At 42.8% G+C, this 72,089-nt stretch overlaps 1 protein-coding gene across 1 annotated transcript; it reads right to left on the reverse strand.

Annotated features, from left to right (window-relative positions):
- Window positions 1-6,939: 6,939 nt before the first annotated feature.
- Window positions 6,940-27,487, reverse strand: OLFM4 (olfactomedin 4). The gene is made up of 5 exons (XM_024765470.1): window positions 27,325-27,487; window positions 22,271-22,423; window positions 16,104-16,316; window positions 14,126-14,285; window positions 6,940-7,779 (listed from the first exon to the last, which is right to left on the reverse strand). Exons 3-5 carry the CDS (start codon window positions 16,242-16,244, stop codon window positions 6,977-6,979), a joined length of 1,104 nt encoding a protein of 367 aa, XP_024621238.1. The 5' UTR covers window positions 16,245-16,316; window positions 22,271-22,423; window positions 27,325-27,487; the 3' UTR covers window positions 6,940-6,976.
- Window positions 27,488-72,089: the final 44,602 nt, after the last annotated feature.

The following is a 72,089-nucleotide window of genomic DNA, read 5'->3' on the forward strand; positions in this document are numbered from 1 at the left end:
TGCGAGGCCCACTCCAGAATCTCCTGTCTCCTACTGACAAAAATGAAGTTTCTCTCCCTGCAGGCAGTGATGACAGCTAGGCAAACCTGAGCTCTGCTGCTGGCCGGGTCTGTAGCCAAACGACAGCGGAACAGCACCAAGAGAGAGCTTCCAGGCTACTTCTTCACTGGGTGCACGGAATCCAGGGTCTACTAAGAGCCGTTTACATACCGACACCATTAAGTTGCGTCGCTATAGAACTACCCACCAGATGCGTAACAACCTTATTTACTGGTCTGTTTGCAGCTGGTTGTACCTTCTCCGGGATCATGCCCCATTCGTTCAAATGGCTGTTTCCCCATCTGCTTAAATGAGAGCGCACGCTCTAGCCCCGAGCCATGGGGTCCCATGTGCTCCCACATGACGCCCAGGACAGGGTCAGGAGGGAAGGCAGTGTAGCCATCAAATGACTGCAACCATCGGATTTTTATTAAAAACAGCATTTAAAAAGAACAACCATTCTATTGCCACCAGAGTATTTGATTTTTCTGCCGGGAGAAGAAAAGCTCTCCAAATGTTTTATTCAGCAGAAACTAGAACACTGTTATTATAAACTTTCTTCCCCAAACAAATTCCCTGAGCTGATGCTGCCAGAATCCCTCCTCTCCAGGGTAGTTCTGCCTTCACTCATTGACTCCCGAGATGCTGCTGGAAAATCTGCCACCCTGGCTCCAGCAAGCAGCAGATCGTCTCAGAAGGGCTGTGGATCACAGCCCCTCCCAGAATGGTTCTGAGAAAATCCACAAACTGTGTGGTATGCTTAGAAGGAAAACTGCATACTCATACTTGCCGGGATTCTCTTCAGGAGCAGATCAGAGCCTACGGAAGGCCCTGGGGTATCCCTATTTGCACTGTCACCTCCGAAGTCTGGATAAAGCATCACCTCCCAAAAGCAGCCCATCAGCCCAAGGACCCCCTAGGTCTGCTGGGGGTAAATATCAGCCAATACTTCAGGGATGATGAACAGGGGAAAATGTCTTACCCCAAATTCTGGAAGTTTCTGGATGGTACCACAAATAGAAGAGATTCTTATTCTTATCCTCAAAAAGGAACTGAAGAGCCTAAGCCCTTTTTAGGGCACTGGTGCGCCCACAAGACGGATTCACCATGGGTTACCGTTCCAATGTCTCTGATAGCGTCTGGCACAGGAGCTATAAAGTTGTAAAAGTCAGGTCCCCTTCTTAAGCTCATTCAGAGTGAGCTGCTGGAGGGGAAACTCTCCCATGATGGTGGCATCAGGCAAAGCTATCACTAGGTGTGAGCATAGAAAAAGAAAAAATTTAAACGTTGATGAATGACCAGGGGACGAAGGATGTGCTGAAAGAAATAGTCACCAGAGACAAAATGGGAGCAGCAGAAATAGTGTAAGCAGTGGTCACCGAATGAGGTGCTGTGCAGACACTGTGTATTGGCACTGACATCAATTCCAAACTTTTCTATTATCTTCCCTGTGTCACAGGGGAAGGAAGAACAAACTGCATTTCCCAGCCTCCTGTGTAGATACGGTTCTGGGTTCTTTTAGGGTCAGGGAACAAGATCCACTTTGGAAGGTGGAAGCTTTCCAGGAGTACAAGGGGTTAAGTGGGCCCCAGCAGAAGTGAGAGCTGGCAGCAAATGCACTCCATGTTGTAATGTCTGGTACCAGTTTGAAGCGGGGTGGAGATGACACCAGTGGTTTCTGTGGCTGATGTAGTAGTAGATGTGGTTTCTTGATCTCTGTGTGGTTGGTAGGGGTGTGACCTCAAAGCTAAATGCTAAAATGGCAGCTTCTGGTTGTCATGCCTCTAGCCTTTCCAGTGATTCTGTAAAGCACCTAAATCCTTTTCCCCTTGCAATACCTAGAGCGGTGAGGCAGCCTGGCCACCCATTTCCTTTTCTCCTACGTACCCAGCTGGACTCTGTATTTCCCAGCCTCCCTTGAAGTTGGGTGTGGCCCTATGTCAATGGATGGTGAACCATCATGATCCATCACAGCTGGATACCGCTGGATCCAGTGAAAAGCTGGATGCCGCTTTCAGACCTGAGCCAAACAACTTCCACCTGAGATCTTCCACACTCTTCTCCCTTCTGCTTGTCTGATGCAGACAAGCACAGTGACCTTAGAAGCTATGTGTGAAGACGCTGGAGACACAGGAGGGAAGGAAATGAGTCTAGGTCCCTGAATCACTGTTTGGAGGGGAGTCATCTTGGAAGAGAAGCTCTATCCCATCATAGTGGCAACTGGTATGTTAGCGGGGAAAGTGGTATGGTAGATGAGGAAGATGTTATGGACACAATCACCAAGGATGAAATGGTGAAAGCAGTGGTCACCAAAGTGAGGGAGGAAAAACCTGCTCTTGTGCTGAGTCCCTGGGATTATGAGATTTATCTAATACGGCATTAGCAGTACCCCAGTTAAAAGAGGCTGTTTCTGTTTCTGTGCTAAACTCTGACTGATAACAGCCACCAGGGTGAAAGTCAGAGTAAGTCACTGGTAATACTGACATGAAAACATTACAGGCCACAACCAAAAAGAAAAGAAAACAAAAACAAACAAACAACAATATGTAAGCTGGCAGAATCCAACTAAGAAAAGAGAGAGTTGGAGGTCGGTATAAATTTCCTGAGTGGAAGCTCAGGAATGAAGTTCCTTTGGTCATATAAACCCCATCACTCCATCCTCATCCTCCACCACCCACCACGTACACTGAGCACCAGAAAAAATACATAGAAGCCCCCAAATAAACCATAGGTCTTTCTTTAATATTCTTGAGGGGCTGAAGTCTGGGGAACCATCCTCATAGGGGAGCTCCTTGTTCCAAGGTGTCCAGGGAGGGGGCCCAAGAAGAAGCCTCCCCTCTGGACAGAGTGAAGGCCATCTTTCTCCACAATGGACCTTGATTCCAAGGGCTGTTCCCTTTGAATGCATTCCAGGAGCGGATGCAGATCTCAGAGAAAAGTAGGCACATCCCAAGCTACAGATGTGAGGCCTGGCAGCTGAACTGACAACTCAAATAGCATCTCTAATGAAGGAGCCAGGCCAGCTGGTCTGTTCCCCTGGCTGGGAGCATGCCTCAGAAACGTGCCTGCCTTTCATTTTCTGATGTGTCACAATTTACCCTTTTGTTGTTCCAGAACATTCTGGAGCACAGAAGGCTAATCATCCTTCATGGTGAGACACCTGCTGGAGGTGCTGACAGCTTAAGCCCAGTACCTCCCAAACATCATCCCGAAGGTGGCCACACAGTCACCCTCAGTCCGTTCACTGCCATTGCCCTTTCACTGGTTCACGAATCAAGAAGAGAGGAAAACACACTCTTGAGGCTGGCAATGACAACAAATCCCCAAAAGATAAATGTATTTCATTAAGAGTGAAGCACAAAATAAGTACCCATGCATGTTCTGAGAGGGCGGATGTGCTTGTTGACTCCAGCAAAGCCAGTAGGAGAACATGTACATCTATTTTGGTCCCATCCAGGGCTTCATGAAAGCCAGCCTTCATTTAGGTTTTCAGTTGCTCAAAAGCAAAGGGTAGCAGCCTCAGTTTCTGTTGCTCACGTCAGTGTGTCTCTTGGAGTCAAAAGATAGAAAACATCAACTCTGAGGATCAATCTTGGAGCTGAGGACAAAGAGAGGATGTCCCGATGGATGGAACTCTTCCAAGCCAAAATGGCACCTGCTTAAAGAGTTACGACTTGCCACAAGTCTGATAGGGGAGAGGATATAAACTCTGGTCCCAATAAGCTTTATATCTTGTCAACTCATTGAGCGCTTTGAACCTAAAATTCAATATGAGAAACAGGGATAATAACTCTTTTTTGAGGGCAGCGCGTGAGCCAAACACTGAACTGCGTACTTCATATACTTGGTATCATTGAATTCACCCAAGAGGACTCTGAGGTAAGTGGTTTTATCCCATTATACAGAAAAAGACATTGAGTGTCAGAAAAAATTAAGGAACTTGCCCAAAGCCATACCACTAGTGAGCACCAGAACCAAGAGTCAAATCCAGTTTTACTTGACTCCGTATCCTGTCCTCTTACCCACTATGCATCATTCTTCTGTTTCAGGACCCACCTGGGTCGAGATGCTTATGGCACAGGGGTCGAGATTAGAGAACAAACATTGAATAAAGCTGGTAGCAAGGGAACTTCCCAGTTTGGGGAGTGATGCCAGATGGGCTTGACTGACCACTCCCCATGGCAATTTCAGCTCACTACGGAACACTTGTAAAAAGCAGGAGCTCACCATAGCTCTCCACAATCCCCTATCTAACCTCCCCCCAGATAATAAAATGTAGGGAACCCTGAGAGTCGCTGATAATGTCCAGTTACCCTCTGCGGTAATTTAAGCCCACTAGTTCCCTTTTTCAAGAGGAAACCTGAAGAAATCAAACTCAAAAAGCTTCCTGTGTGTGATTCCACAGAGATAGAAAACAGATCAGTGGTTGCCAAGGGCTAGGAGCTGAGGGGCGGAGTGGACCACGAAAGGCACAAGAGAAATTTGGGGGGATGATGGAAATGTTTTATATGGTAATTATCCTAGCTATTACACAACTGTATACATTTGTCAAAATTCATTTAATCATACACTTAACATTGGTAGATTTTACTGCATGTAAATTACATCTCAGTAAAGCTGATTTAAATATATATACACATTTTTTTCCCAAAAGGGTGCTAGCTGATGAACCTTGAGCTAAAATTTCCATTGTGTAGCTACATTGCAGTAAACCCTCGGACCAGAATCCCTTGGTTGTTCAAACTTCCCAGCGGGGAGATTTCCTACAGGCAGCCACTGCAGGGTGATACACCAGGTCCAGTGGCAAGAAGGTTTTGAGGGGAATTTTCATGCAAATGCTTCTGTAGAAGTTTAAATAAAGAGCTGATTGCTAGAGTTATCTTGGCTTCCTGTCTCCTTTCCTGAATCTTCAGAGGTCATACTGTGTATTTGGTAGAAACATTCATCTGGAAAATTGCCTAGAGCCAGACTAAATATAACATCACTGTTTTTAACTTCTATGTCACATGATATACCTGTCTTTATCTTCATATCTTGTTGCATTTTGAAGGCCATACCTGTCTCTATGCTCAGCCCTGAAAGATAGAAAAAAAATCTTGCTAAAAATACCCAAAAAGCTTGGCATGGATTAAAAATAAGCCTTTCAGTAAAACTCACTCCACTATTCAGCTCTAGGTCACTTGTGCCCCGACACATTCTTTTTGGGGAAAGGTATTCTTTCCCCAGTGTGGCCAGTTAGTCTCTTTGCTTTCTATCCAAGACCTCCTGTTTGGGGAAGATCTGGAAGCTTCAGATCCATGTTGATAGCTCAGTTGGAAAAGGAACATAAGCCACACAAAGATAGTCTAACATTGGAAATAATCAGATCAGTCATGCAAATTAATGAGTACATAAGATCACATCCCAAAAGAAAAGAGTACAGGCTCATACAGCAAAAGCTGCCAGAGAGAATGGATTTTAAAGAGAAATGAAAACTAAAGAGCCAGCCCTGACGTTGGAGTCTTAAAAGGTATTGATGTTCTTCTCTGCTCTTAGGTGTCCTGGCGTTTGGGAGGTAGCCATTCTCTGAACCTCACAGCAAAGTGTGGACTGGTAAGAGGGGTTTTTTATAGTAAAATAAAAGTGAAAAAACACAAGAGACAACACTTTTTCAAACCACATTTTAATCATTTATTAAAAGGGGAAGAATACAGCATTTAAGGAGCCAGTCCTATCAACGAAGACTTCTGAACATCAAAAGAAAATAGACCAAGACCGGATGATAAAGCCATTCAAAAGCACAGAAGCACACACACCTGAAAGGTTTTCAGATCGCACTGACTTACTACATACTTTCAATTTTTTTTTCACATTGCTTCCTCAAATAAAATTTTATTTTCTTACAAGTTTCAGGCTTAAAGACAAAAATTGCATGAAGCCATTGATATGACTTAATACTAGTCTCACGTATGCTCTAAGGGCTTTACTATAGAACCAGATAGGCTATCATTTTATCATGGCCGTTTGCTTTTCTTACGGTCTTAGAGTCGTGAAAGTAAAAGTTCATGATGAAACAAAAGAAAATTAGTTTTGTTTATCTTATATCTGTTCCATTAAAAACTGGTTAATTTTTTTTTTTTTTTAAGTAGGAGTTTGGGGGAGGTGTGAGAGGAATTGATTGGTAAGTCTGGTTCTAATCTTCTGAGCTGCCTTTGGAATGAAGTTAATGAGGTAAGAGTCTTCTACTGACTCTTATGAAGGTCAAAAGAGAAAAGAAAAACCCAAGTACCTCCTCTGCAGATCCATCTGGGACTGATTAGATAACTTAATGCCTAAAAGGACTTTTCTCCAGAAAACTCAGAGCATTTCCCAGATAGAATACAAGCACACTAAATTTACTTACCTGATACATACAAAACATCGTTCCACATGCCAGTAAGAAAAACAAAGTTGGAGATTTGGACCCTCAAGGAGCTTCAGATATTAATCTGCCTAATTAAGCCCCAGATTTCTCTCAGGTGTGGAAGAATTAACCAAGCTATATGGAGGGGAACTGGTCCTTGAGCCCTCTCTTTTGTACAAAGAATCCCCGAAGCCATACAGAGTTCTCTTTAAGTTCCTTAATTTCCAGATGTCACCTCACCGAAGGCTTCCTTAGAACCATGATGCCCCGAGATCTCTGACAACCCGTCCACCCTGAAATGACCTTATTTCAGTTGAGAAATGCATCCCAGGATGCAGGTGGCTTCCAAGAGAACTCATCCAATCAGGGCAACGTCCTAAGTCTAGTGTGGTAGAACTCTGCTCCCAAACATTACAACTAAGCAGATACACTTTTGAATCCTGAGCCCCGCCCTGCTTCCTCATCCCTCACTCCCCCACAGATACCTAAATAAGTGGAGAAGACCATTTTTTGTCGAAAACAATTTTATTTCTCTCCACCCTAACACATAGAAGTTTACTGGGGTATCTGTTGGAAGACAAGATCGTAATTCAGAAGGTAACCATCATTATAGACAAAAAGTTTCTGCTCGAAAGGATGATAGTTAATACTCTGTAGTTTTTCCTTCACCTTCTGCATTACAATGTTAAGTTTACCCTCTTTCCCTGTGCTTGTGTCATAGTAGTAGAAAATCTCTTCTGTTCTGGTGTTCAGAGTACGGGTGGCATACAGAACCCCACACACCATGAATGTGTTAGTAACAGATGGTTTATACTGCTTGGTATGCCAAGTGTTTAGCACCTCAAGTGTGGTGTCGTTGAGTTTGCTAATCACCATGTTACCAGTGCTGGCTTCAGTTGCATAAGTCACCCACAATCCATTCTCATCCACAGCCAAGTCGATATCTTGCCAACCAACATTAGCATAAGAAAAGCGGTTATCATAGGCAGCATCAGGGAGAGTTTTAGTCAAAGCAACTGTGGCAGTGGTCAGGTTAACTTTGGCAATGTTCCGGGTGTTGTACCAGTTGACATACATGTTATTCTTATAAACTACTACACCACCACCTTGGCCATACTTTATCCAGTTCTCTCGGGCATTTGTGTACAACAGCAAATCATCCAGTGTATTGTAGATTCTGTAATATCGCAAAAGTCTCCCATCAGTCTCTAAAGGTGCCACCCAGTACAGCCCTTTGCCTGGGTGCTGAGGAGAGTAATCCCGACCCCAGGCACCGTACACATAGCTAAATCCTCTCCAGTTGAGCTGAACTACAATCGGCCTGCTGATGTTCACCACACCGCCGTGAGCACAGCTCCCTAGAGGAACAAGCAAATAAAAGGGCATTCTTAGAGAAAATGAATGACAAGATACAAACAGTTTAATATCCTAAGAACCAAAGGAATCCATAAACATTTTTCTCGTCAATGTTCAATGACAGCCGTGGTCCTGATGGAGAAGAGGCAAAACCTACTCTTGGTTTCTGTCTCAATGCAAACCCGCTGTCAGTTCTAGAGAGCACTACCTTCTATTTACATGAATGAGCTTTCAATCTGGAAAATGGGGATAATGAAACTCCCAAGAGCCATATTAAAAAGCGTTGAGGGCCCAGAAAGTGGAAAGGAGGACTTGGTGAATTTAATATATTTTCTTCTATGAGAAAGCGTTTTGCCAATATTATTTTATTTCCTTTTTCTTATAGAGAAATCAAGAAAGTAAGATCACATGAGAATGCTACCCTATTTTCATAAAGCCAGAAGTTGCTATTCATCCCTTCATTGGGATGAAGGAGAAGTCTGTCCTAGGCAAGTCTTTCTTCCCTTCACCCTCTGCCCTTCCCTGGGACCCCAAGGGCATATCCACACCAGGTACCAATGATGCCCCAAGCTACTCTCAAAAGAGGAAGTTTGTACTATGGCATTTTAAAAGCTACAGAAAGATGGTCTCCTAATGGACCTCTAAGAGGTCCTCTAATGGTGGGATTTCAGCCTTGAGAAGCCATGGAAGTTATTATAGGACAACATTGCCTGCTCTGTGCCCAAAACATAGCCAATCACATAGATCACTTGGTGACCCATCTCACTGCACAGTTACAAGGTGCGTCTTGCTGTTCAAAAGCCATAGTCTACCGTGCCACAGAATGACAGGCAAGCACTTCGTCGTTCCCATTCTGTTGCTGTCATTGTCACAATGTGTACAATCAAGTGGGACCAGACTCCCGGTCCTTGAATCTACATTCCCTGTAACACTTGGGTGCATAACTCAGTCTGGGCAATTTGGCCCTTTGCAGAGCCCTCCCTCTGAAATGCCTGCCAACCCAGACCATTTATGAGCTATAAAAAATAAAATAAAATTCCTCCGGTATTTTTACAATAGCTATCTAAAGATTTGAACACACATTTTCTGGAATCTTAACAAATACCCTTAAAAAACTGGTCATAAATTTTATTGGAATTACAGAGAAAAGTCAACTTCAGATACATTTGAGATCATCTTCCCTCATCCTTTAAATGCTTGGAGGGAATCAGGGAGCCATGGAGAGTGCGTGAGGTGGGCTTGGGCCAGAAGCAGAGCTCCAAAGAATTGCCCGAGATTAACATTGTGGGGAGCAAGGGGGTGCAAAGCATTTGCCTCTGAGTCCCTGCCTCTGACACATATGGAAAGACCCATTCCTTTCCTTGCTAAATGCCTCCCCTTTCTCCCCTCCTCATTCAAGGACTGTTCAGAGATGAAACCATCACTAGAAATCCTGCTTTTATTTTTCCAATCTGTTGGGGCTTTTTGGTCCTGGAATTAAATACGTGCTCCTTAAATGCTCTCATAAATCCGCAGTTGGTGGGAAAGCCAGCCAGCCATACAACAGGTAGAGAAATGAAACCACTCTGTACCCAACCTCAAATAATTTTGCATATCATTAAGTAGAACACAGTCACGGGTTTATTTTAATAATGCATGCACCATTTCATAAATAAAAAAGCAACGTGTGTTCAGCCAAGAGACTGCTCTCCTCTAAAGAAATAATAAAATTATAAATTATTATTTCCTCTTCTAAAAGTGATCTCTCAGATGAATGCTTGTTTGCTTTTGTTTATGAAACAATGCATGAATTATTAAAATAAAGTTAGCGGTGTGTTCAGCTTAATGATAACAAAAACTGTTTGAGTTTCCATATGTTACAAACTGGATTTTCTAGTTAAAATACCTTCCCAAGAACTTATTTATTCAACTACATTTCACTCTGAGGAAATAAAAGAAAGTCACTTTTTCCTTGCAGGTTAGAAGACTTAGGCATTATTTGCTTAATTGAATCTTGCCCTCCTTGAAAGGAAAGATTCCAAACCAACAGCAACAAATTACTTAAGGAAAACTTAAGATGCATATAACACATTCAAGCATTTTATCATGGGATTAAAGAAAATAAACTATTCTGTCCTAGATGTGGAAATCCTTAGATATGAAGAAACCAAAATAAACTTCTCTTAAAAATCACTACTACTACTAATGTCTCATCATTTCACAAGTTGACCAGGTGATTAAAATTGTACCTGGTATAAATATTAAAACTGTATGTCATTTAAATCTCTTTTCCTCACTCCACAACTCTAAACATCTCCCGTCCTTTTTGTTATCCTCTCTTTATCCTCTATCTCCTTTAGACCATTTTTAGAGCCCTGGCTCTCATCAAAGGAAGGAAATAAGAAGAAAACTAAGTATTCTTGTCCATGCTACAGATGTGGCTACAGCAGTGACAAACTGCTGACAAGGCTATGGCGGGTTTCCTCGACTCCTGGTGACAAACCGTCTTAGAAATATGAGTGAAACTGACAGCCAGCCCAGTGCCCACTGCTCATCTAGCACAAGCAGAGACCCCATCCGCCCACCCCTTCTACACCGAGCTTCTCCCCGCCCTTTCTAATCTTGTACCCCTTCCCAGCCTGCATTTCAAGGTCTTAGAGATACTCCATTCCTTTCTTTCTTTATGCCAACTTTATCCTACCACTGGAACAACAACCCACTGCCCAACCCTGACCCGAGAACTATGAAAAAACAACGAATCATTTTGCACTTCCTGATGGAAGAGAACACACCATAGAAATGAGAACGAAGGTACCCTTTCAGCTACTCCACAAGCAAAAAAGCCAAGCTAATTTGGTATTAATCAGGTTGGTGACTTATTGCAACTTTCTTGTCAATCTAGGAATCACAGGTGCACCTCTCTCTCCATTACAGCATCTGTGGAGGGCAGCCTGGTACAGTGAAAACATTGCCAGATTCCAATTCAGATCCTGACTCCAGCACTTATGAACTGCGTATCCTTGAGCAAGTTACCCAACCTTCTGAGCCTCAGTTTCCTTACGTTAAAGGAAAACTAATAATACCTACTCTGCAGAATTGTGAGGAAGAGTAGACAGAAGATATATACATTTGACTCAATAAATGATAACGGTCAGGATTATAATCACATCCATGTTACAAGTGAAGGTTTACACGACTGTTTCCCCTCCAAGATAGTGGTTTCTGGAGGTTTCTGTACTTACCCTGATAACCCGAGTGCCCAGAACAGGACCAGCCAGCCAGTGACACCAAATTATGTTTGTGGAAATAAAAACTGATTAAATCCCCCAAACTCACCTTACCCTTATTTATAAAACACTAGCTCTTTACCCTGGTACATAACTGCAAGTTTCCAAGAGCCTGGTATTCAATCCACTGAACGTAAGGCAGGGAACCCTCTACACCCGATAGCCTTGGTTGGCAATCTCTTCTTTGTCATGCAATTTATTAGATATTGCCATGGTATTCTGAAAATATCCTGGGAGGTCACATGGTGAGACTTTAAAATACTCTAACTTGGCTTTTTTAAAGTCTCATGGCCAGTAGCACTTTTTTTTTTAAGCTAAAGGTTATATACCAGCAGAGGAAACTTAATCTTGGATCCATCAATGCCCTCTCTCACCGGGGCAAGTGAACTTTGAGCAAAGACGATACTACAATTAAAATGGTTATAATCATAAAATGATTAAGATGAAATGGTTATGTGTTACCTAACACTCTGCTCCTCTCTAGGCTTTTGACCGGTCACCCTACATCTTTCGTGGACCATTTACTGTGCACCTACTATGTGCCAGCACAGATCCTTGCACCTTTGAGCACAACAGTGATGACCCCTGGGCATTCACATCCCATTTTCCTATCTGCAGTCCTTTAGATTCAGGGGGAGAACAGAGAGAAACAGAAGTCAGTTGTTTCCAGGAAAAACAGTTAATGAGCACAAGGCCAATTATTTTAGATTAGAAAGTTCTATGAAATGAAGCAGAAAAGGATGCCATTTGCAGCAGAAGCCATATATAAAGCACATTTTATTGAACCCTAATGCTATGTACTGGCTCTCAGATCAAGCTGACCCCTGGGGTAGCGAACTGCAGCTGCCCAGAGGGCCCAAGAGAGCACAGAATTACTTTATAGCTGAAACTTGCATAGAGTGTTTTTTGTTCCACGCAACTCTGCAGTGAAAAAAAGCAGACAGGCCAGATTTTAAAGTCCCATAATAGTGAGTAACTTTAATTAAAGTCTCCACAGGCTCACAACTTTGCGGTGCCTGAGGATTTTCCAATTCTGCATTATCAACCAATCCAAACAGAAAAAGAGCAAGTGAAAGAAATTGATTTCAAAACATGACAAAAAGTCAGTTTAATATAAACATCATAAATATAATATGAACAGAGCTGGAGGAGGGCCAAGTGGCTTGGCAGGGATCCAGCTACAGCCAAGGTTGTGGGAAAGTGAGAGGAAATCTGCGTCCAATTTGTTTAAACAACACAGCTGGGCTGGGCTGGCTCACAAAAGTCTAAGTGTGAGGACGTGGGGGAAAGTTCTAGAAAAAAAAAGGCTAACAAAAATAAGAAAACAGACTCACTGTTTTCTTCCTTAGATACTAAGCCATGTACTTTCTCCCCCACCGCCGGCCTTGAGTTACTGACACCTAACCCTCGAGGTCCTGAGATGACAGGAAGCAAGGGGCCTTGCACTTCGGCCTCAGCTCTGTCACCAGCTGCCTATGAGGCCTCAGGAAAAGCGGTATCCTCACCACTAAGTCCCCTCCTCTGAGACATGACAGCCCTGAATGTTCTTTCCTGCTCTAAAATGTCCTCTTTCCAAGGGATGCATAGAAAACTGTGGCAGAAAAAGCTATTTCATGAGGACAATTTGCTGAGGTTTAAAAAGAGAGAGAAAGAAAAAAGGACAAGAGGGATAGAGGAAGGAAAGAACGACTTGCTCAGGTAGTATCAGGAGTGGTCGCTGCTTGATTCCTGCCCTCAGGGAGCCCTCTGCGGCCCCGCAGAATGAGCTCTCATTTCCAATGACGACGTTGACACCTTTGATCCCAGACCACATTTAGCCTGGTTTGTTACAGAGGACAGAGCATGGCCTTTGTCCCAAACCTCCTCTGCATGTCATACTGTGACAGATTCCCAACTGCAGAAGGAGGGAAGGTAGGGCTCTGAACAACACCAAGAGGCTTATAACTGTGGCAGTATTTAATTAAAGCCTTAAAGAAACCAGCGACACTGACAAGGATCCAGAAACGCATGGCCCAAAAGGAATCAGGTTGTGACAATAGGAATGAATGAAAATAACAAGAGCTGTATGATTCGATTACCAGATACTGTCCGCGTTCAGGCTGAGATGCTCAGGATGTGCAAAGAGAGCTTCCCTATGACCCTGGCTCCAGGGCTGGACCCTGCGGCTTTAGTTCTCCTGGAGGGATGTGCCGGAACACACACGGATCTAGCACCGCTTTTGTTTGCAGCAAGATGTTCACTTCAATTATCCTCATTAACAACAGATACAATCGCCATCGCCAGTGTATAAATGCCGATCACAGAGCTCTGAGTTTCCCAAGACTTGTTTTATGAATCCTCACAGCAACGCTGCCAAGTAGGTATTACTGTTCTCCCGTTTAACCAAGGAGGAGATTAAGAACCTTTCTGCTGTGGCTACATAACTGGGAAGTTCAGGCCTTTGGGGTCACAATGCCATGCCCCTGACCCCTACACTCCACCAGTCCATTCAAGGAGGTATTTATGAGCACCCACCTCTATGCTACACTTAACCCCCTCCAAGGATGATTCCTTAGAGAGGAACATGCCGTCTTTGCCCTGCAAGAACTCACAGTCCAGGAGGGACGGCAGGACACACCCTCACGTACTGGACACGTGGAGCCATCTGTTAAATCCTCACTGAATCCTGGGAGGCACTCCACAGCACGTGCATTTAAGGAAAGCAGGAAGGAGAAATAAAGAGGTGGACGGAAGGAGGGAAGGAAGGAAGGAGGGATGGAGGATTCAAGGTGTAACCCAGCTCATCACATAAACGAGCCAATTAGCCCTTACAATCCACAGGACAGCCCGGAGGGGAAGCCAAGCGGATTGCAGAGGCTTTCCCCGGGCCCCTGATAACCAGACAATCACCGTAGAGGCATTTCTTCTGTGCGCCCCAGGACATGACAGTATGTAGAGCTCTGGTAGGTGAGATTTAAAAGCAGGGAAGAGTAAACTCAGAGCCGCAAAAATCCCGTCCTTCCTTCACCTCCACAATCCCAGAGCCCTTCCCCACCCAACCCTTAGCTCCTAATGGGGCCTGGTAAAAAGGGGACCCCCTTACCTGGTGCAGGGGGAGGGGGTAGGGCAGGAAGGTTTCCGACTTTAGAGTCCTCACATTCCTTGAGTTTGTTCTTCAGAGCCACGATTTGTCGGCGAATGGCAAGGACATTGTTTTTGTCTAGCGTCTCAAGCTTCTCCACCAGGAGAGTCATATTCCTTATCTAAGGAAATCAAAATTCAGAGTGACTTTATATAATTGCGCAATTTCCTTCATAAACATTCAGGGCTGAATATGTCACTTAGGGAAACATTGCCAGAGAATACACCTGAGATTCTTCTGACTGGTTTCATTTGGAAGAATACATTTCATGGTTTAGCGTGAATGCCTGTCAGATTGCAGGCCGATGTGCGTGACAAGAAGAAAATGGCAAAGATTTTAACAGCTTTAATAACAGAGAACAGGCTCCGTCTAAGTATCCACAAGTGTCCATTAAAGTTCATCTCTAATAACCTTCCCCTATAAACTCGTGTTTACTCATGTCATACTATAATTAAGTTTCTAATGAATGGTGAGGGCCAGAGAAAACCTAAATTCTAAAATACAGAACTGGAATTCTCAATGATAGCCCATGTCATGACTGTGCTAGTAAATTCTCATTGATATAAATTACCCAAGCAAAAAATCTACAAACAATAAATGTTGGAGAGGGTGTGGAGAAAAGGGAAGCCTCTTGCACTGTTGGTGGGAATGTGAATTGACACAGCCACTATGGAGAACAGTATGGAAGTTCATTAAAAACTAAAAATAGAGCTACCATACGACCCAGCAATCCCACTACTGGGGATATACCCTGAGAAACAATTCAAAAAAGAGTCATGTACCACAATGTTCATTGCAGCTCTATTTACAATAGCCAGGACATGGAAGCAACCTAATGTCCATTGACAGATGGATGGATAAAGAAGATGTGGCACATATATACAATGGAATATTACTCAGCCATAAAAAGAAATGAAACTGAGTTATTTGTAGTGAGGTGGATGGACCTAGAGTCTATCATACAGAGTGAAGTAAGTCAGAAAGAGAAAAACAAAAACTGTATGCTAACACATATATATGGAATCTTAGAAAAAAACAAAAAGGTTCTGAAGAACCTAGGGGCAGGACAGGAATAAAGACACAGCCGTAGAGAATGGACTTGAGGACACAGGGAGGGAGAAGGGTAAGCTGGGACGAAGTGAGAGAGTGGCATGGACATATATACACTACCAAATGTAAAATAGATAGCTAGTGGGAAGCAGCCGCATAGCACAGGGAGATCAGCTCGGTGCTTTGTGACCACCTAGAGGGGTGGGATAGGGAGGGTGGGAGGGAGATGCAAGAGGGAGGGGATTTGGGGATATGTGTATATGTATAGCTGATTCACTTTGTTATAAGGCAGAAAGTAACACACCATCGTAAAGCAATTGCACTCCAATAAAGATGTTAAAAAAATAAAAAATAAATTACCCAAGCATAACATTAATGGGATAGTGTTTATCCACAGAGCTTAAAAGGCTTCGCAAAACATCCTCACAAGAAACTCCTTTAAAGAGGCTTGTGGAGTACGTAGAGAAGCATTCCAAGAGGGATCAGGACTGTGTTATCATTCAAAAGGAGAAACAGGCCTAGCAAATCCAAAACTGTGGTCTTCCATTCCCATGAGGATAAATCCAGAACAGAGAAGACCCCTTGATCTAGCTTGGCCATGGAGTTGTTCACACTTATGTCATCTCCTTTCTAGAGACACCGAAAGGCCATTTGGTTTGGGGGCAGGACTCTGACCACTAGACAACACCTACTCCTCAATCAGCATGTTCCCAATGTGTGTAATTTACTGTTCAAAGCCAGGTGTCCATCCAAAACAGAACACGGGCCTTGCCAGGCGGTCATGAGAGAGTACAGCATTAGACGTCAGAAGAGGGACTCCGATCCTCGTCCTAGCACTTGCTCACTGAAGAGACATTATTAATGCACACGAAGTGATTTCATTCCTTACCTCCACTTCCAGCTGGTCAACAATCACTGAGCTTCCAACAAAACCGACCTTCAGCTGTTTGATCAGTTTCTCCATCTCCTTCACTTCTACCTTGATCAGCTCAAAGTCCAGTTCGGTGTAAGAAATGGTATCTTTTTCCATGATCTCTATTCGGACGGTTAGGTTTGAGAGTTTCTTCTCATACACGCTGATTAATTGTACATACTCCTTCACCTAGAGGGGAATCAAACAGCTCAAGTCAGTTTTCAGAGCGATGTCACACAGCTTTCCTCCACTAACCAAGTCCTTGGGGACTATTTGATTGCCTTCGGTCTTTTTTAATTAAAGAAATGGATCAAAAATATATTTACCTAAATATTTGTAAAAATCTCTCCAAATACAAAGAATTTATTATTACAGTGGGGGAGAGGGCGGATTTTGCACTTGCCTAGACTAAAAATAATCGTGCTACAGAATCATCATTCGCAAGTACATTTTCATCTCCATTTTAACGTTTGAAGATACTAGCACCCCAAACTAAACTCGTTTGAATCAGTCTTTTGCCCGCCCTCCTCCGCTTAGTACACACGCTCTAAATCAGGGTTTCCCAACCTCAGCACTATTTACATTTGGGAATAGATTGTTCTTTCTTGTGGGGGGGGGGGCTTTTTTGTGTAGTATAGGATGTTTAGCAGCATCCCTGGCCTCTAGATGCCAATAGCACCTACTCACCCCCCAGCTGTGGCAACCAAGAATGCCCCAGGCATTGCTAAATGTCCCCCAGGGGCAAAATCACCACCATCATCCCCTTCCCTCCATTTAGAAATACCACTCTAAATCTAAGTATTTTCTAGAAGAGGGAGAAATGCTCTGAGAAGAATTCCTTTGCTGATCACCAAATGCAATGAGTTTTGAGCCCCTCTGCCTTCTATAGAGTGACATAAAGACTCAACTTACAAATTATGGTTCTCTCCAGATATATGCTCAGGAGTGGGATTGCTGGATCATATGGTAGCTCTATTTTTAGTTTTTAAAGAAACCTCCATACTGTTCTCCATAGTGTCTGTACCAATTTACATTCCCACCAACAGTGCAAGAGGGTTCCCTTTCCTCCCCACCCTCTCCAGCATTTAGTATTTGTAGACCTTTTGATGATGGTCATTCTGACCCACGCGAGGTATTGTAGCTTTGATTTGCATTTCACTAATAATTAGCAATGTTGAGCATCTTTTCATGTGCTTTTTGGCCATCTGATATCTTCTCTGGTGAAATGTCTATTTAGTAACTAACAAGAACATACTGTATAGCACAGGGAACTATGCTCAATATTTTGAAATAACCTATAAGGGAAAAGAATCTTAAAAAAATACATACATATATATATATATATATGTGTGTGTGTGTGTATAACTGAATCACTTTGCTGTACACCTGAAACTAACACAACATTGTAAATCAACTATACTCTAATTTAAAAAAAAGATCCAACTGACTCCACAGTATGTGAGGGTATGTGCAACTGTAAAGTGCACCCACATATTTATTCCAAGTTTATTCCAAGAACTGATTATTGCAATCAGACCTTTAAATTACACATTTGTTGCATATTTTTGAATGTCTGATCATTAAGTTAAAATACTTCCAAAAACTCCCATGGTGATTTAGTGTATAATTGGAATCTCCAAATGGATATTTCAATAAACACAGTTGGTGGTTCTTTCCGTGTCTGATCTCTAAAAGAAATGCCATGGCTTTTTTAAGGACCTGCTCATTAAAAGTTGCCGGTTTTATATTTTTTAAAAATTTGAAGAGGAATAATACTCTTCCCCCAAACTTCACTAATGTCAAGAAGCTGATCCACAGGGCCTGGATGAATTCAGAGCCAGATGTCAGCCTCTAATCTTTCTAATACGAAAAGCAGCCCTAACTTCTGTCCCTTTAGCCCTTCCACTTAACTCCACTGTACAAATTAGACACATAGGACATGAACCTAAAGGGCTAGGGCTTCAGGCAAAGAGGATTTTAATGAAAGTTGAAAACGCAGCCCTTGGCACTGCTCGTGTATCTCCTTCGGCAACTGATGCTCATTGCCATCAGATGAGGCTGATAAGGCTGGTGACATTTTGGTGGATAAGGAAGATGAAAAAAAAAAATATAGCCAGGTTTCAATTCCTCCAAAAATCAGGCATAAAACATTGGCTGTGAGAAAAAAAATAATAATAATGGAGTGCCAACCGATGGCAGAAATGGAAGTTTGCGAAATGAATATTCTTGGCATTTGGTCTTGCCAGCTCTTGGAACGAATGAAACACCCTCAGCTTTCCTGGCACATTTTGGTGGTATATCACAGCTGTTGTTCTATAAAAAATAAGTGGTTCGACTGTCATTTCTGCTAAATAAAATGTGGCTCTCCCAGATTCTCACTGCAAACCTCAGAGAATGTATGGTGGGCCTGCCCTGATTCTGCCCCAAAGTAAAGGGTCTCTACAGATCTGTTTGGGGAAAATCTTGAGGTTCCTTCAAGAACTGGACTTGACTGGAATGTCAAGAATAGCTCCGGGATGTTCAGGAAAATTGGAATCGTCCATGGAGTTACAGAAGGCAGGAGAGAATTTGAGAATGGGCCAGAAAGACTTTGTGGTGTGAATGTTACTAAATTAAATAGATTGTGAGTCTAAACTCTTCACGTGTACGGATCTCTAGTGTTGAGATGGAATGGACAATTCTGGAAACATCCCAACTCTCCCTGGGAGGGGCAGCCTCAGCAGAGGCGCCCAGTTTACCCGGGGATGTGTAGCAAGAATATACGTCCAGCCCTACAGGGACACTTCCCTGTGTCAACATTTTTCATGTAAAGCTCCCCATCACTACAAGTTTGAGCTTTAGACGACTCATCTACACTTGCCCTCAAACCCTCAGCCCTTCATTCAGAGCTCCCATTCTTCTGTTTGTTATGCATGTATCATGTCATTGATGGGTTCTAAGCATCAAAGTCTCTTTGGAGGGCTGTTGCTCTATACAGTCAATGTGGTCTTGTAATAGATAAGGATGCAGCCCAGGTGGCTATTAAGCTAAAGAATTAGTTGGCTTGTGTTTCTGCCAGTTCCTCAAAACCTGTGATCGTCACCATAGCTAGATTAATTGAAATAAATAAAGGTACTTTGCCACATACTGTCATTTTAATATATTTTTTAACAACAAGATTAATTGAGCTTGAATTGGCCGTCAAGACATATGAAGCACTTTGCAGCTAGATCCACCTAAGCTCAAATCTGGCTTCAGTACTTTGTGGACAAATCACTTAATTTCTCTAAGCCTTCATTTCCTCCTATAAATCGGAGGTAACGGTAACAAGCTCACAAGATGATTGTAAACTCTAGAGATAATGTATATTAAGTGCCTGGTGTAATGGATGCCCTATAAATTACAGCAATTATTAGACAGTGATTTCAGGTTTTTTTCAATCTGACCTTTTAATTTATTATATTTCACTGCACAAAACGTGGCTCAGTAGACGTTGTCTGTTTATGCGTTGCCTAAATGTCTCCCAGGCTGCCTCAACCCTCTCATGCATGAGGGACTATTAGCAAAAGTGTCATATTAAATAACTTGCCCCAAAGACCATAACCCTCTAGAGAAAAAAAAATTCTGAGCCGACTTCTGGGTTGTCTCCTTTCTAAGTACAGTCACACAGGGACATCTCATAACAACAGAAAAGTATAAAATGCTTTCAGCATCTTATGCAGAGGCCGTCCCTGTCTTCTCCATGTCCTGACAGATAATGAATCAATGTAAGACAGTCCAAATCCTTTTCTACTGGCCTGCCCAAACGGGCGTTCCCCCAGGTCTCTAGATAAATGGTGATTTCCAAGGCAACCTAGGGACAGCTATAATAATTCACCTGGAAACTCAAAAGCCCTCAGCTGAAGAGATAATTTTGGATGGAAGGCATTACTGACCTGGTGCATCTCTTCTTAGAGCATGATAACCACAAGGCAGAGAGGAAAGAATGATTGAAAGAGAATGATTCCGGGGCTTCCCTGGTGACTTAGTGGTTGAGAGTCCGCCTGCTGATGCAGGGGACACGGGTTCGTGCCCCGGTCCGGAAAGATCCCACGTGCTGCGGAGCGGCTAGGCCCGTGAGCCATGGCCACTGAGCCTGCGCGTCCGGAGCCTGTGCTCCGCAACGGGAGAGGCCACAACAGTGAGAGGTCCGCGTACCACAAAAAAATAAAAAAGAAAAAAATAAAAAAGAAAGAAAGAGAATGATTCCGAAGACCGAGATTCCTGACCTGGCTTAACCAGCCAAAAGACCTTTACATTTATGTCTCTTTACCCTTATGAGCCTCAGTTTTTGCATCCCTACAATGGGGAAAAGAACACTGGCTTATATGCCTTAAAGGGTTGCTTGAGAGGAAAGCGCAGAGGGAAGCTATTACTGCTATTGTTGTTACCCTCACCTGTCACATCCTGAATCCATTATGCAAATCTCAGTGGGCAGGTCAATTCCTTTCTTGGCTTCAATCATGAATTATTTTTAGAACCAGCTACTGACACTTTCCAACTGAAAGTTTTTCCACCTACTCCACACTTCTTCCCTGCCAATTATTAGCAAGGCAGATAGCACCTGCCCCCCCTTAACAGGATTGGAATGAAATGTCCCAGACTCACAAAACTCTCCCTGGAGCAGCCCGGGGTTTCAAACTGCCGTTCACATCCCTGCCAGCCAAGAAGACATGCAAATCAGTAGCTCCCACTATTTCAAAGCAAATGACTCTACCTGAGAAGATCTTTACCTAGGATTTTCCTCCACTTGTTATGTTTTTATGCATAACTTCTTATCTGTACTTGATTATGCTATGAATATTAATGACTGGAATTTATAATTTAGTTCTGTGCCTTTTCTGCTGATTAATTCAAGGACATTTTATTTCTTAAGAAGCTAGGTTCCTGGAGTCGTCAAACACATTTTCCCGGACACTCGTTTAAACTTAGAATATTTATCTACCAATTGAGGTTGAAAGCAGGGGCTCAACCTCATCAGAACTTTTGTCTTAAAAGAGAGCTAGGCTCGATGTTGAGTTAGCTGAGCTGAAATTTCTTGGGAAAACCTATTTTGAATCTTGCAGGGAAGCCAGAGCTCCTTGTAAATTAATGGAATGGTATTAAATAACGCATAATGTGACGATAGCCTAGCTTGGACTTCACCTGTACAGAAGATGGAAGTTCTTTTTGTTGATTTTTAACTTGGCTAAAAAGGTTAAAGGGGTAAAAACTGGAATGTCAAGTTCATTGCTCCAGCCAGCTCAGAGAAGGGCTAACCCCGTGAGATGACTTCCTCTGGCTGGAGAAAGCAGTAATCAGGGGGTCAAGTGGAGGTTTTTATCAAGGCTGAGCCACCTACTAGTCTCATTTCAAATTCCCAGGGAAGCCTTTGGTTTGGGGCTAATGCTGGATGCATCTGATGTAATGTCCCTGCTGAGACAATAGAGGCTAACCCCAAGAAAGAGAGAGAGGGAGAGAAGAAAGAGAGTGAATTGAGAAGAGAAAATAGGAGGAAGAGAGAGGAAAAGAGGGAGGAAGGAAGGAAGATGAGAGGGAGATTTGTGGGAGGGGTGGAGGAGAAGGAAAGGGAAGGACCAAAAGCAAGAGAAGACCAAAAAAAGTAAAAAACAAAATAAGAAGGAAAAGGGAAAGGAAGGACTGAGGCAAGAGGAGAAATAGAAATGAAGGAAAGGAGGAATGGAATAGAATAGGCTGAAAAAAATGCAAGGGCAGGAAGGTAGGACATAAAGAGGACAGAGGAGAGGAAAGAAAAAAGGCAAAGCTGGAGGAATGACCAAGAAGAAGACCAAAAGGAAGAAACCACAAAACCAAATACAGATTTCAGAGTTGAAATTTACAGGGAGAACTCAGGCTTCTTTCCAGCTGCACACACACCATGATATTGAAGCGAGTTTATCCTGTGGCGTGACTCATCTCCATCCCATCTTCTCCCTGTGCTCTCACTCTTCCTGCTATAAAGAACTCCATAGGTTGCTGTGAAATAAATGCTAAAGCTTCCATTAGATGCAAATGTGCTCTTTGATACAGTGAAGAAAGGCTGCTTATAAAGTCCTGAATAAAAAGTATTTTGTTTGTTCTTAACAAGATGTTGTTGGAAGAGGAAAAAAGAATAAAATACTTACTTTAGAAAACTCTTTCTCGAACTTCTGGGAGATAGTTTGAGCTATGATTTCCAAGCGTTCCACTCTCTCCACAGGAAAGGTGGTATCTGGCAAGATAACAGAGCACTGGCAGGTCCCACGGTCATCCTTGGAGCCGGTGAAGTTGGAAAACGACTGTAAATAAAAATAAGTTCAACATCAGTAATAAGCCGGGAAATGAGCCTTTGGCAAGGGAAGTGACAGAAACTGGCTTGTCAAAAGAGTGCTCAGAGGCAAGCGAGTGGAGTTCAATACATAAATGAATGGAATCATAGAAACACCCCAAAGCTGCTGCCATGTCTCCCAAGTGTAGCTCAGTGTTCAGTCACCTCTCCACCTGTTAAGCAAACCACATCATTCCTTTCTGGAAGAGTCTTTAAGGAAACTACTACTGTCCCCATGTAAGGAAAAAGAAATAAAGAAGTGATGAGAAGACTTCCCTGTTGGCTCAGTGGTTAAGAATCCGCCTGCCAATGCAGGGGACATGGGTTCGAATCCTGGTCCAGGAAGATCCCACATGCCGCGGAGCAACTAAGCCCGTGTGCCACAACTACTAAGCCTGTGCTCTGGAGCCCACGAGCCACAACTACTGAGCCCACACGCCGCAACTACTGAAGCCTGCGTGCCTAGAGCCCGTGCTCCGCAACAAGAGAAGCCACCACGATGAGAAGCCCACGCACCGCCACGAAGAGTAGCCCCGTTCGCCACAACTAGAGAAAGCCTGCGCACAGCAACAAAGACCCAAAGCAGCCCAAAAATATAAATAAATAAATTTATTTAAAAAAAAAAGAAGACGCGATGAAAGTCCTAAGTTGGCAATTCTACCACTTACTGGACCTGAATTCTCTTTAAGTCTGTTTCCTTATCTGTCAAATAGATATAACCTGCTTCACAGGGTTGTTCCCAAGAGGAACAAAGTAATGTAAACCAAGTCCCTGGCACGTGGTAAGTGATCAGTAAATGTCACTCTCCGTTTCCTTCTACACCCTCATTTCCTTTTCCACACTTCTACCCCAGCCCTAACCCAATGCCTTTCAGGAAAGTGAGAAAAACATCAAGGATGTGGGTTACAGTGAAGCTACGCAATGCAAATTCACATCCTCTCTTCACCTGGGAGAGTGTATAATTAACATCCTTCAAAATGGCAACAAACCAGCCATTTGTTAAAAACTGAGCAATGTATGAGTTTGAAGATTTTGTGCAAATTCTTTTTAAGTTTTCCAGCTTATCACTTGCAGAAAAGTCATTTTTAAATATTTGATGTTTCTTTAATATATTCAGGCTCCCACTTTGGTGCCACTGAATATTTTTAAATGACAGGTTTGAAAGATCCTGTTTTTCTTTTGTCCCTTTTGAGCTTCCCCAAGGGGATCCCGGCACAATTAACATTTTTTTATTACTACAATTGCCTTACAGAGTAACTCTTGGCAGCCGACTGAATGCCTTTCAATGATCTTCTCTGACGGCCAGCCCAAAACTCACCTGTGGAACATCAGCCCGAAGGGTCTCTTTCTGAAACTACCAAGGGGAGAGCGATGGTTTTCAGAGTTTGAAGAAATGCAGGCTACACTTCTCAATATTTCAGAGGTCAGCTGGCTGTAGCTGAGGTTGTGTGCTCTGTGATTTAATGTCTACCACCTTCCCTGATTCCTGAACAAGCTAGACTTGGGTGCTTCTATAATCAAGATCTAGTCCATCGGTGACCTCTGAACCAATTAATTCAGGCTTTTGCAGCCAAATTGCTTGTTATTTTAACCTAATCTTCTATAGGATGAACAAATACACACACACACATATATATATATATTTGTACCCAAAACTCTCTATGCCACGTTAATTCTTGACATTGGCCTCAACTTTCTTTGCCAATCACACCCCACACCTGCAAAAACTGAGGAGTAAGGGGGAGGGACAAGCAGGTTTATGCTGAACACTGTGGGTGGGAGGAGGGTAAGGGGAGGGTCTTTGCCAGGGACAAATAAAGACTAGACAAGCCACACCAGGAGCCTGTCAGAGAGCAGCTTCCCTGGGAACCAGTTTTATCACTCCCACGGAAGGTAGAAAGACTCCAGCTCAAGTGTGCCAAGGCTTTTGCAGGAGGACCTGTCCATGCCATCATGGACTTTTGAAAAAATAGCTTGTTATAATAACGGTCTACCAAAAAAAACAGTCTTGCATCGCATTTTGACAAAGGGAGGTCGATTAGCTGCACAAGACAGGGTTGGACCATTCTGAGAGTTCTTGGAAAAGCTCTGTCAACTCCATGAACAGTAGAGATCATCAAGCAGTCTCTAGACAATCAACTAGAAACTACTAGTTCACAACTTTTTCATCCTGAAGTTCACCTGAAAGGCAGGCAACTAATTATGAGACCTGCTGATAGCCATTCCGCTGTCTTGTATTGCACATGTCCGTCCTGGCACAGTGGACTTCCCGCTTTCCATCCTTATCATCAGCCCAGCGTGCTCAGCTGACATCCACATGGTCCATAAGTTTGATCAGTGTTTCCCATTAGAGATATTTCTGTTCCTCGCACTCAAAGACCATGAAACTAATGGCGATGGGTCTCTTTCTGTGGCAAATGCTTAATCTCTATGTGAGTGTCACATGAGGGACGGGAGACCAAAAGAAGCACTTGTCCCCTTGGCCTTTGGAAGGGTATGTGATCCCCCTGTGGACCCCACAGACACCTTACACTGATCAGTTCTCACTCGGCCTGTGTTCAATTCACATTTACTGGTGTCTACAGCTTGCCAGGCTCTGGTCTGGAGCCGGACAAATAAGAGACAAATAAGACCCACTTCCGGCCCAGTGAATGAGGCCCCTCATCATTATGAAAGCCTTAGTGTCTTTTTCCTCAACAAGCCCTTTAGCCTGATGACAAAAGCATGTGACTCGAGGTTCTGACTCTTGCCAGTTGCTGTGTGAGGCGAAGCACTGAGGCTTTTCTTGCCTGTGAGTTGAGGACCGTGATAGCAGCTCCCCTCTTTGGAGGGCGACACCTGAGGCTGGCGGAGTGCTCTGAGCACTCCAGCGAAGGTGCGACTCACATTTGGGATCTCAGGTTGCAATTGGTTCTAATTAGCAGCCAAGTCTAAGTGCCTGTAAAGATGCAAGGCATAAAATAATGGTACTCAACATTTTCAAAGTACAGAAAATGATATGTCTGGAACTTGCTCAATGACAGTTATAAAGGGGTTTTCTACCACTTTCCAAAGAGCTCATCAAGCAGTCCTAGAAAACTGGGTTTATAGCAGAAGTGACACCTAGCCTGCCATAAAAAAGAAGTTGGAGTCGTGATATTAACTCACCAGAGGGAAATAAGTAAACCAGGAAGGAAATTAAAAACTCTAAGTATAATTTAACTACCATTCCTTATCTACTTTTAAATATTTATCTTCTTACCAAACAACAGACACTTTGAGTTTCTCTGTCTCTTGACCTGTATTTTCTTTTCTATTATGTTAGCTGATCACCTTACCTAAAAGCCGGTTTCTGATTGGTGGTAAAACCTCACAGTATACTATTAATTTTCATTTTAATTTTTTTTAAATGCTAACCAGTTCTCATTGTCCCCAGAAGTCATTTAGTATCATGGAATAAAATGATATGTCTGATTTCTGGCTACAAAGAATCTTGGTGCATATTCATGATTCCCAAACCATTCCCTTCTTCAAAATAAGCACTTTAAATCTATACTCCATGAAAATATAGAAGGCTGCGTGGAGAGAGATGGTGAAGAGCATGAACAACTAAGTTTGAGCTGTATCACTGGCTAGTTTATTGACTTTAAGCCAATGATTTCATCTCACTAAGCCTCAGTTTTCACATCTCTAAAATGGGACAATTAATTGTACTTACCTCTGAGGTTAAATAAGATAATATATATTATGCACTTAACGTAGTCCTGACATTTATAAGGCACTCAGTAAACATTGTTACTGCCATTTCTGAGCCCTATCCAAACCATTTCATTTCAGAATTGACAAATTTTCATTGCCTTTGAGGTTCTGATGGTGAAAGGGAAACAAAAGTCTTTTCCTCCTCTTTTTCCGTTGGCCCTTCCATTCAGATGATCCTATAAACAGTGACCTGACCTGTGAGTAAAGATCATAGAAGTACAGAGGACGGCCTCGGGGGAAGTTAAGACTCCCCCACCCCAAATCATACCTTAGCAAGGAAAGCCTAGGTTTTTCAGAGCAGGACTCCTACAGAGAAGCCCGGAGCTGATGGAGGGAGGAGCTGCTCCCTGCGCCCTAACTTCTCACCCCTCTGTGCCTATTTCCCTTTCTTCAAAGGAGATCCAAAGAGGGCTCATCCCCTAAAGAACAAGGCTCACTGCATGTTGTAGAGATGTGGGCTAGCTGGACCAGTCCCTTTCTAGTGCATGCTTTGTTTTTCATTTGTTTGTTTGTCTTGTTTGTTGCTACTGCTATCGTCATTTTGAACTGGAAATGGCTCTTAAGATCCCTTATAAGAAAGACTGAAAAGAGCTAACACTCCTCTAGGGAACTATGCATGTGTAACAGCACTTTCCCAAAGACCAGGGATTCCTCCTCTTCCTTCTGTCACCCATCTCCCTTACAAACAGGCTCAGAGAAACTCTCAGGTCTCCAACCAAAGCACTGTGGGTCCCTGATAGCCGCAAATCAATTGGACACACTTTTCTGGAGCTTCTACTGGCAGGGCTCATCCCCTAACAGCTGGTATCTGGGAGAGAACCCAGGCATCTTCATTTTTCTTAGTCCCCTCCGCCCCGCCCCGATTCTAAGGTGCAGCCAGGTTTGAGAACCTCTTGAAAGCTTAGATTCTTTCCCTAAAGCCCCCAGCCGGAGAACCGAAAGGCTGTCTCTCCTGCTAACAATTTAATTATTTTACCCAGGTTTTAATTCATTTTCAGGGCACCTACAATTAACAAAGGGAGTCGTAACTCTGCTCCAGTGTTCAGGCCTAGCCATCCGTGAAATTATATTCAGTTCCCCAAAAAGCCAGAGGAAGGGAAGGAACGCAGCTATCAGACTCTGGGGCATCCTCACCTGGGACTCGGAGCCGGGGGTGGACCAGCCAGAGCCAGAGGCGGAGGTGGAGCTGAAGTCAGAGGTGAGGAAGGAGGTGGAGGCGGTGCTGGTGGGGAAGTCGGTAGAGATGGCGGTGATCCCCCAGACACTCGCAGTATCTGAGTGGAGGAGGCACAGAAGCGCCAGCAGGCAGGGGAGGCCCGGCTTCATCTTGCGCTCTAGGCTGGAGCCACTAGCTGCTGCAGGAGCTCCAGGGCTTCTTATAGCGCCCAGTGGGGATTTCCCCCCGGGCCAATGTGCAGGGAAAGAGGAAGCTGCCAGAGAGCACGTGACCACCAGGAAGGCGAGGACAGCCGGGAACTTGCGTCACCTGCACATCGGGTCCTGAGCCCCACTCTGCCAGCTGCCCTTGAATCTGGGTCTCTCCTACCAAATCTTAGCTCAAATGCGCTTTTGCAAGCCCAATATCTGGTTTCCGACTCGACGCTTCCTTGAAACAGATGGGATGAAAGTAGTCTTTGTGGATGAAAAGAGCTTGGGGACCCCAGGAAGGAAAAGTAAGCCTCAATCTTTTGCACAGAAGCCATCTCTGTTTGTCCCCTGACCCCCGTTGTCCTGAATGCGGCTTTCCAGGGAAAGCTAGGGAACTCCATCTAGAGACTGTGACTCTCCCCAGGGGATTCCCTTTTCAATGGCTACTGCCCAGGCTGTCTCTGACCGCTCCCTTGCAGTGTCCGCTTCCACACAGAGTTCTCTCAACAGCCCCACTCAGAAGGAGACACCAGCCATGTGTCTGCCCTGGGACCTCAGGCAGGGCTCTGCGCTATCAATCACTCGGCCCTGTGAGCTTGACAGAGGAGAAAGAACCCAAGCAGGAGGCTGCCCCAGACCCAGTTCAGGAGGCCCATGGTTGAACAGTTTCTTTCTCCAGAAGGTTCTCTCTTGACCTCCTTATCCCAGACCCTGTTGTGAGCTGGTTAGGCATTCAGGAGCTCAAGGTGTATTCCTGAAACTGAGAGATAGGGGTGGTCTTCAGGCCCATTTACACCCCTCCACCATTTCACACACCTCTGTGACCTCTGCCCTCCTTCCTGCAGGGGAAAAAGGGTGTTGGCCTGAATATTCAAAACCAGCTCTCTCATTTAGTCAGTGGCATTAGGCAAACCACTGAGCCCCCTACTGTTAATAACAATTCCTAAATCATTAGAATTAAATGAAATATTGTATAAGAAGTTGCTTATGAGCTTTGAAGTGCTATACAAATGTCAGATTTGTGTGTGTGTGCTTTTTTGGTTTTATTTTTAATTTCCTAAAGCCCGGCTCAATATGGAAGGTGCTTGGGTTCCAAACAGGGAAAGAAGGTCCCTGCCCCTCACTGTCCCCACCCCCAGGCCAGGAGCAGTGCGGAAGACCTGGTCTGAAGGGTTCCTGCACCTCAGGGGCTGCACAGACTCTCAGAGTCAACGCTGTACATGTGAGGAGCAGGGTCTTAAACCCTTAGCACGTTATTCAGATGCAGGGGAGGGGACGGGCAGGAAAAGTACGAATGAATGAACAGAGAGTGAGGGAAGGAAAAGAGACAGAGAGGAAAAGGGGGAAAGGACAGGTCTCTCTTTGTCTGGTGTACCCAAGGTGCCCTGGGGTACACCCTGGTCCAGCGCCCCACGCAGCCCCCAGACCCCAAGCGCTGAGTTGGACACCTCACTTACACCAGTCCCCCCAACTTTAGGGTCCACACCACCCCCGCCATCCAGTCTGTCATTGTTGCCTCCTCATTGAAACACACCTGACCAGCCACACAGGGCACCTTCTCAGGGCAACTTTATACCCACATTCACGTGGACGTGGTGATAGGCAGTTAGAGCAGGCCCAGGAAGGTCAGGATCATTTTCCCAGAAGCTCTCTGGAAGCAACGGGGTCTGCTTACCTTATCTGCTCTAAGGCAATGTGCAGTGAAGACGGAGGTCAGGGACGGGGGATCCATGGCCATCTGTTAGAGGAGAGGAAGAATATTTTTTTTTTTCTTTTTTCTTTTTTAAGTATAGTTGATACAATGCTGTGTTCGTTTCAGCTGTACAGCAGAGTGGTTCAAATTTTTATATATGTGTGTGTATATATGCATATTCTTTTTGATTCTTTTCCATTATAGATTATTACAAGATATTGAATATAGCTCCATACTGCTGTACAGTAGGTCCTTGTTCTCTGTCTGTTTTATATATCGCAGTATATGTATGATAGTCCAAAATTCCGAATTTATAAAATTAGGAGGAGCATTTTGAAGCCCCTACCTCTCATATTCTGCCCTATAGTGGGTTGTCAGATTTAGCAAACAAAAATACAGGACATCCAGTCCAACTGAATTTCCAAAAAGTAACGAATCATTTTTTAGTATAGGGATGTTCCATACAATATATGTGGGACATACCTATGCTAAAATAATGATAGGCTGTTTACTTAACAGTTGAATTGAACTGGATATCTTGTGCTTTGTTTGGGAAACTGACCACCGAAGGCTGCTTGCTCCACCTGGGCAGGGCCTCCTGGGAAAGGATGTGAGCTGTGAAGCTCACTGTTCCCTACCAAAGCAATTCAGCTTCGGCCCCTTTGGCAGAATGGTCTAGCCACTGAGGCGTCTGGCCCAAGACAAGGAAAGCGGATGGCATGTGTGAGAGTGGAAATTGGTGAACTGAACCCATTATCCTGAGATTGAACACCATGACTATGAATAGAGAGAGGAAAGCTTCCTCTGCTTCCCATCGTGGTTTCCCTCTTCCTCCTGCTTCCCACCAAAGCAAAGGGCAAAATCTCTTCTCTTTTGCTTGTAGCCTCTGCCTGTGGGTATAATGAGCTTTCCTTGCTCCTTTTTTCAAGGAACATGTCAGTGCCCTTGTCAAATAAATAAAAAATCTCATTAACAATGGCAGCCCGTAGTCATGACTACCTTTAGAGCCCTCTATGACCAATCCTTTAGGAGATCCTTTTCCAGAGGGGCTGCAGTCCTGCAGGAATGAGGCAGCGATTCTCTCAAACACAAGTGTGACCAAGGCAACACACCCCGCCTGCCCGCCACTGCGCTCACAAGCTGCTTTGTTCCTGTGTGCCTCCATAGTTTTCAGATTCTGTACTATTTGGTAGCAGCAAATGCACAAAAGCATTGATGATGACTCAATAATGAGATTATTAATAATAAGAGTTTGATCAGCTCTTCTGCAAATACCTTTGTCCAAAGAAACAACAAGTTTCCTGGTAATTTGACAGACTGAAAGACAGGAAGAAATTATCAGCACTGCAAAGCAAACAGTGTATTATTTATAAAAATTTGTTCTGACAATGGGCTCCTTCTAAAGGAAGAGGTCACTGAAATTCACTCCAGTAACACTGTGTTCTTCACTGACAGCTTGAAGGAAAGTTACCCTGTGTGCATTTCATTAGGGGAATTCCCTAAAGCTGTACTTTTTGACTGGTTGCAACACACAGGAAAAAATAATCATATAGATAAAGCCTTAATTTAATCCCCCATCATTAAAAAGCAATGCCAAACATACCGTGGTACTTTCAGAAGACAGTGTCTTTAGGGTATCTGGTCTATAAAAAGACAATAGAGGCCAGTTTAGCCAACAGACTGACTACAGAGTTTGTGCTGGGGTGACCCTTTCCACGTCTGTTGACCTCCAGACAAGGAGATCTGGAGGTTGGAGGTGGAGGTGTTCAACACCTCCAACAACCCTCGAATCGCTATTAGCAATACTAGAAATGATGTGTAAAAATAATAATCAACTGACATCATTCATGTACCCTGGAAAGAAGGTTAATGATGTGTATGAGGGCTTCATTAACAATGTGTACAGGCCCCACTCTGTACAAAGTATCAGGCCCTATGAAGACTTAAAAAGAAGGAAGAAAGCATAATTATTGCTAATAAAAATGTCCGGCCACTCAGGGGAGGCGGGCCACTTCAGAGAATATCCTAGGAATGAAAACAACAAATTGGACTCGAAGCCAATGACGTGAATACTGAGGAATGACCGGATGGATGATGGGGACCAGTCTGAGTGAGCTGATGTGGGAAGAATTCACCAGGTGTTGAGCTTCTTTAGGATGGAGACAAAGGCCTTCTTAGTTTTGAATCGCAGCACCTGGCCCAGTGCTTGGTACTTGGTGCCCAATAGACATTTGTACACTGAAGGGACGTATTTAATAAATATATGAGCGAATAAATGAATGAGTTGATTCAAGGAGAATTGTGAAAAATTGTGAATTTTTTAAATTATTGGAGGAAAGGAAGTGAGTTCCCAGCAAGAGAAATTACATGAGTCCAAGAACTCAGGCAACCTGAATTCTCTCCAAGGTCATGATGCTGGCCGCACCCCTGTAATTTCACATGGCCACCCTAGCAACTCATCCTCAGATCAGAATTCCTAAGGTTGTTCCTCAGCCTGACCCAAACCCCGAAACCCTCTAATTCCCTAAGTATATCCTGTATAAGGAACTACACAGACTTAGCCATCCAATCATGGTTCAGAGAATTCCAGCTCCAAAATACAGAATTTTCAACCAAATACTTATGTTTTTTATCTGCAGCAAAATCATTAACGTTGGCTGAATGAAGAACCAAGCTAGTCAAAAGCACAACTGATGGAAACCAGTGCAAAGTTCTGTGCAAATGCTGAAAAACAACAACGAAAAAAATGTGTTGAAAGTCAACATATGCTAATTTTTTAGGAAAAAGAAAAACTCTACATCCTCTGAGACAAAGCGTGGACTAATGAGCCACAAGTGTGCTCAAAACTACTTCCCTTATGACTGTTGGTGTACAGTCAGGAAACACCTGCCGCCATAAGGGGCCAATGGACTCAGGAAGCACCACACCCCAGGCTTATCTCTGGACCCCTCCAGAGAGACTCTACCCAGACACTTGGGACCAAGGATGGCCACATAAATTCCTCTTGCTGTTTCCTGACCACTGCCTTCACTTCATCCCAACAGCAGCACCTGAGTTTCCCACACCAGTTGGATATTGTAAATCACCCAGTCATCCTCAAATGGCCAGATGAGTTGGTTTCCCCAACCAGAAGTGAAAGTGCCTCCTCCTCTTGCTTAGCTGCCCCACTGCAGAAGCTCTGCTTGCCTCACATCCAAACCACCTGAGCTGATGATACCCGCTGTCTCAGCAAGGCCCGTTTTCCCGAGTGCTACTTGCACATGTTCAGCCTCATGCACCTCTCATGGTGAGAAAGAAGCACACTTTCTGCACCTAAGAGGAGTTGTCACCTTGAAATTCTAAGTGTGACCCCTGCTACTCCTGCAGCATTATCAGATTTAGTCTCGTCTTTTATTTTTCTGTTTCCATTACTCCCCTGCCTGAATCTTCTCAAACCCTACAAATGCCAAGCCCAAGCTAGGTGTCAGGATTCTGCACTTAGAGACAGGTCCATGTACTGAAAAAGGCAAAGAGTCTAAAATACTGAGTAAAACTATTGGATCTACCAACTTCCTAGCTGAGTGACTTTGGACGTGTAAGCACAGCAGGACACGTCAAACCTGAGCTTTCCAATAAAGTAACCACTAGACGCGTGTGTCTATTGAGCAGTTGAAATGTGGCTGATCCAGACGTAAGTGTGTTATAACTATAAAATACATACTGGATTTCAAAGACTTAGTATAAAAGAAAAGAATGTAAAATACCTCTTGAGCCATTTTTATATTGATCACCTGTTGTAATGGTAATATTTTAGATTTATTGAATTTAATAAAATATTCTAATTAATTTTACCTGTCTCTTTTTTATTTTTTTAATGTAGCTCCTAGAAAAAATTTGATGACTTGTGGGGCTTACATTAAATTTCGATTGCCATGATGGAGAAGCTTCTAAAGGTTACAGAAATGTCGGAAGTTGTACCATTTTGGCCCTTCCCACTGATAGGAGGTTAGCTAAGCAGGTGTGTTGCTGTCATTAGATTTCAAATTTAACATTTCTTCGTAAGTGTTAAATGTGACAGACATTCTCTCTAAAGAGCCTCAAAATGAAATTATAGATTTTTTTCTTTATCTTAAAATGCTTATCATGTAAGAGAAAGGGAAAATATTGGAGAGCTATTTGGGACAAAGTGAGGGAATCATGTTAAGAATTACCTCTACAAGAATGGTCACATGGGGGCTCCCCTGGTTGTAAAGTGGTTAAGAGTCCGCCTGCCAATGCAGGGGACATGGATTCGAGCCCTGGTCCGGGAAGATCCCACATGCCGCAGAGAAACATCCCATGCGCCACAACTACTGAGCCTGCGCTCTAGAGCCCATGAGCCACAACTACTGAGCCCACGTGCCTAGAGCCTGTGCTCCACAAGAGAAACCACTGCAATGAGAAGCCCACGCACTGCAACGAAGACCCAACACAACCAAAAACTAATTAATTAATTCGTTAAGAATGGTCACATGGCATTTTATTTGAGCCCACATTTTTAAAAACCAAGAAATTTCACATAAATTCCTACGTCTGGAGTTCCTTTGAGGGCAAAAGAAAGTTCTAGTGACAGCAGACTTACACTCCCCGTATCAGTGAGCTGGAGCTGGGAAGCAGCTGCCCCTTTAAATCACACGCCTATTACCTATTTGGCCATGTTCCTATCATTCACACCTGGTCTATTTCCTTTATGTGTATGACCTATCTAGCCTTTATAGGACTTTTGGATATGCCATTATTGTTCTCATGATTTCAGATTTGAAAAACAGCTTTTCAGAGGCAAAGAACATTTCCTCAAAAAAAAAAAAAGAAAAAGAATGTGGCAATTTAGATATTGCATTTCCCCTATTTCATCAGAAGAACCGCATCATGTTAGAATGTATTACCAAGGATTACATGCCATATCACTAAGCTTAGATTTATGAGTTTTGGAAAACTATCAGAACACAGTGAAACAAATTTTGAAACTGCAATTTAAATAGAACTAAATTTAATGAATCATAAAATGAAGCCATAGCCAAGCATGTGCAGGAAATTCATGCAAATATGATCACAAAACTATCAAATAACCCAACGTCATGTATGATCAGTTAAACATAATTGAAGTTGGCTCTTCCTTGTCCATCCTGAGCCTCACTTAACACTCCCTACCTAGCTCAGCTATGACCTACTTATCCATGAGGCTTGGCCCACATGCGGCCCAGTACAAAATGAAAATGTGGGCCCCTTGTTCAAAAATGATTAAGAATTTTAAGGCAGTGATAGCAAAGCATAAAACCAAGTGCAAAACCTTTCTAAGTAGGGGGCCTTGTGGGACCGCACAGGTGGCATGACCATGAAGCCAGCCCTGACTACAGCAAGGGACATCTAGCCAATTCTGGAGGCTTAAGAAAGTCTTCCTACGGGAGGTAAAATCCCAAACTGATACTTGAAACCTTATTTTCTAATCTGTACCACCTAAAAATGGACTTTGCAGTATCAGGATAGAAGAGGTACTCTTTGAACTCCTCCTGTTCCTATCCAGCGGCCTTTGGCAACCAGCAACTAGAACTTGAAGGTGCCGGCAATACTGTGATGAGAGGAACTGAGCCTTCTCTAATTTAATCTCGCTTTTAAGAATTTCCCGCTCTGGTTGCTATATAATGACACTTTACAATTTCAACTTTTCTTATAGGATGTAAAGCTTAGAGTTAGAATGATGGTGACTTTGATGTCTTCATGAAAATTAATATTTAATGAAACGCTTCCAAGATTATTTGAAAAATAAGTAACATGTATAAAACATTAAGCTGAATTCTTTTTCAGTTTATTGCTTAGTTACAACCCTCCAGTGACCAGACCAACCATTATCAAATATAAGTAGTCGCTACATAATCTTGACCCTGCACTGCACCTCACCCACTTCTTTGGGTCAAACACGTTGGTTATGCCATACCTGTGTTTAGTTAAGTTTTGTTTTGTGTGTATAGGTATCTATAGGTGTGCATGTATGCTTGGTGTCACTTTGGGTCCTTACTGAGTTCCCAATTCTTTCATTCATAGAAGGGAGAAAAGAATAATCATTCTTCTTAGTTAATAAAACCATTCATTTATTTACTAATCTTTAATGAGTGTGTCCTATGTGTCAAGCACTGCTCTAGATGCCAGGTGATATAGTAATTAAAATTAAAATGCCTACCCTCATGGATCTAACAGTTTAATTTAATAAAAAATATAAATAAGTAAAACATGTAGTGTGTTAGATAGTGTTAAGTTCAATGGAGAAAAAAATACAGAAGGAAAAGGAAATAGGGAGATCAGGGGTTGCGTGTAGGAAGGAGATATTTGAGTAAAAGTGCAAATGAGGTAGAAGAGGAAGACATAAGGCTGTTTGAGGGGAGAGCATTCCAGGGAAAAGCAAATGCAAAACCACAGGGCAGGCATGTCACCTGGAATTGAATGACGCAGCCTGAAGGCCGGGCTGGCTGGCAAGGACTGAGGTGGAAGGGACTTGTCAGTGGTGTCAGAGGGAGTGCCATGTTGTGCTGGGCTTTTAAGACCATTACAAAGATGTTGGCTTTGTCTCTGGCTAAGTGGCGGCCATTTGAGGAGAGGAATGACATGTTCTGATTTCTCTTTTAGCAGAATCACTCTGACTACTTGATTGAGATCAGGCTGTCCTGAGCTGATTGCGAGACTTCTGAGATAATCCAGGCAGGAGATGATGGTGTACAGACCAGAATGACAGCAGTGGAGATGGTGAGCCATGGTCACGTTCTGGAGGAAACTTGATGTTAGAGATGAAAATATCTTCTGTGGGCTGTAAAAGAAAGAGAGGAGACTGACCCTGCCGTCTCTGGTCTTAGCAAATGGAAGAATGACGTTGGCATTAACTGGAATGGAGAAGACCACAGAAGGAGCATGTCTAGAGGAGAAGTTCAGAGACTCACTTTGAGATTGTAAAATTGGAGGTGTTTTTTAAACATGTGAGTTGCAATGTTGTGTAGGCAGTTGGATATAAAAGTCTGAAATTAAGAGCAGAGGTCCAGGCTTATAGAATTGTTGGCATATCAATAATGTTTAAAACAATGGGACTTGGTGAAATCACCAATGAAGTGTTTATAGATTTCTTTTTTTTTTTTTTTTAATGTCTGAGATCTAAGATCTAAAAGCCTCCAAGGTTAAAAGTCAGGGAGTTGTGGAGGTAACAGCCAAAGAGATGGAGAAGAAGCTGCCTGTGAGGTCAGAAGAAAGGCGGGCAAGTGTGACATTGTTGAAGCCAAATGAAGAAAGAATTTCAAGAGGGAAAAAGCAACCAACTGTGTCAAATGACTCAAATGGGTCAAGCAAACTGAGAAGACTGAGAATTGATGATTGGACCTAGCAATGTGTGGGTCAGGGTGACCCTTAACAGAGCAGTTTTAACAGAGTGGTGGGCCTTGAAAGCATGATTGAGGACATTTAACAGACAGAGAAGAAAGAAACTGAAGCCACAAAGTACAGACAATTCAATCAAAGAGATTTATTTAAAAGGGCACCAATAAAATATAAGGACCAAGTGAGATACCGTGTGTGAAAGTGCTTTGGAATTATAAATGCACTATGTAAATGCTGGCTATGATTGTAAGAACCTGAACCTTCTGTGTTCTAAGAATATGACTTTCAAAATGTCAGCCAGACTGAAGCATTTCTGTGCCCAGTTAGAGCTTTAGCACCTCAGAAGATTGTGTTCTCACTAGACCCATGGCTGTTCCAAGCAATCACTAAATCCTCAAAAAATATCAAAGTTCAAAGACAGTGATAGCATGGTCTATTCAATTCCCCTTCGCAATCTGGTTTTACAATCAGCCCACAAAGTACAGGATGAGGAAAAAGTCAAAGTTCTATACACAAAAGAAAGCTACAGATAGTCTTTAAGAAAAGAGGTCTTTGTTCTTTAGGGGTACAGAGCCTTGGGAAATTCCCAAATCAATCAACTCCTCTTGATTATGGCATCAAGATATTATAAAATGAGTTGTTTCCAGTAAGAGAAGTGCCCTCACCCACTGCTAATGAGAGACATGGCCCAGATGGTTATTGAAGGCCGTTGCGACTGTTCAAAATGAGCATCTACCCTGTTCCCAATTCAGGATGTCAAGTTAGTACTTTATTCCTGAGGATATGGGCAAGATGCACCACACGCCTGCAGGACTGGACCCATAGACTCCAGGCAGCATGTTTCACCTCAATTTTCTCCATCCCTTGGGGATCCAGGCCATCTGCAAGACTGCCCAGCTCAGAACATTCAGCATGAGAGGACCATGGGGTCACACCTGAAGCAGTCAGATCTTAAAGCAACATGAGCGGAGGCTGAGGCGAAAAGACGGTCACCTACCCTTTCCCTTTCCTATGCATCCATCCACCAGCTCATTCACTCAACAGATGTGCCTGGCTATACACTCTAGGCCAGTAGAGTTCAATAGAGATATAGTTCAAGCCACAAATGCAAAGCCTCATATGTGGTTTTAAATTTTCTAGTAGCTGCAGGAGTAAAAAAATACTAGTGAAATTAATATTAGTAATATATTTTATTTAATGCAGTATATCCTAGGTCTTATCATTCCAACATTTAAAAAAATTATGAACAAGAGTGTAAAATTATTTTGCATTTTTTTGTACTAAATGTTTGAAATCCCGTGTCTATTTTATAGTTCCAGCACATCTCAACTCAGAGTAGCCACATTTCAAGCACCCAGTAGCCACAAGTGGCCAGTGGTTACCATATTGGCCAGTATGGATCTAGTCACAGGGGATTCCACAGGGAAAAACATCACAGGTCTTGCCTTGGAGAAGCCCGCAGACTAGTAGGGGTGGATTCACACCAGTAAGCAGGCTATTAGAACTGTGCCAAAATAAAGGCCGCGTGTTAGTGGGCTGCAGGAAAATAGCTCCAATAAGATCTGAGTGGCGGGGTCAGAAAGACTACCCCAGGAAGTGAAGTCTTAGCTGAGCCCCCCAAAGGATGTAAGAATCTAAGAGAGAGAGAAGCAGGAAAGGGCACAGGAAATGCACTGAAGACAGAGGGGCATCATTTGCAAAGTTCTGGGAATAAGAGAGAACATGGCATATTCTGGAAACTGGAAGGCATTCATTATTGCCAGAAGTTGGAATCTGAGAAGGAGAACAAGAAAAAGCCCTCAAGGTAAGGAGGGACCAGACCCCAAAAGGCTTTGTGAGCCATAGTGAGAAAGTCGGGCTTCCTCCTGATGGGGATGGTTGTCCTTAAAGAATTCTGAGTAGGGATTCTTGGTTGTCCCGTTTTCCACGTCCATCTACTCCAAGCCCATCTTTTTAATAGGGGGACGGTTAGCCCATAGAGGTGAGGTGAGCTGCTTAGAGTTCCCAGCTGGCTGATGGCAGAACTGAGACCAGAACCCCGACTGTGACCTCAATCCCACAAGGTCCTCCCACTGTCCCACCCACAGGACACAGGTGTGTCTGAGCAGAAATGGAAGTGCCATTGCTCCACACAGCAGATAATGTAACAGAGCCCATCGCACCAGACAGTGAGGCAAGACGGTCAGGAACTAACCCCGGGGGGGAAGAAGAGGGGGAAATGTGACTGCCTAGGAGGGGCACTATCTCACCTGCTAAATGTCTGGGTGGCCAACTCTGGGTCCTCTTCACCTAGCTGAGCCCAGGCTTGGGGTAAAAGGAAAGTGTAAATGAGATCAGGGCCAGTAGCCAGGCCCTCTGCTGGCTGTACCTCCAGGCCACCTCGGGAAATGGCGCGAGTGAGGGCTGGCCCTGCCCAGAAATTCAGCAGGTGTGACAGTGGGTCTGGAATGTGCCCATGTTTGTTTTAATATAAAAACAGCATTTAAAATGGACACAAGGTAACCAAACTAAGCACCTAGACTGCGGTATTCTACCCTCAAGGTGCCAGGGGTGTGGAACGCCACAGGATCAATGTGCATCTTCCAGCTGTGTCCACTTTAAATGTTACTTGTATATTAAAACAAACAGGGGTACATTCTCGACTCACTATCTCACTTGCTGAATTTCTGGGCAGGGTCAGCCCTCACCCCACGTCTTGAGGTGGCCTGGAGTTACAGCCTGTGAGGTGGGGAAAGCTTATAAACCTGTTCTCAGGGTCAGAAATGTTAAGTGATTCCTCTAAAGACACCCAGCAAGTTGGTGAAGAAGCCAAGTTGAGGACCCATGTCTTCTGGTTCCTTGTCCATCGGAGTAGAAATGGACAAGGAGGACTAACAAACCCATGGGAAGCTGATCCAAGGTCACGATCATCACCTCCTAGCCTACTTGTTCCACCATTATGGATTAATGCCTTTGGGTGTGGGTGTGTTTATAGCTCTAGGGCTACCCTTTTCAGTGCGAATATTCCCAGGAAGGGTCTAATCTTAAAATATCCATTAACAGAAATTACATAAAATCAGGAATGGGACACAGAAAAGGTTGATGGTGAAGGGCCAGGATGAGAGCCCAGGAGGGCATAACAGATTCTGAGGGGGTGATGGGAAGGCACAAAGGCTGGCTTTGCCCTCTTCAGTTTCCTGGAACCAGTCTGCATCCATAGAGCAAACATGTACTGAGCACCTAATATATACAAGGCACTATGCTACACTCTGTGAGAAACACAAAGAAGTATAAGGAAGGTCTTCTGCTCACCCTGTCCTCAAAATTTAGTGTATTAATTCTCTATTGCTACTATTAAAAATTACCACAAAATTGGTTTAAAACAACACAGATGTATTGTCTTATAATTCTAGGTCAGATCTCACGGTGCTAAAATCAAAGGTGTTATTAGGGCTGAGTTCCCTTCTGTGGTATCCGTGTCCTTGCCTCTTCCAGCTTCTAGAGGCTGCCTACATTCCTTGGCTCATAGCCACCTCCTCTGTCTTTGGCCAGGAGTGTCTTGCCCACTTCACAACCCTCTGAAACTGACTCTTTTCTTTGCCCTGCTTCTCTACTTTTAAGGACAGTTGTGATTACATTGGGCTCACATGGATAATCCAAGATCACCTCCTCATCTCAAGGTCAGCTGATTAGGAACCTTAATTCCATCCTCAACCCTAATTCCCCTTTGCCTTGTAACATAACAGTCAGTGTCCAGGGATTAGGGCATGGACATTGTTGGTGGGTGAGGAACATTACTCTGTCAACCACAGAGAGGTTAAACACTCAGATATAAAATTAATTCTAAATAAGGTAAGAACCACACAGATCATAGATGCCACAGAGTTCAAGAAGGGAAAGATCACTTCCTGCTGGGATCATCAGGAAAGGCTTCCCAAGCCAAGAGGCTGTGTGATATGCAGGAGGTACCAGGATACTCCATGAGATGAAGGGCTTGATCTCTGTGATCCCACTCATCTGTCCAGTGCTAAAGCATTTTGTCCCACAGAAGCAACAGCAGCAAAAGCAGCAGGAGAGAGAAATGCCGAGCTGTGGCTGCCGGCGCCTGGGGAAATCACAGGATCTCCACTGAGATGAGTTTTCAGGGACAGGTCATGGAGGGCTTGCATGCCCGGCCAACGACTGAAGCTTTATCCCATAGGCTCTGGGCAGCAATTTAAGGCTGACTAAATAATGCATCCAGTGATGATGCAAGGAATATGGGGATACAGAGTGATGAGGCCAGAAGGGCAGCATTTTCAGCAATCCAGACAGAGGTAAAAAGGGAGAGGATGAGGGTGATGGTCGGGCGGGGGTGGGGGGAGTGGGCTGGAAAAAAGGCCCAGACACATGGGCATCTCGCAGGCAGAATGAAGAGATGGGTGGGTTGTGGAGAGGTGGGCAAGGAGAGCAGCACGGTCGTGATGCGGGAGGACATTTCAAGAGCACGAGTCTAAGGCGTGGGCAAGATCCCAGGAGGAAATCGTCCTCTGGCCGTGGAAAATCAGGGTTCAGGAATACTTGGAGGTATGGAAGGAATTAATATCTATGATCAAGAGCAATGTAATAAAGAGAGGGGCACAAGGATTCAACCCTGGGTAATATCCTATTTAGGGGTCTGGAGGAGGAAAGAAGCCACTGAAGGAGGAAAGAATCCACTGAAGGAGATGGGAGCAAACAGCCCCCACGGGTCTCTCTCTCTCTCTCTCTCTCTCACACACACACACACACACACACACACACACACACACACCCAGGGAGCAAGGCTGCCCTGTGGCTTACAATGTTATTAAGATACAAGCACCTTATCAGAAGGTTGGTGCAGTAAATCGCTACCAACCACAGCGCTTATCAGCAAGCAGCCTATCAGCCAGGAGGGCCCAGAGAGGTGAGAACAGTGGGTCAGTGACAGAAGCTCCCAGCCTGGGGCTCTGCCTGGAAAAGAAAGTTCAAGGGAGCACTTCCAGCTCCCTTTCTCCACCGAGCAAATCGGGAGTACTGCCCTCACTTGGAGGGGGTTTCTGAGAGGACACACTAGGGGCTGAAGTCAGTTCTGAGAATGTGGAGACAGGGCCCCTTTCCGATGTCCCCACCAGGTGCTGTTTGTAACATCCTTTAGGCAACCGTGTGGGTCCACAGTCTCTGGCACAATGTCCCGTGTGTAACAGACCTGCTGTGTTTGTTGTTTGCAAGCAGAGATGAAAAGACCAGGGACAGGGGCACTCAGAGGATTTCCCATCATGGTATTTCTCCACACAAAACCAGGCTATGGTGCAAGCAGACTTACCATGTTGTCCCCTTATATGGAACTCAAAATAAAGGTTAAATTAATGTGTTTTGCTACAGGTCAACACAGAGGTCACCCTTAAGGGTCAGGAGCAGTGACTGGGGTTGCACACAAGGGGGGCTTCTGAGGAGTGGGAATGCTCTGTTTCTTGGTCCAGGGCTGGTTACACGAGGAGGCTCTCTTGGTGAAAATTCATCAGACTGTGCTCATATGGTTTGTGCTTTATTCTGGATGTATATTACACATAGATGAAAGAGTTTGCTTTTCAAAAATGCTACTGTGGAAATGCCCTGTGCCCCTGAACGGGAGGTCAGGAATGCTGTGCTAGGAAGAGAGGAAGTGATGCCAAAGAGGGGAAGAGATGCCCAGGAAGAAACCTTGGCCATCCTACAAGGTCCACACTGAGCTTTTCTCCAAAGAAGGGAATCTGGTTGATGGAGGAAACTGCCAACTGGGCAAGCTCACCAGTCATGGTCAGGGGAACAGGCAGCTTTGGAGTCCCCTGCTTGTCATGTGAAGAAGGCACTACAGACCACAGTCAGCAAGATGCTTGGTCTCAGTGCTGGTCAATTTTAAGTGCCAATCTGGCTATGTTATGATGCTTAGTTTTTTGGTCAAATGCTCATCTAGGTGTTACTGGAAAGATATTTTTTTTAGATGTAATTAACATTTACAATCAGTTGATTTTTATCACTTCTCAGCCTTTTGGCCAAGATCCTTTGTAGCAATTAGTTGACATTAGGCAAAGCAGATTATCCTCCATAATGTGGGTGAGCCGCATTCAATCAGTTGAAGGGCTTAAGAGCAAAGACTTGAGGTTTCCCTCAAAAGAAGAAATTCTGCCTCTAGACTGACACATAGAAATTCTGCCTTGGGTTGACAAACTTCAGACTCAAGACTGTAACATCAATTCTTACTTGAATGTCCAGACTGCCCTACAGATTTTGGACTTGACAGCTCCCACAGTGCTGTGGGCCAATTTATATAAATACTGGTTTATATAGTTCCTATTTATATTGGTTCACCATATTGGTTCTATTTCTCTGGAGGTCCCTGACTAAGACAATTTCCAACAGGCTGTTCTCAGGGGTCTCAAAGCATCTTTCTCAGGCCTCCTCTGAGGGCAGAAAAGGTGGCAGCAGCATTTCCATTTGGGGAGCTGCAGCCTAAAGTGAGGGTCCTTTTTCTAAGGAAAAAGAAATCCACAGCCAGTCCAAGGATCTAAATGCCGGCTTTGCCCTCTTTACTCTTAATTCAGCAAATGTCACAGGCATGCTCTGTTAGCACTGAAAAAAGGAAGTTTTGGGAGAAGAAAATATTGAGAGAAACCTACATGTTTCCAGTTTTTCCTGCTTGGGTTACTTATGTGACTTTTTCAGAGGGTCCCCAGGAACCCCAAATAAACAACCACATTCCTGCAGGTATATCCAAACCCATGTAAACTCTGACCCGGTTAGATACAGCAGAGGAATTGGGTGAAACAAACACAATGTTTGTAGGGCTTTAATCTTCTCCAAACCCTGAAATATTGTTGAGATGTTTTATCTTCCATTGCACATGGAGAAGATTAAAAAGCCATGATAAATGGTGTGCTCTCCAGGAGGGAATGCCATATATAAGGCAATACATAATTTCCTGTTTCTGGTACCGTTCGGGATAATCGTAGTGGTGACGTGAAAACAGGAGGGATATTAATTTAAGATTAAAGCACAATTATAAGCCCTGTCATACTGTTAATTTCTTTTAAGTGTTCTTCTGAATAATTCCACCTTTGAGAGATGGAATAAGCACACAATTAAAAACTGCATTAAATAAATGAATAACTGGGCTTCCCTGGTGGCGTAGTGGTTAAGAATCCACCTGCCAATGCAGGGGACATGGGTTCAAGCCCTGGTCTGGGAAGATCCCACATGCCGTGGAGCAGCTAAGCCTGTGTGCTGCAACTACTGAGCCTGTGCTCTAGAGCCCACGAGTCACAACTACTGAGCCCGCATGCTACAACTACTGAAGCCTGCGTGCCTAGAGCTGGTGCTACGCAACAAGAGAAGCCACCGCAAAGAGAAGCCTGCACACCGCAACCAAGAATAGCCCCCGATTGCCACAATGAGAGAAAGCCCGCACGTAGCAACAAAGAACCAATGCAGCCAAAAATAAATTAATTAAATAAATAAATTTAGAAAACCAAAAATGAATAACTAATTAATGAATAAAAGAACTCTGAAAATAAAATGGGCCGTGCAAATTCTAAAAAATAATTTTAAGAGGCCAGATCTTAATCCTTCAGGTCTTTGAAGGAATTGCACTTGGATGCAGATAGATAGCATCTCCCTCTAGATTTAGCTCTCAAAGAGCTGTGTTCTTTGGTCACACACTGCCCAGGGACAGATTTAGGTGCAGACACTGCAGGCGACTGGGCTGCATAATTGACCAACCTCAACACCTTCCCAATCTTAACACCATTGCCTCCTCCATAATGCCTGAAATTCTACACTTTCCTTTGTCCTCCAGCCAGAAATTCTACCAAGATGATTCTACCATTGATTATGAATTCCATTAGAAAATGCAAATACTCCTATAAAGCTGACAGGTGGATCATTCCTTAGCACATTGATATGAACCAATTTAATCACATTGCTTTCCTCCCAACACCTAATGGAGACCAACTTCTTGGAAGAGTGAGATGAGGGAGAAAGGAGTGGTCATTTTGCAAGAAAGGGAAATAGTAGGCTGAGAAAGGGAGAACCACCCAGTTCAGGAGTGTTCTGGGAGCTCAGGGAAGGTGAGAGATAAGACACCATGATGAGCCTCCATTACGTGTCCGCAAGGAGTTAAGACTTGGATGAACCATCTGGATGAGGAAGAAAGGGAGGGTGCTATCACCCAAGCTTGTCTTCTATGTGCCAAATGAAGGTCATCATGATTATATGCATTTTACCAGTTGAGGAAACTGAGACTCTTGTTAATAACACAAGACCACACAGTAATGTGGTAAATGGGAGAGAAGAAATTACAGCCTTTTTCCATCTGACTCCAAAATCTATGCTGTTTCAACCACACCAAACTTCCTCACAGCAACTTAACAGTTAGATGTGATTATTCCCATTTTCTAAATGAGCAAATCAAGGCTTTTAGAGACTAAATAGGCAGAATCATTCACTGTCTCCAGGTATGAAAACATCAGCTTGTGCAGTAACTGCAAATACTTTGGTTCCTCGTCCTGAGGGTTGTAATGGCAGGAGAGGAGGCTGAAATGTTGTCGGTGAGATTGCAGGAACCAGGGAAAACCACCAGTGCTGCCCACAGATATGAGTCAAGCTCAGATCCTCACTTCCAGTATCTAACAGGATGTCCTGACCTTAAACTAAGTCAAGGTGCCAAACCTGGGAGACAGTGCAAGTCACACCTGAAAACATTATTTTCACTTCACACCATTCTGCTCTAACGGACATTGATAAGGGCTGCAATTAACAGCTCTGTTATCAGGGGAGAATAACCAACATAAAACCCTGCAGTTATAAAAATTATCACTTAAGTCTGGAAGAGGACTGAGAGATAACCCTTTTATCCAGGTACCAGGAAGCATGAAAACACTGGGCTTGGGAAAGGTCTCTAACTCCTACCCAAGGAGCGTTCTCATGAGACCAACGGCAGACATCACAGAGGCCAGGGCCACCGGGGACCCTGGGACTCTGTGGCTCTCCACTCGCCTAGTAGGACCTCATGGGAAGCCCTCACAAGCTAGGAGCCTGCTAGCAGCCTGGCCTGAATGCCCACCTAGCAGACCCTTCTCAGCTGGCCACCACCAGCCCCATCTGGCCCCCAGAGCCGTCCTACCACCAGCTCTGCCCCAGCTGGCCCCCCAATTCCAGCTCTTCCCCAGCTCCCCCTGTTCACTGACATCCTCCTCTTCTGGGGTCTCCACCACCCAAGCATCCCAGACCTGCTGGGGAAACGGAGTTCCCAGCAAGATCACCTCTTTCTTCAACAGTCCCTGACCCCTCGCTTTCCTCCTACCTGTATCCATCTCCTCAGTCTCCTCTCCCTCCTAAAGCTTTTCTGAAAAACTCACTCACAGTGCCCACTACACCTCACAACTGCCAGTTGTGAGGCTGGGGCGGTGCCTAGCTCCCACCCATTTCTCAAGTTCCCGCTATGTTCCAGGCACTGTGGGGTGCCAGGTATCCAGTAATGAACAAAAAAGTACCACCATGGCCATTGCAGTCAAAAGCCTTTGAAGGTAGGGCCAAGCTGTATTCATGTATGTAATCCCAGCCCCTAGTAGGGTACCTCGTACACAATAGGTAATCAAACATTGATATTAAAGCTAAAGGGTATAATTACAGTTTACAGAGGTTTTTGATTACTGTCTTATAATGCTTAAGTGTTAACAGCCAAAAGAGAATCAATAGGTTTTCCATTATAGATAACATATTTACATGTTAATGAGAACGATTAATCCCTTAATCATCACTATTCTCCCTCCCTCCAAGTCCCCACACCCTAATGGTTAGGATTTCAGTTCCTGGAAGAGGGAGATATTTGAAGGAGAAGCCCCTCCAAACCACACTAATTATCAGTCTTCTATGATAGGCACATAAAAACATAAAAAATAGGCCTTGGTTTTCCCATCTGCACCCGCCACTCCCCACACACACACATCAGTTAACAGAGTGCCCTACTTTACGTTTTTTGGAAATCTGAAACGTGTAGCCCAAAGCCAAATTCAGCCCACAGATTTTTTATGAGGCTCCACATTATTTCATAAAATTTGAATTTCACACAATGCCCGTCTCAGTGTGCCACAGACCTCAACATTCTCTTTTATTTACATCTGGCCCTAATGAACAGATTTACTTTACTTGCCTGGCCCTCACTCCCACCCCAGAGGCATTTGGATTTTTCATTCTTGATTAATATGTAACTGTTTAAAAATAATTTGATGACCACAATAACCCCTCGAGCTAAGTAGGGGGTATTATTATTTCCCCCATTTTGTGGTTGAGATACCTGAAGGTCAGGGAAGAAGTGAATGACTTTCCCATTTTCAACCACTGTTTTCTGTGGTCTATGTCAGTCTGGTTTGTGGGGGTTTGATAGGTCAGTAGCAATCACCAGTGACTGCCTCCAAGGCCTTGATGGCCTATAGGGTCCAGGGTCCTTCAGGGGTTCTTAACCTGGCCTCCATGTACCCTTAGACATTCTAGAGATGGGATTTCAAGGGTTCCATTGGTCTCTCAAAACAGCACACAATTTTTGTGGGCATACATACACTGGGGATAGTGCCTATAGCTTTCATCAGCTCTCATGGAATATGTTAACAGCAGGGCGAGGTGACCACCTGATTGGCAATCTTTTCCTGGAGAAGATTTCTTTCCAACCCACAATGTGCAAAGCTACCTGGCAGGGCTAAGGGGGTCACTGGTGGTTTACAGTTAACCAAGTAAAAGGACCACAATCTGCTCTTGCCAGTAGTCCCTTGGATTATCTCTGAACTGGAGTAAGAGGGTAGCAGGGTGGAAGGATCTAGCCAGCCTTTATGAATGTCTCACCTGGAAGGAGACTCAGGCTTTCCTGAATGATCTGCCACTAACAGAAATATGAAATATTCCCCAGGTAGGTGGATATAGTGTCTTAGCAAAATTGATCAAAACCAACAGGAAGTTAAGGCACTGAAACTTTCCTAAGGATGGTGTGAGGGGGGCAAATCTAGAAGACAAAAGTGACTACACAATACAAATTCGATAAACCTCACTGAAACTACCATACAAGGCCCTCTCCTCTTGCTGGAGCATCTCCCTAGACATTGCCCCATTTTTCATGCATGTAATCTTCATGATCCAGCTTCCTCTCCTCTACCCATCAAAACTGACTCCAAAGAAAGAATGTAAACTTGGCTCCACTAAAGTCTTAAGAACTAGTGGGGCTTAATAATGTCTTACTGTGTTTTTCCCCCACAGGCTTTGTTTTTTATGGGTAATGAAATATTAAGTCAAAGGAATAAACCTCTACCTGAGAAATTTCTGATATCAATCCACCAGTGAGACATATTTGTTGCCTTTGTAAGCATATCTGGACAGACATGAAAAAGTGCAGCCAAATATACAAGATCTGGACTTGGAGTCAGGAGACCAATTATCTTATATGTCAGGTTTTAATAAGTTTCCACTTAAAGAAAAGATGCCTTGTCTTTTGAAAGCAGAGAGAGGGAGAGATTCAAGATGGTCGAGGAGTAGGTGGACGTGGAGTTCATCTCTCTCCATAGATGCATCAGGAATACATCTATAGATGCAACAGTTTTCACAGAACACCAGCTGAAAACTAGCAGAAGACCTTGGACACCAGAAAGGACTAGAAAGATCCATGCATAACTGGGTAGGATGGAAAAAAAGAAGGGAGAAAGAGGAGGAGAGGAAGTGGAATGGGACCTGGACCCCAGGGTGGGGAATCTGAAGCAGAGAAGAGATTCTTGAATTCAGGGAAACCCTCTCTCCAATGGGGAAACCCCTTCTCCATTGGGGAAATTGACTGGGACAGAAGGGAAGCATTTGAGGCTGTTGGAAGAGGATGAAGCAGCCAATCTGTGGCAGATGGGATGGAGCGAGAAATACACAGATGGTCCATACCACGGCCCTACATGCCCCAGACTGGGATGTGTGTTCACAGGTGTGCAAAGAGGCTGGGAGCTGGTGCGTGGAGATTGGAGAACAGGCCCAGAAAGTGAACTGCAGTTGGCTGTGGGGAGACGGACTGGGGGATGGGAGGGAGGAAATCTGCAGCAGGGAATGCCTACGGAGGAAGACTGGACTGCCATGGAAGCAGGCACTACTGCCGAGTCACACGCAGCAGAAGGAGCCACTATTGTAGCCTCTCTCTCCCCACACGCTGGTGCCTGCCAACAACAATAAAAGAAGCCTGCTCAGGGCTGGCTTTTGTGTGCCGGCTGCTGAACAATTAAAAAAAAAACCCTCAGAGCTGGCTATCACGTGCCTTATGCCGGGCATCAGAAAAGGCCCTCACTAGGGCCATATCTCCTGTGCCCTTGACCACTGGCTTCCCTATGCATTTGGCACCACCGGGGCTCCCGCAATCCAGTCCGTCATACCACTTCTGTGCCTGGTCCTCACAGGGGCAGACCCAAGAGCTCCCAGAGAGCCTCAGGACCAGACTCCTGTGGGTGGACTACATGCAGAGGTGGGGATAAAACCAAAGCTGAACCCCAGGTATAGGGTGACTAAGGAAGAAGATCGAAAATCTTTCCACCAGCTGTACAAGCTGCAGATAAGTCCCATCTATGGAATATCTGAGTAGACAGTGAGTGTTCCCACAACTGAAAATGGTCTAGCTCTGGCAGCTGTGGACTTTGGGGGGCAGCACACACAGGAACTGGGCCAGATCAGAGTCTGAGGGGTCCCCACAGGGCTCACAGCAGGTCCAGAGACCAGCCCAGAGACAGAGGAGAGCCTCTTGGGGAGGCGGAGGTGGGTTGTGGCTCACTTACAGCAGAGACCCCAGGGAAACAAAATTATTACTATTAATTTTATTATGTTTTGATTCATTCTGTTGGTTGTTCTGGCTTTTCTTCTTTTTTTTTTTTTTTTTTGATTTCTTTTTCTTTATTTTTTGTTTGTTGCTGTTTTAGTTTTTTTTTATTTAGTCTTTGGGGTCTCTATGTTTTATAACATATATTTTATTTTTATATATATATTTCTATTTATACTTTGCTTTTCTGTTGTTCTGTGTTCGTTTCCCTTATTTTTTGTTACCTTTAATATATTTTCCTTTTCTATATATATTTTCATTTCTACTTTGCTTTTCTGTTGTCCTGTGTTTTTTCACTTTTTATTTTATTTTATACTATTTTATTTTATTTTACTTTATTATTTTCTAATTATTTTTATCTATTTGTTCTGTTTCCTTGCTTTATTCTTCAGTTGGCACACTGCTTCAGTTTTGTTTTTAGGTTATGTGTTTTTGTTAGTTTTAATCCTAATTGTTTGATTTTGTTTTTGAGTTCTTCTATTTGTCGGGTTGTTCTCTTGCTTTTTCTTTTATTTGGCTCTGTTTTTGTTTCTTTTACATGTGTGTGTTTCCTCGTTTCTGTTTTTGTTTGTTTGATTTTGTTTTTACCATTTCTCTGGAGTTTTGTCTTTTTTTTCCTTAATATATTTTCTATTTTCTTTTATATTCCTATTTCTGCATTGCTTTTCTGTTGTTCTATCTTCTTTCCCCTTTCTTTTTTTCTTTTCTTTTTTTTTTATCATTTTTGTCAGTTTGTTTTGTTTCTTTGATTCATTCTTTAGTTGGCACTCTGCTTTGCTTTTGGTTTTTGTGTTTTTGTCAGCTTTCTTTTTAATTGTTTGATTTTGTTCTTGGGTTCTTCTGTTCGTCTGCTTGTTCTCTTGCTTTTTGATTTATTTGGGTCTGTTTTTGTTTCTTTTGTGTCTGTGTGTCTTTCCTTGTTTCCATTTCTGTTTGTTTGTTTTTACTTTTTACCATTTGTCTGGGGTTTTGTTAGTCTTTTTTTTAATCCCCTTTATTTCTGGGACAAGCAACCTGTGGGGTCTTGGTCCCTCAACAAGAAGTCGGACCTGAGGCTCGGGGGTGGGAACACCAAGTCCAGGATGCTGTAGCACTAGAGAATTCCCAACCCCAGGTAATATTAATTGATGAGAGCTCTCACAGAAGCCACTATCTTAATCCAAGACCAAGCTCCACCCAACTACCAGCAGCTCCCAGTGTTGGATGCCTCAGACCAAACAAAAAACAAGACAGGAACACAAACCCACCCATCAGCACACAGACTACCTAAAGTCATACTAAGCTCACAGACACACCAAAACAAACCACCTGACATGGCCATGCCCATCAGAGGGAAAAGACTCAGCTCCACCACCAGAACGCAGGAACCAGTCCCTCCCATCAGGAAGCCTACACAAGCCACTGGACCAACCTCACCACTGGGGGCAGAGAACAGAAGCAAGAGGAACTATGACCCTGCAGCCTGGAGAAAAGAGATCTCAAATACTGTAAATTAGACAAAATGAGAAGACAGAGAAATATCTTACAAGCAAAGGAGCAAGATAAAACCCCACAAGACCAAATAAGTGAAGAGGAAATAGGCAAACTACCTGAAAAAGAATTCAGAGTAATGATAATAAAGATGATCCAAAATCTTGGAAATAGAATAGAGAAAACAGAAGAAACATTTAACAAAGACCTAGAAGAAATAAAGAGCAAACCAACAGTAATGAACAACACAATAATTGAAATTAAAAATACTCCAAAAGGAATCAAAAGCAGAATAACTGAGGCAGAAGAATGGATAAGTGAGCTGGAAGGCAGAATGATGGAAATAACTGTCACAGAGCAGAATAAAAAAAAAAAAATGAATGAAAAGAATGGAGGACAGTCTTAGAGACCTCTAGGACACCATTAAGTGCACCAACATTCGAATTATAGGCATCCCAGAAGAAGAAGAAAAAAAGAAAGGGTCTGAGAAAATATTTGAAGAGATTATAGTTGAAAACTTCCCCAACATGGGAAAGGAAAGAATCAATCATGTCCAGGAAGTGCAGAGAGTCCCATACAGGATAAACCCAAGGAGAAACATTCTGAGACACATACTAATCAAACAAACAAAAATTAAACACAAAGAAAAAATATTAAAAGGCAGCAAGGGAAAAGCAACAAATAACACACAAGGGAATCCCCATAAGGTTAACAGCTGATCTTTCAGCAGAAACTCTACAGGCCAGAAGGGAGTGGCAAGATATATTTAAAGTAATGAAAGGGAAAAACCTGCAACCAAGATTACTCTACCCAGCAAGGATCTCATTCAGATTTGACAGAGAAATTAAAAGCTTTATAGGCAAGCAAAAGTTAAGAGAATTCAGCACCACCAAACCAGCTTTACAACAAGTGCTAAAGGAACTTCTCTAGGCAGGAAACACAAGAGAAGCAAAAGACCCACAAAAAAAACCCTAAAACAATTAAGAAAATTGTATTAGGAACATACATATTAAAAATTACCTTAAATGTAAATGGATTAAATGTCCCAACCAAAAGACACAGGCTGGCTGGATGGATAAAAAAAAAAAAAAGACCTGTATATATGCTGTCAAAAAGAGACCCACTTCAGACCCAGAGACACATACAGACTGAAAGTGAGGGGATGGAAGAAGATATTCCATGCAAATGGAAATCACAAGAAAGCTGGAGTAGCAATACTCATATCAGACAATATAGACCTTAAAATAAAGACTATTAAAAGAGAAAAGGAAGGACACTATATAATGACCAAGGGATCAATCCAAGAATATATAACAATTGTAAGAATCTATGCACTCAACATAGGAGCACTTCAATACATAAAGCAAATGCTAACAGCCATATAAGGGGAAATCAACAGTAACCCAATCACAGCAGGGGATTTTAACACCCAGCTTACACCAATGAACACATCATCCAAACAGAAAATAAATAATGAAACACAAACTTTAAATGACACATTAGACCAGATGGACTTAATTGATATTTATAGGACACTCCATCCAAAAACAACAGAATACACTTACTTCTCAAGTGCACATGGAACATTCTCCAGGATAGATCACAACTTAGGTCACAAATCAAGCCTCAGTAAATTTAAGAAAACTGAAATTATATTAAGTATCTTTTCAGACCACAATGCTGTGAGACTAGATATCAATTACATGGAAAAAAATGAAAAAATACAAACACATGAAGCTAAACAATATGCTACTAAACCACTAAGAGATCACTGAAGAAATCAAGGAGGAAGTCAAAAAATACCTAGAAACAATGAAAACACAATGACCCAAAATCTATGGATGCAGCAAAAGCAGTTCTAAGAGGGAAGTTTATAGCAATACAATCCTACCTCAAGAATGAAATGAATGAAACAAGAGCAAAGATCAATAAAATTAAAAAGCTGGTTCTTTGAGAAGATAAACAAAATTGATAAACCATCAGCAGGAAAAAGGGAGAAGACTCAAATCAACAGAATTAGAAATGAAAAAGGAGAAGTAACAACTGACACTACAGAAATACGAAAGATCATGAAAGACTACTACAAGCCACTATATAACAATAAAATGGACAACCTGGAAGAAATGGACAAATTCTTGGAAAAGTACAACTTTCCAAGACTGAACCAGGGAGAAATAGAAAACATGAACAGACCAATCACAAGCACTGAAATTGAAACTGTGATTAAAAATCTTCCAACAAACAAAAGTCAAGGGCCAGATGGCTTCATGGGTGAGTTCTATCAAACATTTAGAGAAGAGCTAACACCTATCCTTCTCAAACTCTTCCAAAATATTGCAGAGGGAGGAACACTCCCATACTCATACTACAAGGCCACCATCACCCTGAAACCAAAACCAGACAAAGATACTAAAAAAAGAAAATTACAGGCCAATATCACTGATGAATATAGATGCAAAAATTCTCAACAAAATACTAGCAAACAGAATCCAACAGCACATTAAAAGGATCATACACCATGATCAAGTGGGGTTTATCCCAAGAATGCAAGGATTCTTCAATATATGCAAATCAATCACTGTGATACACCATATTAACAAATTGTTGGATTAAACATCATATGATAATCTCAGTAGACGCAGAAAAAGCTTTTGACAAAATTCGACACCAATTTATTATAAAAACTCTCCAGAAAGTGGGCATAGAGGGAACATATCTCAACATAATAAAAGCCATATGTGACAAACCCACAGCCAACGTCATTCTCAATGGTGAAAAAATGAAAGCATTTCCTCTAAGATTAGGAATAAGACAAGGGTGCCCACTCTCACCACTATTATTCAACATAGCTTTGGCAGTTTTAGCCATGGCAATCAGAGAAGAAAAAGAAATTAAAGGAATCCAAACAGGAAAGAAAAAGTAAAACTGTTACTGTTTGCAGATGACATGATACTATACATAGAAAATCCTAAAGATGCCACCAGAAAACTACTAGAGCTAATCAATGAATTTGGTAAAGTAGCTGGATACAAAATTAATGAACAGAAATCTCTTGCATTCCTAGACACTTACAACAAACAATCAGAAAGAGAAATTAAGGAAACACTCCCATTTACCATTGCAACAAAAAGAATAAAATACCTAGGAATAAACCTACCTAAGGAGGCAAAGGACCTGTAAGCAAAAAACTCTAAGACAATGATGAAAGAAATCAAAGATGATACAAACAGATGGAAATATATACCATGTTCTTGGATTGGAAGAATCAACATTGTTAAAATGACTATACTATCCAAAGCAATCTACAGATTCAATGCAATCCCTCTCAAATTACCAATGGCATTTTTCACAGAACTAGAACAAAAAATTTTACAATTTGTATGGAAACACAAAAGACCCTGAATAATAAGCTCAAAATGGATTAAAGACCTAAATATAAGGCCAGACACTATAAAACTCTTAGAGGAAAACATAGGCAGAACACTCTATGACATAAAACACAGCAAGTTCTTTTGTGATGCACCTCCTAGGGTAATGGAAATAAAATCAAAAATAAACAAATGGGACCTAATGAAACTTAAAAGCTTTTGCACAGCAAAGGAAACCATAAACAAGATGAAAAGAGAACCCTCTGAATGGGAGAAAATATTTGCAAACAAAGCAAATGACAAAGGATAAATCTCCAAAATATACAAGCAACTCATGCAGCTCAATAGCAAAAAAACAAGCAACCCAATCCAAAAATGGGCAGAAGGCCTAAATAGACATTTCCCCAAAGTAGACATACAGATTGCCAACAAACACATGAAAGGATGCTCAACATCACTAATCATTAGAGAAATGCAAATCAAAACCACAGTGAGGTATCACCTCACACCAGTCAGAATGGCCATCTTCAAATAATCTACAAACAATAAATGCTGGAGAGGGTGTGGAGAAAAGGGAACCCTCTTTCACTGTTTTTGGGAATGTAAATTGATAGAGTCACTATAGAGAACATTATGGAGGTTCCTTAAAAACTAAAAATAGAACTACCATGTGACCCAGCAATCCCACTACTGGGCATATACCCTGAAAAAGGCATTATTCAAAAAGATACATGTACCACAATATTTATTGCCGCACTATTTACAAAAGCCAGGACATGGAAGCAACCTAAATGTCCATCAACAGATGAATGGATAAAGAATTTGTGGCACATATATACAATGGAATATTACTCAGCCATAGAAAGGAACAAAACAGTTGTTGGTAGTGAGGTGGATGCACCTAGAGTCTGTCATACAGAGTGAAGTAAGTCAGAAAGAGGAAAAACAAATACTGTATGCTAATGCACATACATGGAATCTAAAAAAAAAGGTACTGATGAACCTAGTGGTAGGGCAGGAATAAAGAACAGACATAGAGAACAGACTTGAGGAAGCAAGGGGGGAAAGGTAAGCTGGGACCAAGTGAGAGAGTAGCACTGACATCTATACACTACCAAATGTAAAATGGATGGCGAGTGGGAAGCTGCTGCATAGCACAGGGAGATCAGCTCAATGCTTTGTGACGACCTAGAGGGGTGGGAGGGAGGCTCAAGAGGGAGTGGATATTGGGATATATGTATACATATAGCTGATTCACTTTGTTGTACAGAAGAAAATAACACAACATTGTAAAGCAATTATACTCCAATAGAGATATTAAAATTAAAAATAAAATAAAAGCAGAGAGAGGAAGTTAAGCCCTTTGGTTTAAAAATCCCTAAAGGATATCTAAGATCCTTTAGTGTCTAAATATTAAAAAAATTCTAAGAAAAGATCAATGAAACTAAAAGCTTTAAAAAAAATACAAACAAAATAGAAACTTTTAGCTAAACCTGCCAAGAATAAAAGAGAAAGAATTCAAATGAATAAAATTATAAATGAAAGAGGAGACATCACAACTGATACTACACAGAAACAAAGGATCATAAGAGACTACTATGAACAAATATACTCCCCAAATTTGACAACCTAGAAGAAATGGATAAATCTCTAGAGACATACAACCTAACAAGACCAAGTCATGAAGAAATAGAAAACTATACAGATCAATTACTCATAAGGAGATGAATCATTAACCAAAAGCCTCCCAACAAAGAAAAGTCCAGGACCAGATGGACTACCAAATATTTAAAGAAGAAGTAATACCAATACTTCTCACACTCCTTCAAAAATAGAAGAGGAGGGAATATTTCCAAACTCATTTTATGAGACCAGCATTACCCTAATGACAAAACCAGACAAGGACTCTATAAGAAAAGAAAGTGACAGACCAATATCCTTGATGAATATATAGATGCCAAAAGTTCTCAAAATAATATTAGCAAGATGAATTTAACAGTACATTAAAATAATCATATGCAATGACCAATTGGGATTTATTCTAGGGATGCAAGAATGGTTCAATATCTGCAAATCAATAATGTGATAAACCACATTAAAAAAATAAAGGATAAAAATTATACGAGCATCTCTACAGATGTAGAAAGAGCATCTAACAAAATTCAATAATAAAAGCTCTAAACAAAGAGAGTATAGAGGGAATGTACCTCTGCATAATAAAGGCCATATATGATCTTTATATAAAGTATATACATAAACCCACAGCTAACATCACACTCAATGGTAAAAAAGATGAAAACTTTTCTTCTAAGATCAGGAACAAGACAAGGATGCCCACTCTCACAACTCTTGTTCAACATAGTAATGGAAGATCTAGCCAGAGGAATTAAGTAAGAAGAACAAATAAAAATTATCCAAATTGGAAAGGAAGAAGTAAAATTATCTCTATTTGCTGATGGCCTGGTATTACACATATAAAGATGTCACAAAAAAACTGTTAGACCTAGTAAATGAATTCAGTGAAGTTGCATGATACAAAACTAATATTCAAAAATCAGTTACATTTCTATATGGTAATAATAACTAACAGAAAGAGAAATTTAGGACACAATCCCACTTACAGTTGCATTAAAAAGAATAAAATACTTAGGAAAAACTTAAACCAAGGAAGAGAAAGATCTGAATAATGTAACTTATAAGACATTGCTGAAAGAAATTGAAGACAAATAAATGGAAAAATATTTTATGCTCATGGATTGGAGTCATATATCATATGGAATCAAATATCATGGATTGCTCATAGATCGTTAAAATATCCATAATACCCAAAGCAATCTACAAATTCAAGGCAATTGTTATTAAAATTCTAATGGCATTTTTCACATAAATAGAAAAAACAATCTTAAAATGTGTATGGAACCACAAAAATCCCTAAAGCAATTCTGAGAAGGAAGAACAAAGCTGGAAGCATCTCACTTTCTAATTTCAAACTATGTTACAAAGTTATAGTAAAAAAAGTGTGATATTGGCATAAAAACAGACATATATAGCAATGGAACAGATAGAGAGCCCAGAAATAAACTCATACATTTATGGTGAATTAATTTATGACAAATGAGCCAAGTATATACGATGTGGGAAGGAAAGTCTCTTCAATAAATGATTTTGGGAAAATTAGACGGCCATATGCAAAAGAAAGAAACTGGACCCCTACCATACACAAAAATCAACTCAAAATGGATTAAAGACTTGAATGTAAGACCTGAAACCAGAAAACTCTTAGATGAAAACATGGGGAGTATGTTCCTTGACATTGATCTTGGCAGTGATTTTTTTTTTTTTTTTGGATTTGACATCAAAAGTAAAGACAACTTAAGCAAAAATCAGCAAGTGTGGGACTATATCAAACTAAAAAGTTTCTGAACAGCAAAGGAAACCATCAACAAATGAAAAAGCAGCGTATAGAATGCGAAAAATATTTGCAAATCATATATCTGATAAGGAGTTAATATCCGAAATATATAAAGAACTCATACAACTCAATAGCCAAAACACCCCAAGCAATCCAATTAAAAACTGAGCAGAAGAACTGAATAGACATTTTTTCCCAAGAAGATATTCAAATGGCCAATAGGTAATGAAAAGTTGCTCAATAGCGCTAACCATCAGGGAAATGCAAATCAAAACCACAATGAGATATCACCTCACACCTGTTAGAATGACTATCAGTAAAAAGACAAGAAATAACAAATGCTGGCAAGAATGTGAAGAAAGGGAACCCTTGTGAATTGTTGATGGGGATGTAAATTGGTGCAGCCACTAAGGAAAACTGTATGAAGGTTCCTCAAAAAATAAAAATTGAATGACATATTATCCAGAAATCCCACTTGTGGACATATATGCAAAGGAAATGAAAACAGAATCTCAAAGAGATATCTGCACTCCCATGTTCATTGCAGCATTATTCAATACAGCCAAGATAAGGAAATAACCTGAGATTTGGGGTGTGTGTGTGTGTGTGTGTGTGTGTGTGTGTGTGTGTGTGTATACATTTGCATGCATATAACGGAATATAATTCAACCATGAGAAAGAAGGAAATTCTGCTATTTGTAACAACATGGAATGAACTTGAGGACATTATGCTAAGTGAAATAAGCCAAAGACAAATACTGCATGGTAGCACATACATGTGGAACTTAAATTAAAAAGTCAAACTATGGAAACAGAGAATAGAAAAGTGGTTGCCAGGGTTCAAGGGGTGGGGAAAATAGGGACAAGTCAGTAAAAGGGTACAAATTTTCAGCTGTAAGAGGAATAAAGTCTGAGGATCTAATGTAAAACATGGTGACCATGATCGGTAACCCTGTATTGTATAATTGAAATCTGCTAACAGGGTAGAACTTAACTGTTCTCACAAAAAACAAACAATGAAGAGATAAATAAGGTGACAAATGTGTCAAGTAATACATGAGAGGAATCCCTTCACAATGTATACAGATATTAAATCATCAAAGTGTACACTTTAAATACCTTGCAATTTTGTCAGTTATACCTCAATAAAGCTGAAAATAATTATATGATTCCAAAGTTTTAGATCTTACTCAGCCCCTGTGAAGTGCACACCCAACTCTTCTCCTGCTGCTCTTCTGCAAGTCTGGCCAAAATGCCTCAGGTGCTCAATACACGTCCCCGAAGAACTAACTTTAGGGGCTTCTCACCCCCCGCTGCCCAATCTCACCCACCTCTGGGGCTAGCATTCCAGAATCCTCAGTATTCACCCCTTAGTTAATGGCACCATCGTCTATTTACTCACAGAGGTAAACCTCCCAGAGTCATCTTTGACTCTTCTCTTTGCCAAGTCCCCACACTCATTCCATCAACAAATCCCACTGGTTCCACCTCCAAGACACATCTGGACCCTGACTGCTTCTCATCACATCCCCAGCTATCTGCCTAGGGCAAGCCATCACCACCTCTGGTCTATAACACCAGAACAGCTTTCTAAGTGGTTTCCCTGCTCTACTCTCCACTTCCTGTCCATTCTCCACCAGCACTCAGAAGGTCTTCTTAAAATGTAAACTAAATTGCATATTTCCTGTGCTTAAAACCCACTGCTCTTACCCAAACTCTTACCAAAGCCTACAAGACCTTACATTTTCCACCTCTTGCTTACCCCATCTTCATCTCCCACCTACACTTTGACAATACATTTCCTTCACTGTACTTCCCAGTATCTGAAATTATCTTTTTCATTCCTTTATTTAGCAAATACTTGAGCATCTAAAATCTAGCTATCAGGTCCTATTCTAGGTGCTGAGAATACAGCAATGAACAAAACAGATTTTTTTAAAATTTGAAAACCCTGTCCTTGTAGAGCTTACATTCTGGTATAGACAAATAGGGGAATTTGTTTAACTTGTGTATGGACTAACTCTCCTGCCAGAATGTATGTTCCTTGGAAACAGGGACCTTGATTATCTTGATCACAGCTGTATCCCCAGTACTTAAAACTATGACTAATTGTAGATGCCCAGTAAATATTTATTAAATGAATACATGAAAATTTTCTTGATTGAAGACCTTGTCCTCTGTTTAGAACAGATATCTGATTATGCTTCACTCTGGAGGTGTAGAAGACCATCCAAGAAGGCACTCATAAGACGACCCTTCTCACACAGGGCCTCACCGCACCCTGGGATAACTTGGGGTACAATTGCTCCACCCACAGGCTTCCTTCTGGACTTAGACAATTGGTCTGGCCAAGAAAGAGAGTTGACTTTTCTGAGCCAAGGTGTTTCTGTCTGTCCCTCTGCCTTGCAGGACCCAGGCAGAATCTCCCATCATGGGGTATCTGGCAGGCCCGGTCTCAATCATCATGCCCCTTCCCTTCCTCACCAACCCCTAAGACAAGACATCTCAGCCAGGGCCCTGCCTACTCTGGCCCAAGGCCAAATCTGTTTCTCTCCCGCAGGTATGTTCCACCAGCACCCACAGTTCATAAAAAGGTTTCCCGTTTAAATCGAATGGGTTAAATTGATCACTATCATCAAAGCCCCATGACCACCACTAGCACTCAGCTGCCCTTTTACTTTGGAGAATGGATGGTATCAACCCAGACTCCAATTCAAGAGTGGAGATCCCTACTTCATGGAATGGGTTAAAGAAGTTAACTTTAGAAATAATGCTTAGCACCTTCTTCTGCCAGAGCTTAAAAAACTTCCTGGGCAACATCTAATTAATCTTCACCAAGTCCCCAAGAAGCGGAGGTGGGGGGAAGCTTTTATTATCCTCTTTTAGCAGCCAAGAAAATATGGAGAATCAGCATTTTTCTCCACAGAGAGGATCTGGGCCCAAACTATGGGCCGCTACCTCCTCAAGCCAAACGCTGCCCATCACACCACCCCTCCCCACCCTCAGAAGCTGCAGAAGAGGAAGAGCCACAAAGAAGAAGTCTCAAGACCCCTCCAGCTGTGATGGGAAAAGGCATCAAAGACATCCCATATTGAGTTTGGGATTGACATGTACACAGTGCTATATTTAAAATAGATAACCAACAAGGACCTACTGTATAGCACAGGGAACTCTGCTCAATATCCTGTAATAACCTAAATGGGAAAAGAATTTGAAAAAGAATAGATACATGTATATGTATAACTGAATCACTTTGCTGTGCACCTGAAATGAACACAACATTGCTAATCAACTATACTCCAATATAAAATAAAAGTTTTTTTAAAAAGACATCCCATATTGTGCAGCTCTATGACTCCACATTCCTGCTCTGTTCTTGGAAGGCACCAGCATGCTTTCTTTGAGATCTAACAAGCTTTCATACTGAATGATTCTTTTTCATGTCTCTGGGAAGTTGGGATAACTGGAGATTGTGTTTTGAAATACATGTATTGACATCCAATGACACAGCTCTGCTTCTGTGGTATAACTCTTGTCAGATCACTCTCCAGCCCATGCTATGATCTGCTCAGACTTTCATTTTCACTGTGATGTTCCTCTTCCTCTCAGGGCTTCTCAGCAGCTGGCTGCCCCCAGGGAGAAATGACTGCACTCATTTCAGGAGTGTCAGGCTTTCCATGGCTTCCGAGGAGAGCAAGGCAGCTGGAAGGTGGTGAGGAGAGTGTTCCAGGAGAGTGATTACGCTGGGAAAGCTGGTCTTTGGAGACACCTGTTCCATTGTCTCTGTCTCCTCTATCTACTCCAAGCTGTTCCTGCCTATCCCTGGGGAGATACACTAGAAGCCCTTCTAGATATGACAGGTCAAATAACTCATACCAGTGTGGGTCCAGGCATCAGTGGTTTAATGGGATGGTTCAACCAGGACAACTTAATCTAGAACCAGAATACCCTAACCTGGAGATTCTTGACCTGGACCTCAGGAATTTATAAACCCCCTAAAATTATAGGCAAAATTGTATATACTTGTGAATATATCTGTTGTCCACACTTTTCATCTGATTCTCATAGGTTTTATTCCTCAACAATGTTAAAATTATATATCCAAAGAAAGGACTCCAAGGAGAAATTTTCCAACACTCTGACTGAAAAATTGAGGAAGAGATGAGGAACAGGCAGGTGCTTTTACTGTCCCATGATACTAACAGCTGACGTGCATGGGAAGCATCCCAGAGGTGCCGGGAATTGCTCTTAGCACTCTGCATTTATAAACTCATTTAATTCTTATCGGAGCCCTGTAAGGTGCTCCTTTTACTAACCCATTTTTCAGGTGGTGAAACTGAGGCACCAAGAATCACAGCAAGAATGAGGCAAGCCCAGATTTGAAACCAGGCAGCGTGGCGATGGAGTCTGTGCTCTCAGTACAACACCGTGCATCTGGCTGCCTGGCTGCTGGCCGCACAGTTGTGGGCTCCCCTTGGGGGCTGCTTGTCACCCTCTCAACGTTGAACCATTCACCTCTGGGACTGCAAGACCGAACTCTACATGCTGACTGCACTGGGAGAGACAATGGTTTTGGCAAACATTTCCCCAGAGACTATATACTTGAGATGATCCCGTTTAACCAAGTGCTTTGTAAGCTGCACAGTGCTATACAAATGTGAATTAGGATGACAACTATGATCTACGTTTTGTCTGATAAAGTATAATAAAAAAATAACCATGCCGAGTGCTGCAGGATATTTCTGCTTCAACCAATCTGCTCTCTGCTTTCTTTGCTCTTGACCACTTTCTGCACTACTCCTCACAAAGTTAATTTAAATGCACAAAACCTCACATCCCTATTTAGAAGTACCAGAAACACGAAACTCCCACAACTAGAACATCTGGCCTCACAGCAGCCCAGATGTGTGTGCCACACATTTAATGTGTGTTATTTTTTTCCACAGTGCTCTTCACCCAGTGGGCACTCAAATATTTTGTCAGTGTCAATGGTGACATTATAAGAGGGTGCATTTTTCCTAATGCTATTCCACTTAGTTTCAGATTTCAAAATTTCTCGTATGACCCACTAAGATAGGATTTAACATCAATTACTCAATTAAAAATCTTCTTCATCTAATTTTAATTATTTTGCACATGATCTCAAAACTTCATAGAAAATACAGCTTCCATCCAATTCAATATATCTTATTTTTCAGAGTGAAAAGCAAAACATATGACAAAAATCAAGCTGAAAAAATGTCAGACTGTGAGAACAAATTGAATTAGTCCTGCTTCTCACAACAGTATTAAATCTATATTAGGATGCCTTTCAGCAGATTTCTCATTCATTCATTCATTCATTCAACAAATATTTACTGTGCCTGGCACTGTCCTAAACAAAACAGAAAGATTCCAGCCCTTGTAGAGCGTACATTCAAATGGGGAGTCAGAAAATAAACAAAAATATAATAAATAAGAGAATTGGATAGCATATCAAAAAGTAATGTGTTCTACAGGTGAATTCTATCAAACGTTTAGAGAAGAGCTAACACCTATCCTTCTCGAATAATGTGTTCTAGAAAAAAATCAGAGTTGGTTCTGGAGGATCGGGAGTCCTTGAGGGGCTTGGAGGGGTTACGGTGTGAAAAAGGTAGTCACACTGGGCATCAGTTGAGAAGGTGAGAGTGAGCAAAAACGTGAAGTTAATAAGGGAACGAGCCACGTGGATATTTGGAAGAAGCATGATTCAAGCACAATTGCTAAGGCAGGAGAACACCTGCTGCCTTCAAGAAACAGCAAGGAGGCTGGTGAGACTGTAGCAGAAGAGCCAGGGACGTGGTGGATGGGGATGAGGTCAGAGGGTGTGGGTGGGTGGGAGAAGACCTGGTTGTGTAGGACTTTGTAGGTCGTTATAATGGCTTTTGCTTTACTCTGGGTGCTATGGAAAGTCACCGGCAGATTGGAACAGAGAGGAGGCAGGATCCGACTTTAATTCTGAAAGCATCCCCCTCTCACTGCTGTGTTAAGACCAGGTTGTAAATGTATGTGTGGGTGTTGGGAGGGAGAATCAGAAATAGGAGTAAGAAGACCAACTAGGATGTCATTAAAGTGACCCCGGCAAAGAGAGGGTAACGGCCGAACAAGCAAGGTAGCAGTGGAGACGGTAAGAAATGCCTAGATCCTATTTTGGAAGGAGAGCCTATGGGATTTCCTGATGGATTCAATATGGGATACAAAAGAAAGAGTCAAGATGACTCTGAGGTTTCTGCCCTGAGAATTTTATCATTAAAAAAAACCAAGTCCTCAGTTCTGTTGACAAAGGAGCAAAGAGGTCATTGGATGCAGGGATCAACTTGCACATGCGCTCTACCCAACGGCCCAGGCACGTCCTCTGCTTACAGCTCCACCAGCAGCGAAGGCACAGTGGGTCTTCATTCCCTCTGCTTATCCTCCTCCCCTTCACCCAGCAGACCCAGAGCAAGAACCCCCTGGACTCAAAGGGTATCACGCATCTCTAGATTCAGTATTTCTTCTCTTTGATGGTGGCATGTGTCCTCGTCTTCATTCTTCAAGCTTCCAAAAGCGTTCACAGTCCTGATCGTGAGCAAATGTACCATTTATGCTTTTAGAGAGGCTGATTCAATTTCCCTCCAACTTTCAACTCCATGGACAGAATGGGTTAAATTTCACGGATTAAGGAAGCCAAATACATTTTCTGAAGATTTCTGAAAACCTGGTTTCGTAGGTGGCATATCGGTTACAGTCTAACCCGGGCCCAGAAGTTCATATTTGCTCTCTTTAGAGAAGGCATCTCATTAAATCACTGCCTAGTCCATAACTGACTTTATTGGGACATAAATTCATTTCACTAAACCAATAAATGTTAATTCTTCACCCTGGAGATTCCAGTCAGTCTGGTTTTATCCTGCTCAAGCTCCTGAGGCTGCCATCAATTACTCATGTTTTGGTTTATATGTCATTATGGAATCACTTTAGCTAGAACTAACGGGAAGTGAAAGGACAATAAAGTGAAGCCTTGTTCCAAAGAGAATCAACAGAAGAGGGCGTTCGCTCACCTGAACCCCATTATTCTTTTCTATGAAATCAAATATCCTGGCATTCTGCAGCAGCAGTCCATTAGATTTAGATTCTCTGCAAAAGCCAGGGCAGGCGAGTGGTGACTACTGATGAAAGCAGCTGGAGGGTGGAAGGTTTAGGCTTGAGGCTTGCTTTGCAATAATGAAGTGTGGGACTTTCAGCCAATCACTAATGTCACGGAAACTCAGTCTCCTCACCTGCAGGCTGAGAAGAGTGTTAAGTCTCACGAACTCGGGGAGAAGTTCCTGAGACGAGTGAGGGTTTGGTGGTGCAAGAGGGGAAACATCTGCTTCAGATGTGCTCCCTCTCTGTTTCTCTGTGATGAACCCCCATTTGCCCCAGCAGACTTCCCTTGTGGTCTTAAGTGATTTCACCTCTTTTTGAACTTCCATTTTCCCATTTGAGCAACGGACCTGATCCCATCTCTCCTCCTTTTCCCGCTCCCCAGGTACACTGATACAGATCATCTCTGTAAGGTTCTCAGCATCTGACCAGAAATGGGATCAATTTGAGAAGAATGGAATCTCCCTTGAAGCAGGATTCCATTCTGAAAAACAAAGACATTATCTCTCCAACCAAATGTTCTTTCCTACGATGGAAAGTTTTTCTTTAAAGCTGTCAGCTCTTTTTGTTCCCCCCTCAGAGAGAAAATGGTTTCCTCTCTCAGAACCATATATAACTTCAGAAGCAAGGGGGGAAAAGAGCAGAGCTGGCAAAAAGTAGAGGTGAATTGAATGTCTGTACATCCCATTCAGGATAAACTGCCCTTGGTGTAAAACAGTCAGTAACATTTTACAAGGAAAAAGTGCAAATAAATGGCTGCAGTCCCAGGACGGTGCTCCTGATGGCTTTTTATAAAACATGCACACAGTCTGGACGCCTCTGTGCCCACTGCCCCCACTCTGGAGAGAGTTCGTGAGCAGGGCTCCAAGCCAGCCAGGCCAACAGCGCCAGCCAGCACCGGCCAGACCTTCTTCCATCTGCAGGCCAGAGAGCCTCCTGTTAGCCCCAGCTCCTTCCTGGGGCTGGATCGGGTCCTCCAACCAGACTTAGACCTGGAAAGGTGGAGAGAGGCTTCGTGCCAGGCCCCGTGCTGAGCTCTGAACAAAGGAGGAGCCGCAGAGTGAAATGGGACAGGCAGGGGCTTTGCAGTCACATTGGGAAGCCGGTCCTGCCATTTACAAACAGCATGACCTTGAACTATTTCTTCCTTCTATAACATGGAGATTTATAAAACCTACCGTGTAGGTTGTTGCGAGGATAAAATGCTATGACGTTATGAATGCACTTAACACAGAGTTGCTTTTCAGTGTATTTTTACTCTCTCCCCTCGTTACTAAGGTTAACTCACTTAGTCCTCACCAAGATGCTGCCATGTAAGGAGGAATTTGTAAATAAGGAAACTGAGGCGTGAAGTGACTTCCTCGACAGCACCTGTCCATCTCCGACTCTTCCACTGAGTAGACTTCAGCCTCTTTATCTAACAAAAAAAACTGAGATTCAGAGAATGAATGGGTTAAATGCCTTTCCAAGTCTCTCGGCAGATCCAGGTCAGAACTCCTTGTTTGCAGTCAAACGCTCTTTATGTCAGCTTAGAGCCTTAGACATCACCTTCATTTCACAGACAAAGAATCCGAAGCCCAGGAAAGACAATGACATGGTCAAGGCCAACCTCCAAACACTGGCAAAAGACCTTGAGATGTTTCAGAATACTCTGTGCCTTGATGCCCTAGGAGCTCACAGACCGGAGTTTTTAATGGATTCCCTGAGAGCCTGCTATGCACAAGACACAGTCCCTGCTCTCAAGGAGTTAAGGCCACGTGGGAGAAGTCCACAGGGAAGGTCACCTGAGTGGCAAGTGCTACCACATGGGGAAGCCTGGGATGGGAAGGAGAATGTGGGAAAGACAGCTCTTCCAACCTTGGGGGGATCGAGACTGGCTTCCTCAAGAAGTTAGATCTGAGCCAAAGGATGAGTAGGGGACAGTCAAACAAAATGAAGGGGGAAGAGTTTCCAGGAAGTGGAGGCAAGGTGTCAATTGCCAGAAGTTTAGAAAGGGTGACCTATTAAGATAATTGGAGCATGAGGGGAAAACACAGAAAGACAAGGCTTGAAAGCTAAGCCAGCTCGTTAAGGTCTTGTAAACGGCTTAACGGGTTTGAACTCGATGCTGTAACAGGCAGTCGTTTCTTGTTACCCAGTGAATTGTCGGGCATACCTGCGACTGAGAGGGCAAGACCTACATCACCCAAAGGCAGCAAGGTCTTTGTCTGGTAGAATATACTTTCGGTTTTCCATCAAGACCAAATTCCCATGCATATCAAAGAGGATGAAAAATTTAAACTATAGCATAATGTATCTTGAATTAAGTAAAGCATTTCAATAGCCTTTCTTGATTCTGTGAACAAGATGGAGAAATACACGCTGGAAAATAGTCCTACTCTGTGAATGAATAGCTGGCTGGACATTTTAATGCAAAGAGTTGATTAAAGGGCTGGGGTCTCACTCAAGAGAAGTCTCTAGTAGCTAGAAAACTTGTTTATCAAAAGTGAAGATGACTCCAAGAAAAGAGGAAAACCTAGCACTTCAGAAAAAAAAACTATCTTAAAAATATAAATAAGGTCATATAAATAATATTAAATGTAGCTGAGACAAGTGTAAAATCCTACATTTAGACTCAAAGAATTTACTGCAATATGAGGAAGAACTTGTTAGTGGTTTGTGTGAAAAAAAATATTTTTGTTAACTGCATGACATGATTGCTGAACAAGAGAAACTGACACAATTCTTTATTGGAAGGAGGAAAGAATTGAACAAATAAATAAAGTCTGGCTTGTACTTCCAGGCTGGCGAGGTCTGGGGGTTGGAAATGGTCCCTGTAAGAGTCATGAACAGTATTTCTTTGAGTCACTGAGTCATCCCTGCCCACCACCACAGGGATGCCTCACATACACTCCCGAATACGGTACCCCTGGAAACCTCCTCCCCTGTGCCCAATAGCAATGGTATAACTGCTGGGAAGACATGATACAGGAGGCTGCTGTGACATGTCCTGCATCTTCACATTTTAATATGGTTGACAAAGCAGTTTTGGCTATTGCATCAGTGACTTAGAAAAACTATAGATCTAACTCCTTCTAGCTCCTAATGCCCTCTCATTATGCCCTTTCCTAAGAGTCCATTATCCTACCAAACTCATCAACGTTTTTTTCCATTGGGTGGGTCTCTTTGTATGGCCTCTTGATCCCATGTATCTGCCAGCCCAGAGCTCCAGATGTGCTGGACTGGTCTGAATGCTCCATCTTGCCCTGGGACTTGCTCTGAACACATGGTATCTCTGCAGGAAGACTCTGCCCAGATACAAAGAGGTCATAACCCAGCTGTAGTTTGTGATGATCAACTCATATTCTCTGGATAAATGGTGAATATTCTAGCGACTGTTAAGAGAAATGGCTGAAGGACTTGGACTATTTGTCTTAAAGAAGGATTAGTACAGATCTGATACTTGTCTTTGAACATCTGAATGGTCTTCACATAGGAAAAAATAACAAGCATATCTGTGGAGCCCCAACACCAATAACTAGCTTTGAAATGTGTAAGATGCAATGAAACCTATTTTGGTTCATGGTAAGGCCAAGCTTCCTCACAATTTAAGCCATCCATAAATGAAATGAGCTGCCTAGAAAAGTAATGATTTCACAGGCACTGGAGTTGTTCCCAGCATATTCCTGAAGGCCATGGGAGGAGTGTTGCAGAAAATATTCTTGCTTTGGCGGGAAGTTGGACCAGATGTTGGATTCTTCTCAAATGTATGGTTCTGTAAGCTGCTAGATATTTGCTTCGATGGCTAGGGTGCTCTGTGGTTCCCGTGGAAGTGCAGGGATCCCTGAATATCAAAGGACAGAGAAGAAAATACTGGGGAATTGCATTGTTATTTAGGCTGTCCTCTGATTTTATTGCATGAAATGGATGAGATGCTGTAAATTACATGATTTCCCAAGATAAACTATTCTAGTTTATATCTCTTATCAGAAAGATTTCCCTTTTCTTCCTCCTGAATCTCTAGGCCTAACTCTTAAGCCCACTCCTCCTGACTTGATTCTCAGCAAATACGAAGAACAAACATGTCCCTCATTATACCAATTCATGTAACTAAAAATGTGTTGCATAAGGCTTCTCTTCTCTAAGCTGAGAAATTCCAGTGCATTTCCTGCTCTTCTGAAGTGTTCTTCCTAACGAGCACTTCCCCAGATTCGTCTAAAAGTTCTCTAAAACTGAGTACAACATTTATAATGACTCCCTCTTTTCTAGGACAGTGTCTCTCCCAATTGTGTTCTATGGAACATTAGTTACTAGGTTGTTTTTGAAGGGCCCTATTATGAAATGAATTTGAAACATGCCAGACTAGGTAAAGTGAATCAGACTGCTCAGAGCTCTCAATATGCATCGTGAATCTCCTAGACCAGGATACAGAGTGTAGCCTCTCCCGAACTTAACACAGAGGTCTCTTTCAGAGCATCTCAAAGGCCTCTTGTCCCACAGAACAGTTTGGGAAGTGCTCCTCTATAAAATGAGGTCTAAAGCTCATACCTGTTTGGGAACTGTTGACTGAAACCGCCCACCTTGACCAGACATGATGATAACCGCTTGAAGGAACTCATCAGGAAGTCGCGATGAAGAATGCAGTTCTGCCGAGGAAAGCTAACCAGGAGAATTCGGGAGGGGCCGAAAGGAGGAGGGAGGAGACAACATGCCCTGCCAACCTCCCAGAAACCCTCACGCTGGATCCATCTTGGCTGAGAGATGCACGCACCACCGGGAAGGACCCTGAGTCAGACCAGCTACACGCCAAGCAGAATGATTGGCCAGAGACAACCCGGAAACTAACCCCAATACCGTGAAACCTGAGGCTGCAAGCCACGTGGAGAGCAGTTCTCCTGGGCTGCCTTACCCTGCTGCTCTCCACCCAGGTGCCCCTTCCCAATAAAGTCTTTTGCTTTATCAGCACGTGTGTCTCCTCGGACAATTCATTTCCAAGTGTTTGACAAGAGCCTACTCTCAGGCCCGGGAAGGAGTCCCCTTTCCTGCAACATACCCACCCCACAGAGCTCTTCGTACTGAGGCCCTCTTCGAGCCACGTGACTAAGCCTCCCTCTCCTGCCCCACGGGAAACCTCCTCCCCAGCCAGGCTCATCTCATGGCCCCACCTTCCCTCTATACTCCTGTTAGCCTTCCCCTCCCCTCCAAGCCAGATCTAACCATACTTCTGTCTTAGCTTGAACTGAACTGGTGTCATGGAATGGAATGATTATAAGAGATGACCAGTGTTAAGGTGACCAGTGTTGACTGAAAAAAATGCACAACCTAAAAGTTGAGAATTATGTTTTATTTGACAGGCTTTCTGAGGACTCAAGCCCAAGAGGCAGCCTTTCAGATAGCTCTGAGAGATAGCTTTCAAGAGGTCAGGGAGGAGCCAGGATATATAGGAGTTTTGCAACAAAGGCCAGCTAGTCGGAACATCAAAAGATTACTGTTAATGAAAGAAAACCAGCTCTCTCAAATTAATGGAGTTAGCACTTTTCTATGAATGGGAAGATGCAAGAGTCTGGGCTCATTAAAATCATTCATTTTGATATGCACCTCAGCTATCTAGGGCCGGTATCCTGTTCTTTCCCATCCTGAGTCCCCTCAGGGTGCACCGATGGGGGTAGCTGCAGTGGCTGAGGGTTTGATGGCAGACACGCTCTTTGTTTCCATCCCAAGTTCCCTCAGGCTCACTGTCCTAGTGGCTGATGGCTGCAACATCCTTGGTTTATGGCAAGGCAATATTTTTCATTCACACGAAGGCAACCTCAACCAAGGCCGCCCCTTCAAGATTTAAATGAAACAACTAAGAGCCAAAAGGTTAGCTTGCCTGTGTCACACAGCAGGACCCTAGTCAGAGCCTAGGACTGAAGTTTTCAGTTAGCTGAGTGTTCCTTATGCTGCACCAATGGGCTGATCTGCAAGCCGAGAACACACTGAGAAAATATATTCCTGGGCCTCAGTCCAGCCCTCCTGAATCAGACCCCCTTGAAAGCCTCTTTTATTTTCTTATTTTAAAAAAATTGTTTTATCGAAATATAGTCAATTTACAATGCTGTGTTAATTTCTGTTGCACAGCAAAGTGATTCAGTTGTACATATATATACATTCTTTTTTAAATATTCTTTTCCATTATGGTTTATCATAGAATATTGAATATAGTTCCCTGTGCTGTACAGTAAGACCTTGTTGTGTATCCATCCTATGTATAAGAGTTTGCATCTGAAAGGCCTATTTTATTAAAACCTCACAGGATATCCTAACACACCACCAGGTTGGGGAACCACCACATCACATAACACTACCTCCCCAAACAGAGCTCCGTGTATAGTCAATCTGGCCCCTGATCCTGATTTATTGACTAGCTCGATCAAGTCAATGTCTGAGACTCTGTTTCTGCCTTGGTAGACTGAGACAGTTGGACCCATTCATATCTTAAATCCCTTCTAACAATTTGATTCTGTCATTTCAAAGTTCTACCTTAGTTATGCTCAACACTTCCCCATTCTTCTAGCCAGCATTGTTCCTTCCAGTCTCTGAGCATTTGTATAACTTTTATTAAGGGCTAAATTATAATATATATAATATTCCATCTTATAACAGTATTTCTGGAGTGTCTCTGATGAGTCAGGTGCTCTACAAATGTTATTACTAATGCAACAGTCTTAAAGGTATTAACACCCTGTTTTAATATAGAGAAACTAGGTGTCTACAAGGTGAAATAAAAAGTTCAAGGTCATGCCATTTCAAGCTGTGGAACTGGATTTTTAAAGCAGGTCTGCCAGATTCCAGATGCTGTTCTCTGTCCATGGACCACACGTCTTGTGATATGAGTCATGTTTCCTCATTAAAGATGTAAGCTCTCTCCTCATCAGGCATCCCTTACAACACCAGCACCTCGCTGAGCATCAAGAAGGCACTCAAAAAATATTTGTTGACTTGATTAGTGAATTAACTCTCTCCTTCTACCTGGAGCAGAGAACACATCTTTGCCATGTTGTGAAAAAAGTGCTAAACCCAGGGACCATCTGCAAGTTTTCAGTTAGCTCCGAGCGGAAGATTACATCTGTGTAGACTGCACCTGTAGACTAAAGCTTAATTAATAGGCTTATCTTGGACTGAATGAGTTGAAGATACAGTACCTTGTGCAAAAAGCACTGGGAAGCATGTTAATTGGTGGGGGGGAGCATGTTTCATTTCTCTTGT

Source organism: Neophocaena asiaeorientalis, unplaced genomic scaffold, assembly GCF_003031525.2.
Source record: "Neophocaena asiaeorientalis asiaeorientalis breed wild unplaced genomic scaffold, Neophocaena_asiaeorientalis_V1.1 scaffold271, whole genome shotgun sequence".
NCBI lineage: Eukaryota > Metazoa > Chordata > Mammalia > Artiodactyla > Phocoenidae > Neophocaena > Neophocaena asiaeorientalis.

Bases quoted from the DNA above. Each gene is read 5' to 3' on its own strand.
- OLFM4 (XM_024765470.1), bottom strand. From the start codon at position 16,244: ATGGAAAAAGATACCATTTCTTACACCGAACTGGACTTTGAGCTGATC. The intron at 14,286-16,103 runs GTAAGGAATGAA...TGATTTCCTTAG, and splicing joins TTGACCAGCTGGAAGTGGAG to ATAAGGAATATGACTCTCCT. The intron at 7,780-14,125 runs GTAAGGGGGTCC...TTGTTCCTCTAG, and splicing joins ACCCCCTCCCCCTGCACCAG to GGAGCTGTGCTCACGGCGGT.